At 49.0% G+C, this 53,182-nt stretch overlaps 2 protein-coding genes across 5 annotated transcripts; both read left to right on the top strand.

Moving 5' to 3' along the window:
- The first annotated feature begins 8,973 nt into the window (after positions 1 to 8,973).
- Positions 8,974 to 16,362, top strand: PVALB (parvalbumin). 3 transcript variants are annotated; one of them, XM_074949963.1, is made up of 5 exons: positions 8,974 to 9,027; positions 9,610 to 9,677; positions 11,467 to 11,599; positions 12,024 to 12,133; positions 15,856 to 15,946. In XM_074949963.1, the coding sequence occupies exons 2-5, from the start codon at positions 9,617 to 9,619 to the stop codon at positions 15,897 to 15,899; spliced, it is 348 nt and encodes a 115-aa protein (XP_074806064.1). In that variant the 5' UTR covers positions 8,974 to 9,027; positions 9,610 to 9,616; the 3' UTR covers positions 15,900 to 15,946. The 3 variants fall into 3 exon arrangements, with proteins under 3 accessions (XP_074806064.1, XP_074806071.1, XP_074806057.1); XM_074949970.1 differs by lacking the exons at positions 8,974 to 9,027; positions 15,856 to 15,946 and adding an exon at positions 16,171 to 16,362 and having other exon boundaries at positions 9,378 to 9,677; XM_074949956.1 differs by lacking the exon at positions 8,974 to 9,027 and having other exon boundaries at positions 9,378 to 9,677; positions 15,856 to 15,926.
- A 22,645-nt stretch (positions 16,363 to 39,007) lies between these two features.
- Positions 39,008 to 49,001, top strand: IFT27 (intraflagellar transport 27). Of its 2 annotated transcripts, XM_074949925.1 has the most exons (8): positions 39,008 to 39,022; positions 39,510 to 39,631; positions 44,502 to 44,581; positions 45,880 to 45,939; positions 47,285 to 47,344; positions 47,986 to 48,103; positions 48,423 to 48,532; positions 48,720 to 49,001. In XM_074949925.1, the coding sequence occupies exons 2-8, from the start codon at positions 39,598 to 39,600 to the stop codon at positions 48,816 to 48,818; spliced, it is 561 nt and encodes a 186-aa protein (XP_074806026.1). In that variant the 5' UTR covers positions 39,008 to 39,022; positions 39,510 to 39,597; the 3' UTR covers positions 48,819 to 49,001. The 2 variants fall into 2 exon arrangements, with proteins under 2 accessions (XP_074806026.1, XP_074806033.1); XM_074949932.1 differs by lacking the exon at positions 45,880 to 45,939.
- Positions 49,002 to 53,182: the final 4,181 nt, after the last annotated feature.

The raw sequence follows: 53,182 nt of genomic DNA, 5'->3' as shown, positions 1-53,182 counted from the left end.
CTATTTCATGCACACGTACCAGAGTGGGCTTTCCCGCACCTACTCCACCCAATACCCGTGGGGCATTTTGCTTACTCCTTTTTAGGCTAAAGCTTAATATCCTTTAGCACTCCAATGTGTATTCTGAATGAGATACAAAACCCCATTTGTTGTCATTAAAGATTCCAGGGTACTTTTTGTAAGAGCAAGGGTGTTTGCCCTAAAGCCCCTGTCAGGCAATTACTTTCCACCTACTTAATAATTCCTACTGCACTTGAATTAGTTAAAATTATTCTTCACTTCTCCTCCCAAAAAAAGGGTATTGGTAGACAGCTTCTGGCACAGAAGAGATGTTACATTGCACCCCAGATGTGGCTGCATCAGAGCTGGTCCCAGGGACATGCAAGCAGTGTAGCTGCATGGGGCACCCTTTTGGCAGATAGCTCACGAGGCTGGGAAGAGTGACAATTTTTCCCTTTTTTAAATAGGAAGAAGATGGAAGAGAACCAGCTGGAGCCTCAAGAGAAGAGAGGGTGAGTCTGACTGCAGCCTCATGAGGAGTAGGGGGAAGTGGACGGATACAGCTCAAGACTCATAATGAGGACACAGAAGAAAATGGTGCCATCTAGGAGAGTCTTACCCTTCCTCTAACAATAGGTCAGATCAGCACCGAGCTGCATTTCAATAATGGGTGAAGTGATCCCTACAGACAGCATATGCCCTATAAAGTGCTTTGAGACCCTTTTAATTGAAACGTGCTACAGACATCCAAGATATTCTTTTAAGTATTACAATCCCTGTGGGGATTGTTTTCAAATCCAATTGGCATTGTGCTCAGTCACTATGTCCTATGCGTGCCCCTACCCCCAGCAACTTCAACCTGATTTATTATTCTTGGATTACTTCCTGGGGGCAGGATGGAAACTGCCACAGATAGTTAGGATAGCCCACGAGCTCCGAGAGTAAAGCAATCCTACGTTATCCTGGGCACCTCAGTACTGGAAAGATGCCGACAAAACTGGAGGGAGTTCAGAGATGAGCAACAAAAATGATTAAAGGGCCAGAGGGACTGATTTATGAGGAACGATTAGAAAGAACTAATTATGCATAGCTTGGCTGACTGATGACTGGGGGATAATATAACTGTCTGTAAAAATATCTGAAGGGTACACATGCCCAGAGAGAGAGGAATTGTTCAGGGTAGTCCAAGGAGATAGAAGTGGGAATAATGGGATAAAGATGAGAAAGGAAAATTTAAGCTGAATAGCAGGAAACATTTCCCATCAGTGAGAGCTACAAAACTGGGCAATATTCTCCCAAAGAAAGTGATCGTGTGAGTCACTTAGCAAACAATCAGAAAGGGAATTTGGTGTTAGGGAAAGGTGTCAGATTGGCAGCCCTGCAGACTGAAGTCTCTTTTTATCCACATAACGGATACAGCATGGAGCACTGCAAGCTTCCTTTCTAATGAGCTACCAATGTGCACCAGTCCTGACCCTGAGGGTTTCTCTCAGCTGGGTCAGTTAACTTCAGTTTAAAGCACCTCCAAACATAGCTCAGATGTTGGTGTGTGTGGACAGTAGGGAGCCCAGGGAAAGCGACCAAGTAAGAGCCCAAGTTAACTCTTCAAGGAAGCCATACTCTAAAAGAGAAAAGTGAATTCAGTTTCCAAGGCCTACTCAGTTCTTGATCTCTCCTGAAACAGTCGGCTGAGGTGGCAGCTGCATGTCTATTGATTAGTGTGATGAGACACCATCCCTACCCAACTAATTTCATATAGGCAAACTTTCACTGATCAGATGTCAGGTTCTAACAAGATTCAGTGGCTCTGGACCTGGGCTGGATTCATAGCAGTGACCCAGAAGAGTCTGGGTCTGCATCTCAATTTCACCAAGTGGAAAAAATATTAGCTAATGAACTATTGTCAGGTAAATTAGCATCTGACAGAGTCCTCGCTCTCTGTCTTCTGACAGAGGGGTGTGGATTTTCTTCCCTATTTGTGAATAGGCTTCAGCAGGAACCACCTCCATGGATAAGAAAGGATTTCAGTCTCTTCCTCTAATCCGTGTGGCTTTCCCACTGCTGAACTAAACAAGGCAATCACATTGACTAGCACTCCACTTACTCTGCATTAGCTGCTGGGTTCTCGGTCCCCACTGGTGGACAAATACACACATTTCCACACATCAGGCCAGATGGAAGGGAGGAGAAAGGCAGGGCCACAGGCCAGGAGGAAAGGCATACAGCCCTCATCTCCTCAAACCAGTTAAAAGAAGAAAATAAGAGGGAAAGGCTGCCCTGCTAGCTGCCAAGAGGAGGGGGAATAGAGCCCCCTACAAACACCCAAGAGGATGCTGCCATCCCCGAACCAGCATTTACTCTTGTTACCACATCAGTCAGGTAGGAAGTGGTGACATGAGCAACAAACTCCATATTGCAGGTTTAAGCAAAGGGCACATTGTGGGACCAAGCTGCTTTAGTAGCCATCCTACCTGAGGGAAACATTCAAGAACATAAACCTCAGCTAGCTCATAACATGACTAGATACACTGTCTCATCCACCCAAAGCCAGGGCAGTGGGGCAGCTGGGTGTTGGAGGGAGGAACAAGGAGTTCCGGATCACCCCCAAAATATAACAGCATCTCCATCCTACCATTGTCTGAACTAAACTCTGTGGTGGACTGGAAATTCAAGGGCATGTACAAGAAAGTAAATATGTGATAAATAACCCAAGGGACACTTGACTGAGCTTCAGAGCTGATTCCATACAATGCCCGCTTTTGAAATTGCCTCAAGCTGCTGGAGAACTTCCAGTGTGCCACCGCATCCAGCACCAGAGTGATGCAGAAACTAGAGGGCTTTGATGCAGTATTTAGGTCCAGTTACCTTGCCTATACCCCTGTTATGTTCCCTCCCCTCTGGAATCCAGCACTCACGCCAGGGAAATAACTCCCCAGAGGAGAGCTTCAGATGTGTTACTGATGTGTCCGACCATTTCCGAGCAATCTGTGTTGGTTCTGCACTTGAGAGCAGTTGGCTAACAAGCCCTGAAATAAAAAAAAAGAGATGCCTTTTTTTCAGCAACAAACATCCAGCAGATAGATCAGTGTGATTAGCGAGCCCCTGTAAAAACGCCAGGGGAAATGAAAGTAGCAAAGGGAAGTGCCCTCCCCAAAATACTGAAGGGCACAGGGAGCTCAGTGGCACTTAATTATTATTCTTATTTTACTAATTATGCAAAGCAATCAATAAATCAATAGTAATGAGCGCCTGCCAGAAGATGGCAGTGGATTGAGATGAGACAGCTCCATTTCCTGGCCCTTCTGTGTTCAAGGGGGCCTGAAGAAGAGCTTGTCTCCCCACAGAAGTGGGTCTAATAAAAGATATTACTTCACCCACCTTGTCTCTCTAAAGAAGATTATTCCCTGTGGCTCAGTCTTGTCTGAGAGCAGGATTCCACCTTAGCAAGGAAATCAGGGTTAAACGCTAACACTTTCAGTGCAGGCCGGCTTTGGGGAGGGGAAGACCTTATTGCCTCTTGTACGGAGAGGGGATTTGCCAAGGCAGCAGACAAGAAAGTTACAGGATCCCCAATCCCTAAACCTGCTCCCCCTTAGTCTCTGATGCCTCCTTGAGCAGGGTGCGTCTTCCCACCCCTTCCTTCCCAGATACAGCGGGCCTCCTTTCACCTGGGGCTCCGTGTCTGAGCAGGGCTCTCGGCGATCAGTAAGGCAGCCATTTGCCCCAGATGTCAAACTGAACCCTTAGCACTACAAACTCCACAATAAAAGCGTCGCTTGCCAGTCTGCCAAGGGAACAGGTTTCGGGAGCTAGGGGAAGATGGGTGCCAAGGATTATTAATAGCGCCCCTTGATTAGCTAGGGGGGAGGTGAATGTGATACTGAGTGTGTCCCTGGGTAGCTGACACCGGTGAGGAGGGGGTATCACCCGCCGAAAATAGAAAAGGCCAGGAGCCTATATAAGTGGGGTTCCCAGCCTGGCTGTCACCTCCTTTGGCCACCTCCAAATCTAACAGCCCTTCCCACAGCACTTGGGAGTGTTCAGAAGGTAAGTAGCGAACAACTGGCCCACTTCCATAGCAAGGATCAATTCGTCCTGGCAGAGCGGGAGAGCAGGACTCCAGCCTGAGGGGAAAAAAGGGGAAATTCACCCCCTCCCCCCATAAATAACAGTAAAGGGAGATAGCAGAGAGCCCCTCTTTGGAGCCAACTGCCTGCAGGTGGAAGACTCCAGAGGAGAGACAGGACCGTGTGGAGGGGGAAATGACTACATAGTCAGGAGAAATGGAGGGAAAGCGAGGGGGAAATGGGAGGGGGAAAAGGGAAGGGTGGTGCAAACAACGGCATCTCCCGCAAGACCTGCTAGCAAACCTTATACACCAAAGCCCCCTGTTGCAGAAAGGAAATTGGCTCTTTCGACCTCAGCTCCCCTTGGGCAGCCGTTTGGATGCTGTGCAGAGTGCTCCATCCTTTCTGGCAAGGGAGTCCCAGGTTTCTGCCCAGCAGCTGCTGTACCTGGGGCAGAGGGGGGGCCGGATGGCTGTTGTTGCCAAGGTGCTGTCTGCGTTGCTTGGTGGTGGTGGCTTTATTGTTACTTTATATTTACATCGTGGGGCATGTTGCCTGCCTGCCTGCCACTAGCCCTGGGTGCACCCTGGCCCCAAAGCAGTTTCTATGACTCCAGGGACCAGTGAGCCGCAGTCACAGGTGGGGGAGAAAGCCTGAGTTGCAAGGCGGGGAAAGAAACCACTCTTTCGCACCCGGCTGCTTTGTGGGTCGCAGCCGACGGGAGAGAGCCTCCAGGGCCTGTCCACCAGGGCCCGCTCCCACAGGACACAAGCAGTGGCTTCTCTCTGTTATGCAAGTGACGGGGAGAGGATGTGAGCACCTGCTAAATTCCAAAGATCGTGTCAGGGGAGTTTTGCTGTTTCTCTTCAATGGCTGGGGGTTGCTGGGATGAAACCTGAGGGAGGCGTGCCATGGGCCAAGGGTTGGCGCGGTTGATGGGGATGGGCACGGAGCTCCGCAAGCCAGCTTCGGGGAAGACTTTGTCACCCTCTTGATATTTACTCGGGGCCAAATGCCGCTGCGATCGACCTGGCAAATGTCTTCGTGGCGAGGGGGGAGGCGAGAGAATTCGCTCGGGTCGGCTCAGAGGACAGGAAAACTGAACTGAGTCTGACCCGCGCTGCTGCACTTTAGGCTTGGCACAAGCCCTGCTCTGTTTGGGTCCGCTTTAGCCGCTGCTTAGGGGAGAGCTGCTCAGGGCTTGACCCAGACACCCAGGCGCCCTCTAGGTGCGGGGCTGTGGTTCACCTGCGGAGAAAGGAGTGACTGGCTCCTGCCAAGAGCAAATACAGCAAATGGGGACGAGAGGGGGCCAAAGATTCACCCACCGTCCGGCCTCCAGTGAGGTGACACCGTTGTTAAACAAAAGGACCCCAATATCTTAACATACACACACACACACACACAGGTGCGCTCAGTGGCATTATACCAGAACTATACCTGGACTTGGGGCAGGGGGGGCGTGTTCCCTTACGAAGCAGCTGAGGAGGAGTCATTGAGAGGATGAACAAAGTTTCTCCCGAAGCCTCTTTCGTCTCTGGGCCTGATGATCCTTCAAAATCTTAGGCAGCGCAGCCACACCATTACCTTCAACGGGAAGGAGTGGCGGGGGTGGAGCCCGCAGCTGTGCTGGAAGGCACGACACAGCCCGGCCCTTGGTTTAGTTACTCGACGTGCAGCCAATGTGCCGGCACCTCCGGCACGGATCTGCCCTAGTGTCCCCACGCTTCAGCGCCCCCGACACCTCCCGCACGGATCTGCCCTAGTGTCCCCACGCTTCAGAGCCCCCGGCACCTCCCGCACGGATCTGCCCCAGTGTCCTCACGCTTCAGAGCCCCCGGCACCTCCCGCACGGATCTGCCCCAGTGTCCCCACGCTTCAGAGCCCCCGGCACCTCCCGCACGGATCTGCCCCAGTGTCCCCACGCTTCAGAGCCCCCGGCACCTCCCGCACGGAACTGCCCCAGTGTCCCCATGCTTCAGCGCCCCCGGCACCTCCCGCACGGATCTGCCCTAGTGTCCCCACGCTTCAGAGCCCCCGGCATCTCCCGCACGGATCTGCCCCAGTGTCCCCACGCTTCAGAGCCCCCGGCACCTCCCGCACGGATCTGCCCCAGTGTCCCCACGCTTCAGAGCCCCCGGCACCTCCCGCACGGATCTGCCCTAGTGTCCCCACACTTCAGAGCCCCCGGCATCTCCCGCACGGATCTGCCCCAGTGTCCCCACGCTTCAGAGCCCCCGGCATCTCCCGCACGGATCTGCCCCAGTGTCCCCACGCTTCAGAGCCCCCGGCACCTCCCGCACGGATCTGCCCCAGTGTCCCCACGCTTCAGAGCCCCCGGCATCTCCCGCACGGAACTGCCCCAGTGTCCCCACGCTTCAGCGCCCCCGGCACCTCCCGCACGGATCTGCCCTAGTGTCCCCACGCTTCAGAGCCCCCGGCATCTCCCGCACGGATCTGCCCCAGTGTCCCCGCGCTTCAGAGCCCCCGGCACCTCCCGCACGGATCTGCCCCAGTGTCCCCACGCTTCAGAGCCCCCGGCACCTCCCGCACGGATCTGCCCCAGTGTCCCCACGCTTCAGAGCCCCCGGCACCTCCCGCACGGATCTGCCCCAGTGTCCCCACGCTTCAGAGCCCCCGGCATCTCCCGCACGGATCTGCCCCAGTGTCCCCACGCTTCAGAGCCCCCGGCACCTCCCGCACGGATCTGCCCCAGTGTCCCCACGCTTCAGAGCCCCCGGCACCTCCCGCACGGATCTGCCCCAGTGTCCCCACGCTTCAGAGCCCCCGGCACCTCCCGCACGGATCTGCCCTAGTGTCCCCACGCTTCAGAGCCCCCGGCACCTCCCGCACGGATCTGCCCCAGTGTCCCCACGCTTCAGAGCCCCCGGCACCTCCCGCACGGATCTGCCCCAGTGTCCCCACGCTTCAGAGCCCCCGGCACCTCCCGCACGGATCTGCCCCAGTGTCCCCACGCTTCAGAACCCCCGGCACCTCCCGCACGGATCTGCCCCAGTGTCCCCACGCTTCAGAGCCCCCGGCATCTCCCGCACGGATCTGCCCCTGTGTCCCCACGCTTCAGAGCCCCCGGCATCTCCCGCACGGATCTGCCCCTGTGTCCCCACGCTTCAGAGCCCCCGGCACCTCCCGCACGGATCTGCCCCAGTGTCCCCACGCTTCAGAGCCCCCGGCACCTCCCGCACGGATCTGCCCCAGTGTCCCCACGCTTCAGAGCCCCCGGCACCTCCCGCACGGATCTGCCCCAGTGTCCCCACGCTTCAGAGCCCCCGGCATCTCCCGCACGGATCTGCCCCTGTGTCCCCACGCTTCAGAGCCCCCGGCACCTCCCGCACGGATCTGCCCCAGTGTCCCCACGCTTCAGAGCCCCCGGCACCTCCCGCACGGATCTGCCCTAGTGTCCCCACGCTTCAGAGCCCCCGGCATCTCCCGCACGGATCTGCCCTAGTGTCCCCACGCTTCAGAGCCCCCGGCATCTCCCGCACGGATCTGCCCCAGTGTCCCCACGCTTCAGCGCCCCCGGCACCTCCCGCACGGATCTGCCCCAGTGTCCCCACGCTTCAGAGCCCCCGGCACCTCCCGCACGGATCTGCCCCAGTGTCCCCACGCTTCAGAGCCCCCGGCACCTCCCGCACGGATCTGCCCCAGTGTCCCCACGCTTCAGAGCCCCCGGCATCTCCCGCACGGATCTGCCCCTGTGTCCCCACGCTTCAGAGCCCCCGGCACCTCCCGCACGGATCTGCCCCAGTGTCCCCACGCTTCAGAGCCCCCGGCACCTCCCGCACGGATCTGCCCTAGTGTCCCCACGCTTCAGAGCCCCCGGCATCTCCCGCACGGATCTGCCCTAGTGTCCCCACGCTTCAGAGCCCCCGGCATCTCCCGCACGGATCTGCCCCAGTGTCCCCACGCTTCAGAGCCCCCGGCACCTCCCGCACGGATCTGCCCCAGTGTCCCCACTCTTCAGAGCCCCCGGCATCTCCCGCACGGATCTGCCCCAGTGTCCCCACGCTTCAGCGCCCCCGGCACCTCCCGCACGGATCTGCCCCAGTGTCCCCACGCTTCAGCGCCCCCGGCACCTCCCGCACGGATCTGCCCCTGTGTCCCCACGCTTCAGAGCCCCCGGCACCTCCCGCACGGATCTGCCCCAGTGTCCCCACGCTTCAGAGCCCCCGGCACCTCCCGCACGGATCTGCCCCAGTGTCCCCACGCTTCAGAGCCCCCGGCACCTCCCGCACGGATCTGCCCCAGTGTCCCCACGCTTCAGAGCCCCCGGCACCTCCCGCACGGATCTGCCCCAGTGTCCCCACGCTTCAGAGCCCCCGGCATCTCCCGCACGGATCTGCCCCAGTGTCCCCACGCTTCAGAGCCCCCGGCACCTCCCGCACGGATCTGCCCCAGTGTCCCCACGCTTCAGCGCCCCCGGCACCTCCCGCACGGAACTGCCCCAGTGTCCCCACGCTTCAGAGCCCCCGGCACCTCCCGCACGGATCTGCCCCAGTGTCCCCACGCTTCAGAGCCCCCGGCACCTCCCGCACGGATCTGCCCCAGTGTCCCCACGCTTCAGCGCCCCCGGCACCTCCCGCACGGATCTGCCCTAGTGTCCCCACGCTTCAGCGCCCCCGGCACCTCCCGCACGGAGCTGCCCTAGTGCCTGCCCTCGTGCCCCCGGCACCTTGCGCGGCAGAGGAGGGAGGTCGGGTGGATCATTTCTGTGAAGAGCAATGGGCAAGTCGCTTACCAGGCAATCCAGACAAACTTCCCGGGCGGCTGTGCCGGCTGCTCCCAGCGGTGACTGAGCAGCGCGGCACAAAGCCTGAGCAGCCTGCGCCCGCAGGACCGCACATCAGCACAGTTACTAGGGCACCTCCAGCTTCACCCTGCTGTCCTCGTGTCTGGCGTGTTGGGTGTCAGACCGGGGCTGTTTGTCAGCTACGGGGCTGGGGTGAAGAATTCAGCCCGGGGGCGGGTTAAGACGGGGGGCTCCCAAAGAGCCGAGGGCTGAAAGGTGCCGGGGGAGGGGGGCGGGGGGGAGAAGCGTCTCCAGCTAAGGCTAAGTTCCGTCCGCTCGCCCACCCCAGCTGGCGCGCGGCTTGACGCGGGGCGCCTGCTGCAGTGCCGTGCTCCGCGCCGCCGTGTGGAACCGGGACAGCGCACGTCTGATTTCCCCGCGCTGCACCACTCGCTCTGTCCCGCTGCACCCGGGAGTCTGCCCTTGACACAACTCCTCTGCCAGCCTAGATCGGCCCCTGGCGCTGCTTCAACGGGGCTTAGTCTGCAGCCTTCCAGAGAACCCCCCCCCCTCCCGCCGCCCCCATCCACACACCGACACGCACGTGCCCCAGAGTGCTTGTTTCCGCGGCCCACTTCGGCTAGCGGCCCTTCCCCCTCGAGAGCGGTCGCTGGCACGGGTCCAGCCCTTCCCGGTGTGCAGTCCCCAGCCGGCGCTGCAGCTTGGGTCATATGCGCAGGAATGATGAGAGAGGCACTGTTTAATCTTTTCGCACTTGCCTCTCCCTTCACCCAGCGGCAGGATGGCGATGGCGGACCTGCTCAGCGCGGAGGAGATCAAGGCGGCTGTGGGAGCCTTTTCAGGTGAGTGGCTTTTCCTCTCTCCCCGTGCGGGGCTGCGGTGCAATTGTGCTCCGCTCGGGGAAAGTCAGAGGAGCCGGCTGGATAAAACATCCGACGGGGATGGGGAGAAACGTGCAACGTGAGCATGTCGGGCTTATTAAACCCAGGGCTGTGTCCCCTGCAAACTTCCCCGGGACACTGGAGACGTGAAACGCTCCATTCATTCGAAGGAGAAGTAGGTAGCGAAAGCAGACAGACTCGGTTCCTAGGCACGAGATATTTCCAAACGGAACAAAGCTGTAGCCACACTAGGGAAGGATATGCCTGGGGAGTGGGGAACAGAGCCTGGGGGACCCCCCCGACCCCCAAATCCTGTCCCCAGCTTTGCAGCGCTCTCGGTTCTTGTTTCAGTGGCAGACGCAACTGCTGCGGTCTGTCCTGTTAGGGGTTTTTGCTTTTCAGGCTGAAGAGGAGTCGAGAGAGTGGGCTCAGCCTGCTGGGTTGCAGAAGCTTCCCGCAGGACAGATGGCTGCAGTGCGCCTTACTTCAGGCACAGATCGATGCCTCCCGTTTCAAACTCCCCCCGTTTCTCTCCGCCAGCGTTCGACAGGTGACCCCCCAAATAAACCGCACGCCGCTGCATCTGCGGCTCGGGCTTCTGCCGAGCAAGCGTCGGGATCTGTGTTCTCGGATGAACACGATCCACGACCCCCGCCCCCCAACTAAAACTCCCTTTTCCAGCCTGCAAAGGGGGAAGCCTCTTTCTTCTTCCTTCCCCTCCACACACAGAGCGCACAGCCGGGAAACTCGACAGCCCGGAGCTGACGGGACATCGGGCCCCGCTCTCTTCGCTCGGGCAGCTGCCTCCATGGTTCTAGGACCGCCACAAAGTCCCCGGGCACGTTGCCCCGGGTGGAATTAGCTAGGGCTCAGGACTCAAGCAGCTCCCACGAGCCCGAACCCCCTTATGTTGCTGTAAACCCAGAGATGCTACTGGGTAAGGATGCTTTGCAAACACAGCAGCCTACTGCACTTTGATTTCCCCTGACATCTCTCCAGCCCCCACTGTTATAGGGCTCCATAGGGGTGGAGGTGCTGGTGAGGGAGGGGAAAAGTGGGCCAGATAACCTCATCTTTCCCCCCTACTTATGCAGCACACGATCTTGCAGGGGCCATGCAGCACAGCAGTCCCGCCGACCGTGCCCCAGAATACAAACTACTTCTGCCTGTCCCTTTGGCTCCTAAAATGCTCCACTTGACATTCTGAAGCCAGGTGTGGGGAATGAGGAAATGGGAGATGTCACCATAAACTAGAGGCAGGTCTTCTCCAGGTCAGCCTGCACGGCTGAGCCGGGCAGAACTCTGATTTCCAAAAGGGGAAGTTTTAAAAATATGTTCGGTACAGTCTGACTCCAGTTCAGGTTTCAGGTGAACGCTCTTACTCCTCTTTGGGACATCTGGCAGTGTAGGCACTGGAGAGGAAGGGAGGAGGCCTGGGTTTAATTCCCCAACTCCCTCACTGCCTCTTAGGGTGACCTTGGGTAAGTCACTTCCCCCCTTCTGTACAGTGGGGGCACTGTCTCTGGCCCTTTGTCTATTCAGAGTTTAAGCTCTTTGGGGCAGTGACTGCATATTGCTCTGTCTATATACAAGGCCTAGCATAAAGGGGCCCTGACCTTGTGGCCTCTAGGAGTAGGATTAAGAAAGTGGGCTCTTTGTGGCAGAGGGAGAGAAAATCAGGAATATCTATACCAATGTGCCTCAGTAACCAGCCTACAACTAACCTAGCCTCACTCTTCTTCTCCCGCAGTTGCCGAATCCTTCTGCCACAAGAAGTTCTTTGAAATCGTGGGGCTGAAAAAGAAGAGCCAGGAAGATGTAAAGAAGGTTTTCCACATTCTTGATAAAGATCAAAGTGGCTTCATTGAGGAAGATGAGTTGAAGTAAGCAGGTCAAGTCCTCCCTCTGTCCTTACATTAAGCGGATGTGTTCATATTTTCATCTGAGTGAAACACACCCTAGTACGCAGTCCCATTCAGACTCCTAATTGCCCTGTCTTGGGCAGTGTCCAGTTGTTTGCATGGTTCAGCAGGGGGAGTAAACAGTTAAAAGTAGGATCAAATGTGTGTCGAGAGAAAGGTATCTAACTTTTATGTGAGTGATCTGTAGTCTAACTCCAACTCCTCCATCTCAAACAGTTCCAGGTGAGAGCACTCATTCTTTCCGTGTGATAAAGAAGGTCACCAACAGGGGCCAGGCCTTTGGATTCAATTGCATGTCTCAACACCACTGCTCGTCATCTCTAAAAACCAGGAACGTTAAACCCTACTGACCCAGCCTCCTCTTTGTCCCATGCCTTTTCTTTAGATTTGTACTGAAGGGCTTCACCCCTGATGGCAGAGACCTATCTGATAAAGAAACCAAGACGCTCCTGGCTGCTGGAGATAAGGATGGCGATGGCAAAATCGGCATTGATGGTAGGTGGCTTCAGGAGGGTCAAATTCTGCCCCTAGTACAGAGGTATAAGCCCCATAGGCTTCATTGCCAGTTGTGACCTTGTGGAGGGCAGATTAGGACTTTAGTTACATTTCAGGGCTTGCTAAATTTGTGGTACCTTCCTTGGTGCAGAAGTTGAGTCCCAACACTAGAGGGAGCAGGAATTCATAGAAACCCGGATTTAGCACAGGATGGGAGACAGCAAAGGCACTCACAAGGGGGAGAGAGATAAAGGGCCCCATCCAACCCTCACTGAAGTCAGTGGGAGTATTTCCATTGGTTGCAATGGGCTCAGGATCAGGCCCTCAGAGTTTACAGGAGCTGAATTTGGAGGCAGGGAGAGAGAGAGAGCACGAGCGAGCAAGCATACAGGAGCTGAAGAGCAGCATTTCTCCTTGATTAAAAAAAATCCTGTTTCACTTAAATGAGAACGTGATGCAAGACTTCTGATGGCTTAGCAAAGCGAATTCTTAACATTCAGTGTTGAGTAAGTCCATTGTGCAGCCTCACTGTCTATCCAAGTTCCCACCATATGCATGACACCGACAATCTTCACAGGGAAGATGGGGAAACCTGTCATTTAACTTCATTAACCATCAAGATTATAGCATCAGGCTTACAAGAAAGGGGCACATTTTTGTCCACAGCATGGCTAGAAATTTGGAAACCGATATTTCGCTCTTGCTGGCAACTTCTTGTCAAAATAGTCCACAGACTGCATTTCTCCCTTCTTTTCTCTCCTCCACATTACCGAGGCTCATTGGAACAGATATGAAGTTGTGCAGGTCTGAATGAATCCTTTCCCTCCATTATAAGAAAGGAGGTGGAAGGGGGAGGGGGTTCTAGCTGGATCATTATGCCAACTCAGCAGTAGAAAATCACTTTGTAACCTCCCATCATCCTGACAGCTCCTTTGACAGGGTGAAAATTGGAAACATCTCAGTTTTTCCTTCAGATAGTCCTGTCTCTTAGTATTATCCATTCTCTTGGATTTATAAAGGTGTGGTCTTCAAATGGTGTGCAAAATACAAGGGAAAGTGAGGTTACCTAACATGATCTCACAGTTTATAGGGTAGAAACAGAAGGGATAGCATACAAAATTACCCAATGAGAGAGGTGACAAATAAGATACGCTCAGCTGCCTGACCATGGCACATCAGTAGAACAGTGTCTATGGGCCTATTTCCAGGCTAAATCCTCTTAAGTTCTCAGGCCCTGATACGTCACAGTGACATAGGAGCAAAGCGAGCTGTTGCTGACTACTAGCAGCCGTCTTGAACTCAGGGTTCTAGGTCATAAATCTCAGATACTTTCACATGCTTTATTACTGACCGAGCCTTTCCAGTCCCACTCAAATCAGTGGCTCGGTTCCCAGAGATCTAGACAGGAGTGCAATTTGCAGGAATCAAGTCATCTGAAGATCCTAGTAAGGATGCTCATAGTTGGTTGGCCAATGTGATTGCTCCTGTTTTGCAGCCACAGAGCTATCTCAGTTGAGTTAAAAGAAACCTCTACTTATGAAATGTTTCAGACTCATCTTGGCTTATATGAAAGAGAACGGTGTTGGCATCTCTTAAATTAATGGTGTGGCCAACATTTAAAAAAAAAAAAGGGAAGCAATGCCTGCGAGCAGACCTATTCTATGAGAGCAATCTGGAGTATCTCCTCAGCCAAGTCTCCTCTCCCATCAGTTTCGCACCTGTGAAAGTCCACCGAATTCTGTGGATTTACCCTAGTGTAAGTGTGAAGGGAATCAAGATCCTGATTCTTTTTCCTTGCACACTTCTGGCCAACACCCCCACCGAGCAACATTCCAGAGCTCTCCTCCCTCCCAAGCCTCGTTCTACTAGCAAACTGCTGCACCAGTGAGGCGTGGAGTGTGTGGCAATTTACCTGTTGTGAGGGACAGAGCAAAGAGAAATGGTGATAAGCAACATGTTTGAGACACTTTGCCCTGTCTCACAATATGCCTGATTCACCAACCATGAAAGCCTCAGCAGCTGGAACTCCCACAGCTATTTCTTAGCTTTGGTATTTTTCAATTTTGATGCTATGTTTTCTGCTACAGAAACACTGGATTTTTTTTTCTAATAAATGAATTGTCCTCCTTCACCCCGGGTCCATCCCTTGGGTCAAGTTTTCAAACACCACCCTGATCATTAGCTGACTATGGAGATCCAGCCTTTTGCAGATGATGGTAATGAATTGGATATCCCCTCAGTCTAGTTCCCAGCAGCCCATAACAGTTCTGAGAGATGAAGGATTGGCATTCCTGTCTTCTAAAGATTGATTTGAGCATGCCAGGTCCACCTGTTCCTCAGTTCTTTCATTGTAGACTTCCATCTTAGCTGTCCTATGGAGCTTCCTTCAGAATCATGTGTCAGATTAGGAATGATCTCAGATCTCCTGTTCAGAGCTCATCTCTGCTTCCACACACAATTCAGGAATTATTCCAAAAAAAAAATCTATCTATACTTCTGGCTAAATGGATCAAGATTTATATTTTGGGGCTGGCCTGCCAATCTAAAAGTGTTGAAAACATGGGGCCTACTCCTGCAAGGTGCTGAGCTGTCTCTTGAGAGGTACTGAATCCCTTCATCTTTCATTGGATTCAGTCAAAATTGAGGGACCAGAACAACCTCCAAGCCCAGGTCCATGTTACCCAGGAGGGTGACCATCCTCCAGACCTCATCTCCCAGACTGAAGGGGAAATGCTACTGAGGCCACAGTCAGTTTCAGGGGAGGTGAGTCTAGCCTTCCACAGTCCCTCAGCTGGAAGACATCACCATCATCATCATCACCACCACCACCACCTGCTCAGATTCCAAGGGCACAAGAGAAAACCAAAAAAAGGAAGGTTTGTACTTGGTCATTTTTGACCTCTTATGTGCTATTGGACAAATAAATCATACCCTTCAGTTCCTCCAGCTGCCTGACGCTGCTAGGCCTGTGATGTCAGAAGCCATGTTCTCCAGGGAAAAGATCGGAAAAAAAGAGCCAAACTTTTATTCAGGTAGATCACAACCTTTATCTAGTACATGCATTCAAGCTCCACTCCAGCTGAGGTTCTGGGAATACTTCTAATTCTACCAGTCATTTTCTCAGAACTCTGTCACGAAATATGTTCAGACTTCAAATCCACTATTTGTTGGCTCAAGAGACTAAAAGAAAAATCAGGAGGGGGTAAAAAATGCTCTGATGAGTTTCTCTTTTGCACTCTTGTGTGTCCCAAAATAATGTATTACCGGTTTGGAGAGAGAAATGATTAGTCTATAATAAATTCAGAGATTCCCTGTGGTAGTTCAATGAAATACCACAGGGTTTGTGCTGGGTCCTCTGCAATGTTGAGGGAAAGTCTGCTGATGGTCCAAAGAGCATTTCAAAATAAAGTGAAAATAAGTTTTACATAATTAGAACTCTAGAATTTGTTTAGAATACTTAAATGTGATATACTGGGAATATAGGAATCATTCACAGACATGTAAAATATAGAGGTTATTCATATACATAATGTATTTTATTAAATAAATAGCTTTGAACTATGTTGACAATATACAATAATAGCATCAATATAACTATTACTTTAGAAAATATCTGTCTATAGCCATGATTAATGTATTTGCAGATGTGCTGCCAGCCACTGACAGAGTGGAATCCACCTCACTACAAAATTTATATCCAGTGCTTGCCTTCTTCCTTTTAGGTGATGTCTGTTGGGTTCACAAAGGAAACCGACTTTGTGACTAAGGAGTACGGCATAGCTAAAGAGACTGGCCAAGCAGGCACCAACGGGCAGTCTGGGTGGATTGACATATCCTGAATTCCCTCTTTGGCTTCTCAAAAATGGTTTAGCTTCACTGTGAGGTTTTCTGACCCACAATCTGACCCTCTGATTCATTTTGGTTTATAAGCCACTCAATTATTGTAAAAGGTTGTTAATGAAGTTGCCCCTGCTGTCTCGGTGATGCTGTGAACCTCTAACATGCTTCTTAATTTAAACAAATTTTCTCTTCTCCAGAATTCATAACTTTGGTGGCTGAATCATAAAGCCTTTGACCAATCTGAACCTTCCATCTGCCCTTCACCACCTGATTCCAGCCAACTCCTGCTGACCTCCTTGGCTCCTGTTCTATTTATTTTTGTTATTTTATACTCCCACCCTGTTCTCTGCAGCCCTGTAACTCCGTAATTGTGCTGAAAGATGCTGTTAAAATAAAGGTCACTGATTTTGGCTCTACTTTCTGACTATCACATGTTCCTTCTTTCATTTAGGTTTGGGGTATGTTTGAGAGGAAGGGGATATTTTCTTATGATTTTGTGCTGAAACCATGTCTGCTATTGTATCTCTGGTTAGGGTAAGGTGGGAAAGCATTAAAATAATTATTTGGGGGTGAAATATACCTAGAGTGACTCATTCAGTCAACATCCCTGCATTGGGGTAAGACTGATTTCACTCTCCTTAAACCATCTCTGATAGATGGGTGCGTACACAAAGCCTTGACAAATATCTAGCACTGGCAATCACATAAGCTCATTTGGCAGTTTGTTCCTCTGACTTACCTGTTCTTCTAGCTATAAAGCATTTCCTAATATTTAGCCTATATTTTCCCCGATTCATTTCAGTGATCAAGACACTGCTCCCCAGATGTACTGTTTGTTAAATGTGTCCGGTGCTTAGAGATCTTTGGAGGAAAGGTTCTCCAGAAATATCAGTTGGCATCAGTCACGCAGGGGGATAATTCACACCACTGAAAATACAAACCTTTCTGGGATGGAGCGCAGTGTGTATTGACTAGCAATACGACACAACTACTTAGGCCTGGAAATGAAAAACGATTCACCAGATGAAGGCACAGGAGGGAAAAAAAAGTAAATACACAGCAGAGATTTGGCCACGATGCCTGTGTTAAAACACCTACTTGTGATGAAGAGTATCACGTAAGTGTTACGACTAGTACTAGGTACTGAGTCACCACCATCACATCATACAGAACACCACCCTCTAGTGCTGTGGCCACCAACACCGCTCTGTGAAGCCAGCCAGCCCTCCATAGCACCATTCCCCAGGACATTGCTCCGTGTGGACTCAGAAGGAAGCATGCTTATGGAAGTTTGTGTTCCTACAAAAGGAGTCCACACGGGAGCTTTTGCAGAACTACAATGCTAATGGATGGATGGGTGTGAAGAACACATTCATCTTCATGAAGTCTAAGTAAATGAAGATGGAGTAACAAAGCAAGATAGTGTTTGCTAACTTGATGGCTTTTTCTCAGCAGCTGCTGACCTCAAGTGGCAATAAGTGGTAATTACACTGAGAGTAGTCACAGGGCTCACTAGGCAAGTGTAACATAGACTCATCCTTGGCCAGGATCAAACCTGGGACACCTCTGAAGTGTCAGGTATCTCTACTGCATGAGCTGTGAGAGAGCAGGAAGGCAGCAATATTTCCAACCCCAAGCATTCAAAAACCACGGGTCAGTGCTGCCTCCGTCCCCCCCTAAAAAATCATGACATTAGCTTAAAAACCATGCGATTTTTAATAAGTAAAAATGAATTTGGGATCCTTTATATTTGCCTTCTGGTTTTTATGAATCCTACAGGCTTATTTTCCAGCTTTTCTCTGTAACCATGAGGGTTAGAAACTTACTTTTAAAAAAATCGTTGCAGAATAAACCTTTGGTTGCTCACTTGGGCTCTAAAATCCAAAGTTTCATTTAGAACAAAGTTTCTAGCCTGTCTGGTTGCGACGAAAAATGTTCCAAATGTGAATCAAGTATAAGTCAATATCCACTTCTGTCTGAACAGCCTGACACAATAAAGTGTGATCATCTACAAATTTCACTATCAAAGTATTGTTGACTATTGCACTGCTGATCTTTTAACATTTAGCTAATGACCTTGCTCTATAAACCCAAACTGCGTCCACATTTTTGCAAGGGCCAAAAGCCCCAATTGTTTGCTAGTCAAGTGACAAAAACTCCCAGCACCCTCTTGGCTACTTCTATTATTCAGGTTTCAGAGTAGCAGCCGTGTTAGTCTGTATTCGCAAAAAGAAAAAGGAGTACTTGTGGCACCTTAGAGACTAACCAATTTATTTAAGCATAAGCTTTCGTGAGCTACAGCTCACTTCACTGGATGCATCAAATAAATTGATTAGTCTCTAAGGTGCCACAAGTCCTCCTTTTCTTTCTATTATTCAGTTACACAGTTTTGATACAGAAGTCTGCAGCATGCTGTAAACAAACATTTGGGGCACTATAAAACAAACAAACAATCAAATTCAATTACAGGGGCTACAGTACTGACTGAATTAACCATTTTCATATTTAATTCAATAAAACCCTCAATTGTTTAATGTATCTAATGCTGACATAGAATTTACGGTGTAGATTGGAGACCATTGGCAGATTTTAGGTCAGCCTTGCAACAGAGTATACATTATACTATGCCTGTTACATACATAAAATATCTACATAGCCCTGTGGTGTATGATCACATACTGAAAGCCCCTACAACTGTCATGTGCCTATGCAAGGCAGCAGAGTTAAATTCACTCTTAGCTTCATGATTTGCAGATAAAACCTCCCTCTCTGTCCTGAATGTTAAGTCCTCTATAATCTTTTTCCCCTGATCAAATGCCAACAAAAGTCATGATGTTGGAGGATAAACCTTAAATAAGCACTACAGCCATTATACATCTTGACAGCGGCTTGGCATGTTTGCAAAAAGACATGGAATTGACACTATGGAAGGAATCTGAATAGGCTTTGGTCCCTAGATTTAAGGAGGTTTAAGATAGGTAAATTATGTTCAGCCACACGATGAAAGACTCCACCTGTTTGTGCTCGTTTGTCCTGCTGCCAGGAAGGAATTTGCCTGGGATGGGGGTGCTTCTCCTAGTTTTCCCCAGGCTACAAGATATTTTAAAGGATGGGAGAGCAGGTTTTACTCTCCTCTTGCTACCCCATGTGTAGATTATATCTATCTTAAGTATCCATAAAGGCCTTTGTACTATGGAATCTAAGCCCTGACAGGATTCCACTGAGGCCAGGATTGTAACGGATACTGAACAGCAGCAGCCTGTGATGTCTTCATCTGCCTCTGCTGTCCTGGGTGCAACTTGCTACTGGTTCTGCTTCATGAGGATGAGGACATGGGAAACTAACTGAACACGGAAGGCAGTGAGCTTGCACTAGGGTCACTAAGGACACAAGCCAACATGCAGAACCTGGCGATAATGTGCAAAAAGAAAAGAACCCAGTTTAACTCCCAGACCCCCGTGGAGTTTATAGGGCCAACAATTAGAGAATGCATTGTTTTATTTGTAAGCCATCCACAACTGATAAGGAATTTTTTTTAAAACCACACAGATTACCTTTTCAGAGTAGAACTCACTTTAAGAACGCCCTCCAACAGGCACTAAACTGTTGTGAACCTCTTGCCCCCCCCCCCCCCCCAAAAATGGTTTTAGAAACTTTTCTCCAAAGTAGGGAGCAGAGGGAGAGAAGGGAGTTACCTGGTGTCTTTAGCCATGGGCTACTAGCTATCAAAGGCTTCCCAAAGTGTATCTAATCTGAGCCCATTTCATAAACGTAGAAGTACTAGAAGGCCAATTCGCCATTGTCCAGGCAGCTAAAATGGAAATGCAGGTAGCTGCTTGCAACAATGGGATCAGGAAACCTAGAAATAAAAAGAAGGTGGTGCTTCAAGTAGGTAAGACTGGCCAGCTAAAATGGGAGCTGGAAGACCAAAGGAGTGCACTAAAACCCAAGCAGATGCGAGCTAAAGGGAACAGGAACCTTGACAGCAAGCAAATCAGAATGCTCAACCCTTACAACAAAAGAATGTGGAAGACCTGGGCCTGATTCTCTACTCTGTTACCAGTTTTGCACTGCTGGAATTCAGTTGATTTCAGCAGAGTTACAGGGGTGTAAAACTGGTGTTACAGAGGGAAGAATCAATTCCCTGGGTGTTAAGAATATGTTAATCTGGATCCTCTCCAACGGAAGTGCTGTCATGGTAGGAACCCCGAGAAGAAAAGAAACTGTCCAGGGGAGGGACAAAGGTCAAATGCCTAAAAATGGACCAGTTGTGGGGAGAGCTGACTGGCTGTTTGGAGGGAATGAATGAAATAGCAGTTTTATCAGTGTTTGGGCCTGCTGGCTGGGAGGGTTTTTTGAAGTTCTGATTGTTTCATTGTTAACGAGTTTTATTTTTCAGTAGGTTGTAATGCACCTAAAGTTCAGGATGGGCACCACTGAAGAGATAGTGAAATACATAAAGTTTTGAACTATCAAGCAGTGTTATTAAGTTACTGATCCAATAGAAACAAGTTAATCAGACTCACTTAGCTCCAGACCTACAAACGTACTTAGGTGCTGTAGCAGCATACAGACTCACCAGTGCGGCACCTCCCACTGGTCATCCCCAGAATTAGCTCTTGTCCAGCTCCAGAGCTCCTCCTTCTGGCCAGTGTCTCACCTGCCTTAAGCCCTGTGTCCCTTATCCAGGGGTTCTGCCCCCCAGCAATCCCCACACTCTGGGTCTCCCCTCCCAGGGGAACCCCCAACCCTCTATCCCAACCTTGCCTCAGTAGCTACTGAGGGTCATCATCTAGCCCCTATTCACTGAGGCAGACTGCCATCTGTAATGGCCACTCATCACTGGCAAGTGATGGACCACCAAGTTGGACCACCTCCCTCTGCAGCCCCAGTACCTTTGTAGGCCTTCACCAAGGCCTGCAGCCTAGGAGTTTACCAGGCTGGATCTCCGCAGTGCCTCTTGCCCTTCCCCAGCACTGCTCTATGTTTGGTACCCCGAGCTCCCAGGCAGCTAAGTCCTTCTCTCTCTACAGCTGGAGTGAGACTTCATCAGCTCCTGGCCCCGAGCCCTCTTATCAGGGCCAGCTGAGCCCTAATTGAGCTTACCACACCTGTGGTCAGCTACTCCCTCCGCTGCTCTCACTGCATATCCCAGCTGCAGCCCTCTCCAGGGCTGCTTTTAACCCCTGTTCTGCAGGAGTGGGGTAGCTGCCCCACTACAGGTGCCCAAAGCCCAGATTAGGTGTCTAGATCCCAAATTTAAGAGTCACTGAGATCCACAAAACCTCCGCTTAGCTATCACCTCACCCTATAGGTACCTAAACTCACTCGGTGCCTACATTATCGGGGTAAAAGTTCCCTAGGGGCCTAAGTTTCTACTCTGGGCATGTCCAGTGCTGCCTCACACTAGGCACCTGGCCACCTGAACCTCGGCATGATCCACAAACCAGGGGAAGATAGCCACTCCTCTGCTTATCTTACCTGAAGGCCTCGATCCAATAGGCATGCTCTGACCACACCTACCAGATTAGGTCCCATTCAAAATCCAACCAGGGTAAAAGGTGGTGGTAAGTCATTGGAGCAGGGACACAGGGTCTCCCACCTTCCAGATGGGTGCCCTAACCACCAGGCTATATTCTCTCTCTCTATCCCAGAGGATTGTGCATATGTTTTGGAGCAGGGGATCTCAACCTTTTTCTTTCTGTGCCCCCCACCCCCTCAATATGCTATAAAAACTCCTTTTCTGCAGATAAAAGCCAGGGCTGGTGTTAGGGGGTAGCAAGCAGGGCAATTGCCTGGGACTCCACGCCACAACGAGCCCCACAAAGCTAAGTTGCTCAGGCTTCAACTTCAGCCCCAGGAGGCAGAGCTCAGGGACCTGGGCTTCAGCTCTGCACAGCAGGGCTTCGGCTTTCTGCCCTGGGCTCCAATGAGTCTAATGCTGGCCCTGCTTGGTGGACCCCCTGAAACCTGCTCATGGCTTCCCAGACCTCTGGTTGAGAACTGCTGTTTTGGAGGATGGTTGAAAGTGGGTGTCCTTTGCTGTTCTCTCTATTTCTTTCTCTTGGGGAAGTGTGGCTTTGGGTATTTTGTGTGTGTGTGTAGCTTTGTGGTCGCTGAATGTTATATTTCAGGGTTTCTTTTGTTTTAACAGGCTTTTGTCTGCCCTCTGGGCTGGCATGGCCAGGCCCCAGGGACAGAGACCTCTGTTTGTTGTGGATTTTGAGGGTTTAACCCATGGCCACATGGGTTGCGGATTTTGCCTCCAGACTCTCTGATTCTGCCTTTGTGGAGAGGTGGGTTGCAGCTGTGGGGAAGGTGACTAGATTTAAAAATGTGAGGTATGGCTCCCGCACGAGCAAGGCCGTGGTGTTTGTTGCTGCATTTAGCCTTGTTGAACAGGTGGTTGTGGAGGGGATTGTTCTGCATGGTGTTTTTGTCCCTGTTGTGCCCCTCACCACACCTGCTGTTAAAGTCACTGTCTCTAATGCGCCTCTTTTATTAGGAAATGAGCAGCTACCTAAAGACCTGGCAAGTTATAGTAAGATTCACTAGCCCTATTAGGATAATTCCTTTGGGCTGTAAACCCGAGAGGTTCAGCATGTCTTGTCCTTTCATAGCCAGGTTTATGTGATATTAAACCATGCTTCCAAAGTGTTAGAAGTTTCTCTGAAATATAGGGTTAGGGAGTGTGAGTACATTGTGTTTGTTGTCACTGAGGACATGGCCTATTTTTGTTGTTTGAGTCTCCTACATTTGATCAATCAGTGCACTAAGAAGAGGCAGGCTGCCCCTGGGAATGTAGGGGTTTCCTAACAGGCTCCAGTTGGTTTGGGGCGGTGGGGTTCGTGCCCCCTTTACCACCTGGGGAAGATGGCATTACTGGTTCTGTGGCTCCTGACTTAGTGGGCTCTCGGCCTGAGCCTGACTGCAAAATGGAGGCTGAGCCTGTTGCTATGGAATCCGCGGCCCTGGCTGAGGATCAGGTTTGCTGACGAAGCCCCAAAATAAAAAACGATTGTTGAAGGTGGAGGAAGTTCCAAGTTTCTGAGGGTGCTGCGAAGCGGGCTGGTTTGGTCAGCACAGTCTGGGAGCATGCTGTTGACTGTACTGCTGAGAGTAGTTCTTTGGTTGGGAGCATGGAGAATTCTCAGCTAGTAGTTTTGCCCCCTAGGTCCCAGCAGCCCCCACCCTCTTGTCTCTGAGGTTCCCTCAGTCGAGGTCAGTAGTGACACTCAGTCTGAGAGAGTGGGGGATGATGAACTCACAGATTCTTTGGATGATGAACTCCCTGAGGGGAGTTTTCTGGATGAGACGAAGAGGAAACATGGAGTAGAGGGGGGCAGATAGATTAAGGTCAGGAAACCAGTCTTTGTTGTCCGCTCAGCATACTATGAGACTTGTCTCTGTGTGTGAGTTTGACAAACAGAAATGGTATAGACTGAAAAAACTGATGACCAAAGTGCGTGTCCCTTTGACCAATGGAAATGTTGGGGAATAATGGATATGGGAGAATTCAGTGTTGCTGTCTGAAGTTCTGGGAGTTTTTTCTGTGTCTTTTTTCTTATTTTTTTTTTTTTATTCATAATTTTGTATGTGGCTCTCCGAATATAAGTGGGTGCAGGGACATTTACCGGTCCCAGGAAATGGTGGACATTTCATTTTTGCAAGAGACCCACACATAGGGTGACCAGATGTCCCGATTTTATAGAGACAGTCCCAATATTTGAGGCTTTTTCTTATATAGAAGCCTACTACCCCCCCCACCCCCATCCCCATCCCGATTTTTCACACTTGCTGTCTGGTCACTGTCAAAGTCAGATTCAAGACTCACTGAATTTGTCAGACCACTCTGTTTATTAGCAAAGCGCTTTGCCAATGCACCCAGATATATGTGAGCGCCCTGCAAAAGCTCAAGCTAACTTATTTATACAGATAAGCCAAAGCCAATTTAACAGAGGAGACAAAAGGAAGCAGAAACTGACAAATATACATACATATCTTATTTGTACCAATCTCCTAGCTCAGTAGGAGCTCTAAGTTAATTAGTTTGAGGACCCATTGTCTCACACTCCTTAATGTTTCTCTTCCTGACAACTATATTTCAACAAACCCTTCAAGCAGCATTTCTTTAATGAATTATAATTTCAATATAACTCATTATACTTTCACAATCCCTCCTTTTGGTCAAGCTACGCAATGACAAACAATTACCGGGTTCCACATATCAATCGTTCTTTATCTCTTTGTTCATCAGTGATATTTAAAATTATCAAATTAGCACTCTGGTTTGGCGCAACTATCTGCGTAGCATGCCTGACACAATTTTGGATACAACAGGAAAGTAACTGAAAACATATAAAAATTATTAGGATTCCAAACAGGAGAGTTAGGGCTCCCTGAAACAACCAGTTTCCTATGCCAGAGAAATTGAAAAGGTTACTTAGCCACTTCCATAAAGAACTTGGCTCTTCGTGGGGAAGATATGCGATTTGTTCTAAGTGGCTAGCATGATCTATTACCTCATTGGTGTTGTCTGGTATATACACACAGCAGTCTTTTCCAATGAGAGCACAAGTCCCTCCTTTTGCCACCAGCACTATGTCCAATGCCTGACGGTTTTGGAGGGCCATCTGTCGGATTGCCCCTGTTTCTTTGGCCAGGGCTCTTAAACTTTCTCCAGTTTCATTTGCCATTATTTCAACTACTGCTTGTAACCTTAGGAGCCTTTTTGCATGGTGTATTACTCCCCCTAATGGTATTAAGGAACCACCAATGGCCTCTTCCCAGGTTAAGGGGCTTATGTTATTTATATACCATTGGGCATCTGTTAAGTCCCTTCTTTTTTGCCTGAAATTGCAGAGGCGTTCTCGAGGGAAGGTTCCTAGCACTCGGAATTGTGGGAAGAGTCGGGCGGGATAACAGATTCCTGACCAATTAGCTGGTAGTGCGGTATAAGCTCTGGTCCCACACACCCAGTGATGGCCTATTAAGGCCGGGAAGGGTCGGTTGCACCCATTTGTCATATAGGTGTTTGCAAAGGAGGAGTAGTATCCCCCAACGGGTACAGGGTAATTCTCCTTACGAGGAGTGGTGTTATTTGCATGACATTGAAAGATTGTATTGTTTTCACTAAGGTTACTGTAGGGGGAACAGATTGATTTCTCTGTTTGATCCCAGGTTGAGAAAAAATTCATGTCTCCATACCCGGCCCGCCACTTTTTAGTTTTGTTTGAATAATCCCGTACACCATTGGTCACAATATGCTGAAATATTAAGGGTCTGAGCTATCCACACCTGCTGCTGGATAAAAGAATTGTCATCGTGGTCTCCCCAGACCGTAAGATACCAGCAGCCAAGGAACAGGCAGAGGCGCTCGAACCTGTGAATGGAAGTGACTTACAGCTTGCATTAGTCCCTTGCAATACTGAAGGAGCGCACTGTGAGTCAAGTTCAAATCTGGAACGGGAGTAATGGTAGTCATAGCTCGCATAGGGCGTCCCATAACAATTTCAAAGGGACTTAATTTATGCCTTTGGGATGGAGTGGATCTCATGTCCATAAGGGCTAATGGTAAGGCTACTGGCCAGCTTAATCCTGTAGAGTCTCAAATTTTAGCAAGCTTATTCTTAAGTACACCATTTCGTCTTTCAACTGCACCTGCACTCTGTGGGTGGTAGGGACAGTGCAACAGGTGTTTGATATGCAATATACGGTCCAGGTGTTGAACAAGTTGTCCAGTAAAATGTGTACCCCGATCACTGGACAGAGTAGCAGGAATTCCCTTGGCAGGCATAATATGATTTAACAAACATTTGGCAACAGACAATGAGTCAGCCTTGCGACAAGGAAAGGCTTCAATCCAACCAGAGAATAAACATACCATAACCAATATAAATTCATATTGTCGACACTTAGGCATCTGTACAAAATCAAGTTGCCAATGCAAGAACGGTGCTTGAGGCAGGCCCCGGAACCCCGGGCCACTTTTTCAGGTTTATCAATATTATGGCTTTGGCAAATGGTACAGGCTGCACAGTGGTGGGCTGCAAAAGAGCTAAAATGGGGGGCCCACCATCCTGTCTTAGTTACAGCAGAGACCATCCCCTCCTTTCCGACATGCAAAACACCATGTAGCAGGGCAGCCAGAGACGGGTAGAGTGAAAAGCGGTCTACAAAGGCGCCAGTAGAGAATCAGGATGTAGAGAGCAACCTTGGGCAACCCCAGATTCTTTCTTGGTTTCTGGGGCAGAGTGTTGGAGCAGGGTGAGGGACGGCGGTGGTATAGAAACAGAAAGGGAACCTAGAAATGCATCTGGGGAAGGTTCTATGGCAGCAGCATGTTTAGCAGAGGCATCAGCAAATGCGTTACCCTTAGCAACATCAGTATTCGCCATTGAGTGGCCAGGGCACTTAACAATAGCTAGGGCAGACGGAAGTAAAACTGCATACAGGAGGGTGGCGATGTAGGGCCCATTTTTAATAGGGGTACCGGCAGAGGTAAGGAAACCCCGAGTTTGCCAGAGGGTATCAAAGTCATGTACAACCACAAAAGCGTAGCGGGAGTCAGTGTAAATGGTGGCGGAGCATCCCTCCACCAAAAAGCAGGCACGGGTGAGGGCAACTAATTCAGCGACTTGTGCTGAGGTTACAGAAGGTAAAGGCACAGCTTCCAGGGTTTCAGAGAGTGAAACTACAGCGTATCCTGCAAGGAGACGACCTTGGTCATCTCGAAAACAGGAACCATCAGTAAATAAAACAAGGTCAGAGTTAAGGAGAGGGGCATCAGAAAGGTCAGAGCGCGGGACGGTGACAGCAGAGACAGTTGCAAGGCAGTCGTGGGGATCACCGTCATTAGACAAAGGAAGGAGAGTGGCAGGGTTTAACTGAGAACAACGCTTTATGGTGATATATGAAGCTGATAGTAGTAAAAGTTCGTACCTGGTAAGGCAGACAGAGGAGAGGTGGCCTGTGTTACGTTGTAGCAGGAGAGTTTCTACAGAGTGAGGGACCAGGAGGGTAAGAGGAGAGCGGAGAACAAGGGCATCAGACATTTCGACTAGGCGCACTGCAGCAGCCACAGCACGCAGGCAGGGGGTAAGCCTTGGGCAACAGGGTCTAAAGTGGCAGAGAAATAAGCCACTGGGCGGTTCTTTTCTCCGTGCATCTGAGTGAGAACTCCAAGTGCACACCCAGACTGTTCGTGGCAGAAAAGGGTAAAAGGCTTAGAATAATCAGGCAGCCCTAAGGCAGGGGCAGAAGCCAAACCCTGTTTGAGGGAAACAAAGGTAGAATTGGCCTCAGGGGGCCACGGCATGGGGTCAGGCACAGAGAATCGAGTGAGTTCCTGGAGAGGTTTTGCAAGGGAGGCATATTGGGGAATCCACTGTCTGCAAAATCTAGCCATGCCTAAAAACTTCTGGACCTGATGTAGGGAGCGGGGTCAGGGAAAGCTAAGGATAGCTTGGAAGCGGGTGGGAGAAAGTGCACAGGAACCCTGGGAGAGGAGAAAGCCAAGGTATGTGTCAGAAGCTTGACAGAGTTGTAGTTTAGAGCGAGAAGCTTTGTGACCCTTATTTGCTAGGGCAGTAAAGAGCACCAAAGAGTCAGTTTCAGAGGTGGACAATGAAGGGGAACAGAGGAGTAGATCATCTACATATTGGACTAGTGTGGACCTGGAGTGGAAAACAAGGTCAGCAAGGTCTCGGGCTAATGCTTGGGAAAAATATGACGGGCTTTCAGTATACCCCTGGGGCAGTGTGGTCCATGTGTACTGTTGCCCCTTGTAAGAAAAGGCAAACAGGAACTGGGAGTCAGGGTGAACCAGGACAGAAAAGAAAGCAGAGCACAAATCAACAACAGTAAAATGAAAAGGAGTACTTGTGGCACCTTAGAGACTAACCAATTTATCTGAGCATGAGCTTTCGTGAGCTACAGCTCACTTCATCGGATGCATACTGTGGAAACTGCAGAAGACATTATATACACAGAGACCATGAAACAATACCTCCTCCCACCCCACTCTCCTGCTGGTGATAGCTTATCTAAAGTGATCATCAAGTTGGGCCATTTCCAGCACAAATCCAGGTTTTCTCACCCTCCGCCCCCCCCCACACACACACACACAAACTCACTCTCCTGCTGGTAATAGCCCATCCAAAGTGACCACTCTCTTCACAATGTGTATGATAATCAAGGTGGGCCATTTCCAGCACAAATACAGGTTTTCTCACCCCCCAGCAGGAGAGTGAGTTTGTGTGTGTGTGTTTTTTGGAAAAAAAAAGGGGGGGGGGTGAGAAAACCTGCATTTGTGCTGGAAATGGCCCACCTTGATTTTCATGCACGTTGTAAGGAGAGTGGTCACTTTGGATAGGCTATTACCAGCAGGAGAGTGAGTTTGTGTGTGTGGTTTTTGGAGGGGGGTGAGAGAACCTGGATTTGTGCAGGAAATGGCCCACCTTGATTATCATACACATTGTGAAGAGAGTGGTCACTTTGGATGGGCTATTACCAGCAGGAGAGTGGGGTGGGAGGAGGTATTGTTTCATGGTTTCTGTGTATATAATGTCTTCTGCAGTTTCCACAGTATGCATCCGATGAAGTGAGCTGTAGCTCACAAAAGCTCATGCTCAAATAAATTGGTTAGTCTCTAAGGTGCCACAAGTACTCCGTTTCTTTTTGTGAATACAGACTAACACGGCTGTTACTCTGGAACAGTAAAATGAGTTGCATCTGGTGGGATAGAAACCAGAATCATCGCTGGGTTAGGGACAATGGGAAAGGCAGGTATGACAATGCGGTTAATGGCCCGAAGATCCTGAACAAACCGCCACGATTTACCATCAGCTTTTCGAACTGGGAGGATAGGGGTGTTACAGGGGCTGGAGCAGGGGATAATAATGCCTTGTTCCCGCAGGGCGGTCATGACTGGAGCAATTCCAGCCTCTGCTTCGGGGTTTAAAGGGTATTGAGACAGGCGAGACAGAGGTTTGGAGGAATCAACAATAATGCAGACGGGGTCAGTACGTAAACGGCCCACTTCAGACGGGGGTTGGCCACAGAGAGGATGGGACCTGTGAAATTAAGTGTTCAAGGGACGGGACCAATGGGCAGCAGGGGACTGGAGTGGAAAGGGGAGTTTCAGACAGCAGGGAGGCTACAGAATCACTCAGAGAGGACTGGGGGATTTGTAAGTAGACACCATCCAGGGAACAGTAGATGGTACAGCCAAGCTTACATAACAGGTCCCGACCCAAAAGGTTCACCGGAGTGGAATCCGAGAGGAGGAATGCATGCTCCGCGGAAAGGGGACCAACCTGGACTGGTAGAGGTTTTGAAAGGGGATAAGGGGTTGGGAGTCCCATAATGCCCACAGCGGATATGGTTTTTTCGGAGCGGGGAACCTCAGGCAGGTCGGCAGTACGAACTGCAGAGAGCGAAGCTCCCGTACCAACAAGGAAAGGGAGAGAAAGAGCATTAATAGTCAAAACACATTCACCCGTGGGAGTGAGAGGCAGTAAAGGAGCTAAAATTTCCTGAGGTTCCCTGGTGTTCTGTCATTGCTGTGGGACAAAGTAAGTCTGGGGACTGTCGGGCTGTGCCGACAGGGGGTCTAGCTGGTTGTTTACAGAGCTATTAGGCCGGCGCGGACACTCATTTTTCCAATGTCCGGGTTGTTTACAGAAATTACAAACACCCCCAAAACCTGAAAATCCAGTTCCACGTCCCCTCCCGTGGCCACGTCCCCCTCCCCGGTACTGTTTACCTTGCCCTGAATAATGCTGTATTTGCAGGGCCATTAACTTTTGGGAAGATTGTTCCTCCTTTCCCTTTAGAGTGCGATGGCAGTGTTCTGCCACTGATTGCAATTTATCCATGGTTTCCGTTTCCCACCCAACACTTATTCGCTTTAGGATAGTGCCGATAGCAGGTAGGAGGCCATTAACAAACGCGTGAGCCAGGGCGCCCTTCCCATTTTCACCCGGTTGCTGTATACCAGAATGTTGCAGAAAAACATCAGTCAGTCAGGTGCGATAGTCACCCGGACTTTCTCACTGTCGCTGTTTACAGCAATGTATGGCTGTCCAGTTTGTTTTTGGAGTCCATACTCGAGGGATGGCCTCGTGTAGGTTTTTAGCTCGGTCTTTACACTTTTTCCGGTGTTCAGTGTCAGGACCGGTGTCTGGTAAAGCAGAATGGCGCTCGCTGATGGGCCAGTTGGCTGCTGTGAGCCATTTTTCATGCTCGCTAGGGGCTACAAGTAGCTTGCACAGCTGCAGGAGGTCTGCCTCAGAGGGTTCATAGGTGTCGCACACTAACAAAAACTCCTCTGCAAATGTGGTAGGATTTTCCAGGGGCTTTGGAAAGCCTTTTACAATTGAAAGGAGCTCTGTACGAGTCCAGGGTTTTGTAGCTCCAAGTGGGACCCTCTTGTTGGCCCCCAGTATGCAGGATTCGGAGGGGAGCCTGGACAGGTTTAGAGCCAGAGCATAAGCGTTGGGCCCAATCAGTGTCCAGGCTATCTTCGTATGTATGGGGAAAAAGAGGAGTCAGGCAGACTGGAGGGTTTCGGGGGAACGGGGGGGTTTTGTTTACGGTCTGAGTGGTACCGGAGGAATGGGCCTGGGTGGTATTGGACGATCCGGACTGGTCTGAACTGGAGACCCCTGGGAGTTGTTGTGACCGCCTATTGATCCGATGCAAGGATGCCAGGCCAATTAATGCATCTTCCTCATCGTCATCCCCAGAATTTAACAAGGGGTTTTCTTCGTCCTTTCCCACAATGAGATCCTGGTTTTCTCGGAGAACGGGATAAAGGTGAGCACTCGGTCTGGCAGCAGGAGAGGAGGCTTCTAATAAAGCTTTTAACTTATCATTTGAATCTTTGAGAGAGGCAAGTTTTGATTCTGTCCACCTATGATTTGCCTCTTCCCACCACTGCATGAAACAATCAACCTCTCCTTTTGCCAATTTAGTTTTAGGTTGGCCGAGTTTGTCTTTTAAGACGTCTACTTGGTCTTTGTCCCAAGATCCTAACAGTGGCCACTGAATTTTGGGATTCTCCTGAGTTAGCCTAGACCATTTTTCCAGAAATTTACAGGAGTCCGGACCCTTCCTAAAATACATAAAATGAGCCGGTGTTCCTTTAGGGAACTGTCCCGACTTAGACGTCTGGTTACCCATACAGGAGGACTTTACACACCAATCACACAAGAAGGAAAGTCGGGTTCGTCAGAGCAATGCCCGATGCAACACACAAAAGGAGTCCACAGGCTACTGCCTCAATCGCCCTTGCTTTCACACCAAGGGTTTTACCCAAGGCACGGTGTGGCTGCGATTGTGCAGATTTCACTCACTCAGACTGTGGGGACAGGAACCCTTTGGTCAGCCGATCCCCAGACGGAGACGACGCCCAGACTCAAACACACCACAGGGAGGAAGGATAGACACAGAGACAAGACAGTCCTCAGTCCGGACAAAACACAGAAATAATTACCTGACCAGATTCCTGATGTCAGATCCCGGGATCCCTACCAGAACAGAGTGGGAACCAACAGGTTCGATGGCGTAGACTTCACTGTGGTCATGCACCCTTCCATTCTGGCGGAGGACCGCTCGGTCCAAATGCCCAGGTGCCGGCTTGCCACGGCCATCCTAAGAACGGTCAGGAGTCACACGGCCCCAGTGACGACGGTTGCCATCTCTGTGGGACCTCCAAATTGTCAAAGTCAGATTCAAGACTCACTGAATTTGTCAGACCACTCTGTTTATTAGCAAAGCGCTTTGCCAATGCACCCAGGTATATGTGAGCCCCCTGCAAAAGCTCAAGCTAACTTATTTATACAGATAAGCCAAAGCCAATTTAACAGAGGAGACAAAAGGAAGCAGAAACTGACAAATATACATACATATCTTATTTGTACCAATCTCCTAGCTCAGTAGGAGCTCTAAGTTAATTAGTCTGAGGACCCATTGTCTCACACGCCTTAATGTTTCTCTTCCTGACAACTATATTTCAACAAACCCTTCAAGCAGCACTTCTTTAATGAATTATAATTTCAATATAATTCATTCTACTTCCACATCACCCTACCCACACAGATGCAGGCAACCAAATTGATTGGCTTGCTGATTGGAGAGGGGAGGTTTTCCTGAGTCATGGTTCCACTGCAACTGCAGGCATTGCCATTCTCTTTGCGGACAGGGTGAAGCCTGATTCGGTGGTTTTGCAGGAAGTTGTTCCAGACTGTCTATTGACTGTTTGACCTCTTCTGAGCAATCTCTTCTTTTGATTAATGTCTATGGTCCTACTATAGGGAAAGACTGTGTGTGTGTTTTCAAACCTTGGATGCTCTTTTGACAAATTGTTTGACAAATGGTATTTTAATTTGGGGGGGGGGAGGGTTAATTGTACTCTTAATAAGAGATTGGATAGGAATAGTTTGGAACTGCATCCACTGTCCGCTCAGTGACTTGCAACACTTTTACAGGATTCTGGTCTGACTGATGTGTGGCAACATTTTCACCTTATGTGCAGTACACCTCGTTGGGTGCATGTGCCAGCTCTTTCTCTATGACCCATTTGGACTGTTTTTATGTTTTTACTCATCATTTGTCTCATTTGCTTTCCAGTTATATTGTTCCTATTGGGATTTCAGATCACGATTTGCTCTTATTTGTGTTGTCTCTTCCTTCTACTCAAGATCATCATTCATACTGGCATTTTAACATTTGTCTTTTACAAGATGTTCACTTTTGGGGCTCTTTCAATTATTTTTGGGAAGCCTGGGTTACCTGAACAGGTGTTTTCCTCTCCTTGAGGCAATGATGGTAGGTTGGTAAAGTTAATATTAAATATATTTATCAGCAATACATATTCCAGATAAGCCTGGACCTTCGCTAGAGTATAGATTATAGAGGACTTAGTAATGATGTTGAGTTGCATGAGAGCTGGAAATATAAAAAATAACTTTTGCATGACCTATTGGATAACAAAGTTTAGAATGCACTGGCTAGGGCCCAGTGTCAGGGCCTTTCTCAAATGGATGTGCCTTCTAAGATTTTCTTTGGCTTGGAAAGAAAGTTTTTCTTGGTTTTCTTCATGCAGAGCTGAAGATGACTGACCACTTCAAGATGCCATCAGGCCAATGTCATTAAGATCCTGCGGGGATTAGGAACTTTGCCATGAATTTTTCCTCAGACCTGTACGTAGGGTTGCCAACTTTCTACTCACACAAAACCAAACACCTTTGCCCCCCTTCTCCGAGGCCCCACCCCCTGCTCACTCCATCCCCACCTCCCTCTGTCTCTCGCTCTCTCCCACCCTCACTCGCTCATTTTCACTGGGCTGGCTCAGGGATTGAGGAGATGAGGGCTACGGCTGGGGGTGCGGGCTACAGGGTGGGGCCAAAAATGAGGAGTTCAGGGTGCGGGAGGAGCCTCCAGGCTGAGGCAGTGGGTTGGGATGCAGGAGAGGGTGAGGGCTCTGGGGTGGGGCTGGGGATGACGGGTTTGGAGTGCAGGAGGGGGCTCCAGGCTGGGGGATGGAGCTGAGGTGTTTGGAGTATGGGAGGGGGCTCTGGTCTGGGGCAGGGGCTTAGGTGCAGGGGGGAGGTGTGGGCTTTGGGGTGGGGCCAGGGATGAGGGGTTAGGGGTGCAGGAGGGTGCTCTGGGCTGGGACCGAGGAGTTCGGAGGGCAGGCAGGGGATTGGGGCAGGGGGTTGGGGCACGGGAGGGGGTGAGGGCTCCAGCTGGGGGTGCAGGCTCTGGGGTGGGGCTGGGGATGAAGGATTTCGGGTGCAGGAGGGTGGCCCGGGCTGGGATCAATGAGTTCAGAGGGCAGGAAGGGGATCAAGGTGGGACAGGGGGTTGGGGCACAGATGGGGGTCGGGGTGCAGGCTCTGGGCAGTGCTTACCTCAGGCACCTCCTGGAAGCAGCACCATGTCCTCCCTCCAGCTCCTTCACGGAGGTGCAGCCAAATGGCTCTGAGCACTTTCCCGTCTGCAAGCACCGCCCCCACAGCTCCCATTGCCCACGGTTCTGGACCAATGGGAGCTGCAGAGCTGGTGCTTGCGCAGGGGCAGTGTGTGGACCCCCTGGCTACCCCAATGCCTAGGAGCCGTAGGGGGGGACATTCTGCTGCTTCCAGGAGCGGCGCAGAGCCATGCTTGCCTTAGCCGCGCTGCACTGCCAACCAGACTTTTAACAGCCCAGTCAGCAGTGCTGACTGGAGCCGCAAGGGTCCCTTTTTGACTGGGCGTTCCAGTCAAAAATCGAACTCCAGGCAACCCTACTTGTATGCCTCAGTGTGATAGGGTGTTCACCCCATGCAAGGCCTAGAAGGGTAAAGATGGTTAAGTGGGCCAATGAACTGCCCAGGCTGCACCTGGAGAAGAAGGCAGGAAACAGGGATTTAAGTAGAACAGGCTCAGCTGGGCAGGAACAGGTGGGGCCTCTATAAGCCAGGAAGCTGGCAACAGAAGGTGCTGGAGGGAAGGAGTCTTCAGTCACTTCCTGGAAGAAGGGAGAGGTGTCTGGGGCTAGAGGTAAGTAGCCTACAGTTACTCCCTGTGAGGAGGGAGTGTGGCTTGGGGGAGAGCCAGAGAGGTAGGTAAGGCTCACGGGGACAGCAGCAAGGTGTGGAGTTTGTTGACCTTGGTTGCTGATGAGAGGCCCCTGAGTCATGGCCTGGAGTAGAGGGTGGGCCTCTACCAGCCACTGATGAAGTGAGTGGTGAGCAGGAAAACTGCCTGAACCTATTTGTCAAGAGGGACTTTGTTACCCCGCAAGGGGGGAACACAGATGGTGACCCAGCCAGAGGGCCAAGTCACGAAGAGAAGACTGTGGTTCCTGCAGTGAGTGGGGTCCACAGGGCAAGAGGATGACAGGAGACACACTGCCAGGGGAGGATGCAACACCTGGCTGGAGCTATTCCCCAGAATGGCCACCAGCGGTGCGTGAACCCTGTGATACACAGAGTCTGTGTGTCCATCTGAGACTTGGCGAATCCTTGAGGATCTTCCTAGGATCTCAATGTTGGATGTGGACAGACTTGAACAGCACCTGACACTCTCAGAATTGACTTCTGCTCTTTTGGCTTTGCTCCAGAGCAGGCACCTGCTATTCATGGGTTGCCTATGGAGTTTTATAAGAGCTTTCAGACCCTTCTTGGACCTGAGTTGTTCCAGGAGAGCATCAGAGAGAACATATTGCCAGTCAGTTGTCATCGAGCAGTTCTTACCCTGTTGCCTAAGAAGGGGGACCTTGGGAAGGTGAAGAATTGGAGACTTGTGTCCCTGCTTTACTCCGACTATAAACTTTTTCAAAGGTCTTGGCAAAGACTGAAAACTGTGAATGGTTTACTCATGCACCCTGATCAGATCAACTGCATCCCCAACAGGTCCATTTTTTATAAGCTTTTCTTATTGCGATATATTACTGGGTATGTGCTATCCAGTCTCTGTTATGCATATTGCAAAAGCACCTTTCAGGCCTTTCTCTCCTTTTTTCATCTTGTACTCCAGTGAAAGTCTTTATGCTGACTATGTGACTGTGTTTATTACTCATGATTGTGATGTCCAGGTTTGACTGAATGTCAGCACTCTCTGAAGAACACTTCTTCAGCTTGCATAAACTGGGGGAAGAGTGACACACTCCAGTTGGGGGCTTGGGTGATCTTCCGCCCCCCCGACTTTGCCAGAGAGGTGCAGCTGAGGCTTGAAGCACTAGGAATTATGCTAGGACTGATATTTGGGGTTGGAATTGGGAAGGAGTCATGAAAAAGTTAGAGAGGAGGTTACAAAGGTGGAAATGGTGTTTGCCTCGACTCTCCTTTCGAGAGCAGGTGCTAGAGAGCATTAATAATTTAATTGCCTCTTTTTAGAAAAAGTTCAGAAGTTTCTTTTGGGCTTTTTCTGGGACGGCATCATTGAGGCAGCGTATTTTATTTCTGTTGTAGAAGGTCTCCTTGATCTTTTGAGCAGAGTCGCTACTTTTTGGTTACAGTCTCTGCAGCCATTATTTGGAGATGAGCCTTTTCCTTGGAAGCAAAAGGCCTTTGCTTTACTTCAGCAGATAGGGGTTGGGTTTTGATCAGGAACTTTTTTTGATGGCCCGTGGCTGCCTCAATTTTGAGATGTTACCCAGTTGGAGATTTTTTGTTTTTAAGCTGAGGTCACAGGATAGGCAGCTGGAGTTCCCCGGGCTCCCTTGTTTATAACCCTGCCATGAGGATTCCAAGTCTTGTTTCTAGGAGTCTTGTCTCTTCCCTTATTGCAGCAGATGTAACAAAATGGGTTCATTTAATTGATTTTACTCCTTTGACATGGGCATCAGTGCATATCCTGGCTGTCCAAGCTTGGTTTTCACTCCATTCGCTGCTAGGTTTCTTGGTTTATATCAGAGGTGGAATCAGCCCTTCCAAGGGGCAGTATTGCCAGTCTGGACAGTTGCCTCCTTGAGCGAACTATTCCTAATGTTTCTATTTTCTTGCCTGTTGCTCCTTCAATGGATTGGGATGTTAACAAACCTGGCAGTTTGGTTGCCTTCAGTGGGTCTTCTGAATTTACTTTTAATAGCTTAGGCCATAAATCATTGCATATACTTATGGTAAAGATTCATCATTTTCAAACACCTGTTGATTAACAGATATGGTGTGGAGAAGAGAGCTTCTGATGGCAGTTTTTCCGGTCTTGGGGGAGAAATGGGAGGTGGGGGGGAGTGAATGGGGAGGGTCTGGGGGGAAGAGGCAGAATGGGGGCAGGGTCACAGGTGAAAGGGGAGGGGCTCCAGACTTGGAGCTCTGGCCAGGGCCAAGAGCACCACTGCAGTCCCAGCCCCAGGCCACGGGGAGGTGAGAGCCGTGAGCTGGGGCAGGGCCTCTGCCAGAAGAAGCAGGGCAGGGAGTTAGCCTCCCCGAGGGGAAGCTTCACCCACCACCTATGACTAGGCCATAGCTCAGCACTTGGACCACACTCATGGGAGACCCCTGTTCAAATCCTCTCTCCCTCTAGCAGAAGAGGGAATTGAACCTGGTTTTCCCACATTCCAGGTGACTGAGTTGGCTAAAAGTTATAAGCTCAGCTCCTCCTCCAGCCATTTTGCAGGGTGCAAGGTAGGCACCTAACTCATTTCTGCAAGAAACAGCTTGGGTGCCTAAGACACCTTACTCCAGGCAGCGGGTTCTTCTTGTTCGTGGATCACTAAGCAGGGATAGGCACAACCCCTGCAGCCCAGATTTAGGCATCTATCCTTGAGAGAGGGGCAGGGTTTAGGACACACCCCTCTCATCAGCATCTCCTATTGGCTTGCTCCCCGCCTAGTGTGCTGGCTTTTGTGGATCACATTCTTGGCACCTGCCTCTCCCCATTCATTGCAGAGGGAGCCCAAGGGCTTAACTCAGGCTTTGTGGATCGCAGTTTTGTTCCTGGGATTTTCTAAGCGCCTCAAAATTAGGTGCCACGACACTCAGCATTGTGACACCTAACTCGCTGTGTGGATCCCACCCACCCATCCGACTTTTATACCATAGAAACACATGGTATACATGTCAAGACAATCAAAAGTGCGGATATCACAGTCACTAATTTCTCTGGCTGCTTCTCCCACCCTATAATCATCTCTCTTTCCACCAGTTCTCAGCCAGCTAGCTTTCACCCATGCCTCAATCTCTGTTAGATACTGAGTAAGCAATCCTACTGCACAAGCAGGATTAGAACTTGGAGAGAGAGAAATATGGAGTTAGGCATCATAACTCGTACTTCCTTACTAATGGCCCTGTCTACAGTTTGTACAAAGGGGTGACAAAATGGAATCTCACAGAAGTCCCCAAGACAGCCCTTGACCAGCTGAACAGCTGTGTAATACAACCTCTGAGATCAAACAAAAAGAAAGGGAAAGCGCCACTCTAAAGTGAGCCCATTTATGCATGTAGCTGCATCAATAAAACCTATGTCAGCCCCTGTAGACCACTTCAGATGCCTACAGGTGAATCAGTAAATACTCCATAGTCAATGGTATCAAAGGTAGCTACAGATCTAAAAGAAACAACAGGGATACTTGATCTTCCTCCATCACCAAGAAGAGCTCATTAACCAAGACCACCAGTTCAGTCTCTGTACTATACCCAGGCCTAAGACCAAACTGAGCAATATAATCACACCCTTCTCCTCTTTCTCACTGGGGGTTACCTACAGCGTGGGGCACCCGCTGCCCCAGCACTGGCTTGTGGCTGGCTGTCCCCGCCCCCATGGGGGCTGCACTCCCACACGCAAGCCCAGGGCCGGCTGCAGAACCCAGGGAGAGCACGCGCAGCCCCAGGCACGGAGAACAAGGGCCGGAGGGGGCCGAGTTAGAGGGAAGAGAATCGTGCGCATGCGCGGTTAACTCGGCGTTTAGTGAAAGAGTTGCGTGGAAGAGCCCATCATGTATTGAAAGGCGTACGCAGTTAAAGTAGTTTTTTCCCCTCTCTTTTCCCCAGGACTCTGCCAGGAAGTTGCGCCTCATTTTGGTAAGTACTGCTAGTCCGCATCTTTCTGGCAGTCGCGTTTTTCCCTAACCCTCCCTATAGAATAATTCCGCCTAGATAGTACAGGCCGTCGTGATCTGTCCAATCAAAAAGAGGGTCCTGTAAATGTTAGAAGTTGCTAGGTAGAAACAGCTTGCGCGCACGCGCACACACCAAGAACTGCAGCGGTAATGACTTCATCGCCTGCCTCAGGCCGCTTTTCCCTCGCAATGGGCGGGGCATTTCTTTTGATTGACAGACTCGTACCCAAAGACAAGTATATTCCTGAACCAATGGCCTCAGAGTATCGGGGTCTCCGCCTTCCCAAAAGCTGGAGCCCAATGAAAGGGAGTCAATAGCAGCCCGAGAGGCCGGTGGATGGACAGCGCCGCCAGCCAATCGCGTGTCACAGAAGGGGGCCGCCCCCCCAAGGAGGGCGGTGGCTGGGCGAGGGCGGAGCGTTGCTAGGGAAGCGCTGGTGGGGAGGGCCAGGGCCAGGGCCAGGGCTGCGGAGCCTGCGACGCTGGCCGAGTTCGATTAGCTGGTGGGGTCCGCGCTTCCCTTCTGCACCCCCCCCAGGGACCTGCCTCCCACATCTCAACCCCCGGCCTCCTTCTCTGCACCCCACTCCCCTGGGAGCCCGCCCCCCCTCCCTGCACCCCCTAGGGACCTGCCTCCCGCCTCTCCACCCCCCGCTTCCCCTTCTCCACCCCCTCGCCTCGGAGCTGCCCTCCCCCTCTCAGCACCCCCCAGGTACCTGCCTCCCCTTCTGCACCCCACTCTCCTCGGAGCCCACCCTCCTTCTCTGCACCCCCCAGGGACCTGCCTTCCCCCACTCCACCCCCTCCCTCGGCACACACACACACCAAGACCTGCCCTCCCTCTCTGCAGCCCCCCTGCCCCATTGGGACCCGCTCCCCACCACCACCACCACCATCTGGGGCTTTCAGGTCCCACCTTGCCCTGGTCCCGCCTGCTGATTCGCCCCTGCTCAGCCCTTCAGTGATTGTTTAAGGCTCTTTTCCCCACAGGCTCCAGCACCCTCCCCTGAGGCAGCCATCATCACCGTAACCCCCCCCCCGGGAACGGTCCCCGGTCCCCCTCGTGGCAGCACGGAGCATGGTGAAACTAGCTGCAAAGTGCATCCTGACAGGTGAGCTTGTCATCTAGAGTCCAGTGCTTAATTTGTGCCAGGACTGAGCCCCGGCACCTCTGGGTTCAGCCTTCATACCAATTGTACATCAGTTATAAATGTAAAATAATTGCTTGACCTCCAGCACCTCTTTCATTACAAATTAAGCATTGCTGGAGTCCATCTGGGGTTTGCTGTTCCATCTGACCCAAAATAATGCGTCAGCTGAGGGGTTGAATAATGGCCAAAATGGTCCAATGTTTTAAAACACTGATTTATGAGAATGATAATGAAAGACAGCAAGACTCTGTGATCTCCAGGAGCCCTAGATACTTAGACCTACTTGAAAAAAACAAGTTACTCAGCTGAATTATGTTGACTCCAAACAATGCAATAAATAATTGCCCCAGTAGTCAAATGAAAAAGCTAGACCACCACCTGCAGGAGGGCATTCTTGCTGGAATAGTTGACAGTGGCCAAATACTAGGCAATCAGCTGATCAGTGAATTGATGTTTATTTAACCAGTCAATTGACCAGTTTGCCAAGCCTACACCGATCTCTCGCCATGTTGTTATTGTTAGCTGTTATTTGTGTTATGGTAGCAGCCCAAATGTCCATTAGGCGAGATAAGGACTGCATTGCACTAGGTGTTGTGCATGCAAATAGAGACAGTCCCTGCCCCAGACATCTTGCTGTCTAAATAGACAAGGCAATAGACAAGACATAAGGTGGAATGGGGCACAGAGAGGGGAAGTGATTTGCCCAAGGTCACATGGCAGGTCACTAGTAGAGCAGTGAACAGAGCCCAGGTTTCCTGACTCCCTGTCCAGTGCCCTGTCCACTAGATCAGAGTGCCTCAACAACACTGCTTCATTTTGTACAGCAGCCTTCATACCAATTGTACTTCAGTTAGACTGTTGTTAAATACAATTGCATGAAAAGCAGAAAGTAACAAACTAAGAGGTACAGATGAGGAAGAGGATGTTTTCAGATGAGATATTAAATATGATGGCGAGCCAGTGAAAAAGAAAGATGCAGGCTCAAAGAGAAAGTTCTCTTCACAACAATGGAAAGATGATATGACAGGAAGGTCAAGAGAAGCAGAGCGGGGAGCCAAGACCAGCTTCATGAAATAAGCTGGAGCATTTCTATTAGTGCTGAAGGAAAAAATTATGTCAGGAATAAGGATGATTACAAACAAGAAAAAAAATTATGATGTTAGTCTAGTTGCAAATAAAAGAAAGGCAGATGTGTCCAAGGAGGCTGCTCTTGCTCAAGAGAAGCACAAGTTGATCTGAAAGAAGCTGAGGTAAAGCTGCAAGTTTGTTTGACCATGACAGACTGTGGAAGTGTTGAGAAGTATGTACAGTTGAATACTATCAAGCATAATAGAAGCAAGACATCTTATGTAGAGATAAGAAAGGCATAGGTGTAGTTTCACTTCTATTTTTTTTGGGGGGGGCAGCTCCAGCCAGGCCAACAAGGCTGTGCATGGGGGGCAAATTCCATGCCTGCTGAGGCTTGCAGGTTGAGGGGGGGCAACACCCCCCATGTTTCCCCAATTTATGCCCATGATGAAAGGGCCTAGGTAAAAGGAAAGATTCTCGCTTCCCTCTGGCTTCAGGAACCTCCAAAGCGGGAGGGTCTTAACGCAGGAGAGGAGCCACTACAGATTAAAGGGGGAAAGAGAACACAATTAGGTAGGAGCATAAACATCAGAGGAGGGAACAAAAAACTCACATGTACCTACTCATCTGAAGGAGAGAGTGACTCACATGGCTGAGAGTTGCACTGAGGTCAAGGAGAATGAGAAGAGAGAAAGAGTGTTCATTAGCAGAAAGAAAGAGATGGTTAACTCTATGATGGACATCATATAGTTATTCATTTGTTATTTCCAGGGAAGATTTACGGTCAAGAATATTGTTGTGTAAGCTAATTGCAGAGAAAAGGGGAAGGTTAAGGCTAGGGCAGTAGTTAGACAGGGTGAAGGGAGTGTATTTAAAGAAGGTGGTAAAGAGTATTTTGGGGGGTTTTTTTGTTTTTTTTTGTTTGTTTGTTTTGTTGTTTTTTTAGAAGAATGGGGAAGGTACTGGAGGCCAAAGGAATTAGTAACATTAGGAATAGCACAGGGAGCAATGGTGGAAAGATAGGACCAAACTAAAGGAAAAAGGCAGGCAATGTTAAATTACTGTAATAAAGTATAATGATGGATTGGAGTGCAGCGAAAGAATGGAGCAAGGGAAGAGAAGAATGTCACTAATGGGGCATGCAGTGTTGTTGTTGGTCTCAGGATATTAGCGAGACAAGATGGGTGAGATAATATCTTATTGGTCCAGCTTCTGTTCCTTTTGTACCCTCTCAAAACAATTTATTTTCCCAACCCTGCTGCTAAACTATCCAATAATCCTGTTTCAATACATGAAATAGAATTAGTACTCAAAGGGCAGAGCAACAAATCAATGTACATAGTTTACTTTTCCAGTTACATTAAATTCAGGCTTAATTTTTCCTAAGAACTGTGTCAGCTGAGCCCAGGGTGAGAGAGACAAGCTTTAGAGCATATACAGAGCTTTTCTTCAGGTCCTGAAGAAGACTTCTGTGTAAGCTTGAAAACTTGTCTCTCACCATCAGAAGCTGGTACAATAAAAGCTATTATCTTACCTACCTTGTCTCACTAACGGGGCAATCAAACTGAAAGAAGACACCAAATTAGATAAGAATTTGCACTGAGAGGTGGAAACAAAATAATTTTCTGCAGTTTGGGACAGGGTGTAAAGAAGCATCATGTCATGAAACAAGGAGGTAAAAATGGCAACACCCATTTTTTCATGTTCTCTCTGTATATATATCTTCCTACTGTATTTTCCACTGCATGCATCCGATGAAGTGGGTTTCAGCCCACGAAAGTTTATGCCCAAATACATTTGTTAGTCTCTGAGGTGCCACAAGTACTCCCTTTTTTTTTTTTTTTTTTTTTTTTTCTGATACAGACTAACATGGCTATCACTCTGAAAGGAGGTAATGGTCTATTAAACTATGCATTAGCCTCCCCAGGGAAATAATAGACTGGTCAAAGCACTAGAGAACATACTGTAGGGAACAATCCTGAATTGGTCAAGGCTGAGCTAGATCAGCAGTTCCCAAACTTTGTTTCATGTACTGCCTTCTTAAGAAGTTGTGAAGTGAACTCCATGAGCTAACAGGGCGTTTCCATCTTAATTTGTGGGCCCAATTCAGCCCTAGTATAAGCAGATACAGCTATCTATATAATAGGATTTCAAGATTGTGACTCTGAAGCCTAGAATGTCTGCTGAGTCAATGTGAAGCAAAGGAAACAGCTACAAGCATGGCTGAGAGCTCTTGTTCAGGATATCACCAGATTCAGTCAGCACTGTTCCCTGTGAGAACCAGGTGGAAAGTTGGAGTCCAAAGGTTCTGTGGCAGTCCGAATGTGACAGCTAATCAGAGAAGGTGGGAGTAACAACTACTTGGGGTAACAAGGAGGTGGAGCAGGTGTGAGCGCAAACTTCGGGAACATGTACAAATAGCACCCTTGCTCATTGCAACACAGCTCATGAAACAAGAGCTCCATTTTCAGCTTTTTTACACACATGACTACGAAGTATACCCATGCAATAGCATAGGCTTTCAGCTACTAGTATGAAATATATTTACTGTAGGCCTAAATTTGGCTTATGAGTCTGAGCAAGAGTCATCACTACCCAGAATAGTCTTCGTGCTCCAGACATATGTGTAGCTTTCCCACTCTGCCTCAAAACACAGTGTGTACACGCTATGGTAAGGTCAAAATTTACCCCCTTCCTGGGTTCAGATTTATTAACAAAGTAACTCAACACACAATATTAATTCCAGGCTTGGTTGCTTCCTAGAATCCCTCCTTATGAGCTGTTCAGCCTAGACCTCTAGACCCTTTGCACTGGGTAGGCCAGCACAAAGGAGATGGAAAGTATGAGTATATCCTGTGGGAACACCAGGATAGCTCTATGCCAGCTTCACAGGAGGTCCTGTTGTAGAGTGTATTCCAAGGAGTATACTGTGCAGTCTTAAGATCCAGCAATTCGGTGCCACTGCTATGGCCCATAGGGACTGTTGCAGCAGGAGCCTAAATTAGGGCAGCCCAGGGGGATAACCTACACTCGGGGGCCAAACCAGCACCTGGCATTCCCAAAATAGGGGCAGCACAAGCCATCTCCCTACTGTTCCTGCACCCGGCTTTTATGGGTATGAATCAGGATTTCACTCGAGAGAGTGACACTCACTTCCCTTATGTCCAGGATGGAGCTAACAAGCCACCTGCAGCAGGAGTTGCTTAGCATCTCCCAGCAGGGGCAACACCTGCTAAGTGGGGGAGGGTTCATAGGAGAACACTACCACCCTCTTGCAATTCTCCAGTAGCATGAATGACCTGATCGTCCCACAAACACATTTGGATTTTGGGAGATTTGTAATGTTGAGAGGAAGGTCTATCCAGACCCTTCTCCTCTCCTATTCCACAGTTTTTGTCTTCACATTGAGAGATGCCTGAGTAGGTTTGGGAATCTTTAATTGTCCCATGCTAGAAAGGATACAGGGCTGACCCGTGAATTTCAGAACAAATGGCAAGTCTGCCTTTATGTTTATGGGCCTGTCAGCCATGGATATCGCAGACACCTAAAGCCAGCTCTGCACATGCAATAGCAACACTCATTTCACAACTTAGACAATTGTCCTATTGATTTTTCTGGCTTTCTTGCCTGTAGTGACTGGCATGGGTAAAATTGCAAATGCAGGTAACAAAAAGCTCTTTTGAGGATTTGGTGGGAATGGGATTGAGGGGAGGGGAAATGAGATTGTCCATCCAAGACTAAACAAAGTGCTTTGGCCATGCAGGTGACTCAGCAGTAGGGAAGAGTGCCTTGTCCCAGATGTTCTGCAATGATGGAGCTCATTTCCAGAAAAACTACACACTGGTAAGCTTTGTGGGATGATACATGCAGGACAGGGATTGAAGGAGGACACCGGGCTCAATCTGCCATCAGGTGACTTCTCTAAAGCTCCATGAGTGAAGAATGGGAAACTCCAGGCAGGATGAATTATTGAGGGCTGGTTTTAGCTATTGACAGGCCTTTACACTGATGCATTAAAGGGGGTGTCTAGTAGGGTTTTCTTTCAAAATACTTAGACACCAGGCTGTAAAGAGAAGCTGACTAGCATCATAGTAGATTTCCATATACCTAGGGAGTTGGCTTCAAAGTTTAACACACAGTAAACTAATTGCAATAGTTTCCTTCTGTATCAGAATCTTCACAAGCTAGTGTGGTCTTAGACAATTTCCCATTTTCAGGGAGCTCCAAGGGAAAATGGTTTGCTGCAGGAGGAAGCTGCTTACTCCAAGTAGAATATCTGAGTGTGGAATGTATGCTCTTCACTATACAAACACGAAAATATGCGCCATGGCCCCAAGCTATTGAAATCTAAAGAAATCATTCCGAGAGGAAGAGGGTGCAGTTTTCAGCCCTTCTATATACAAAACATTAATGGTGATAGGTGTATAGAAGCAGGATGAAAAATAAGTCCTATCCTATGTATTATACATTGAAATAAAGACCAAAAGGAAAACTGGATAATAGAAATAGAAGAGACAAAAAGGAAAAGAGGCTGGGGGAGGGGGAGAGAAAGTGGAACAGGCATAAAAAGAGGACCCCCGAATCCTATGTGCCAGCTACAGCAAAGCACCTGTGAAGGATCACATGGTCAGTGCAGAGGATTCAGAGGGATGTTTTGGAGCAACCAAGCAGAGCGGAACCAGTGAGTCTTGACCCAGCTCTAGATCTGAAGTTGTCAACCAATATCCTGATATATGAGTAAATTTCCAGAAGCTGGTTCTTTTCCATCGCCTTTCCCCATGTGAGCAAGTCTCTAGGGGTTGACAGTAAGATTGTAAGAAAGTTTAGAGAGAGAAGGTCCTGAAGAAGAGCTCTGTATAAGCTCAAAAGCTTGTTTGTCTCACCAAAATAGAAGATATTACCTCACCCACCCTGTCTGTCTAATATCCTAGCACCGACATAGCTAGAAAAATACTGCCTGCAACATGTAAGAAAGTTTGTCATTAGGACTCTAGGAAGTGTTATTGTGAAGTTGGTTCTCCACAGTCTCAGTTTGATGGGATTCTGGTGATCTAAGATGATTGCTGCACCCTAGAGCATAGTGTGTAAGTGGACAGTCCTCTACAATCCCTGCTGATCAATGTTCTGGTTCTGCTTGACAGACGACAGGCGTGGAACTGTTGGTGAAGACTGTATCTGTTCCAGAGACAAGTGATAGTGTGGTGAGCCCTGCTGTGTCACAAATAGGGACAGAAGGAGATCTTCAGAACACAAAGTCCATCTATTACGTGGATGTCTGACATATCTTATTCTCTTGGATGGACTCACCAGAGCTTTACGTGGATATTAAGTCGGAAACCTGATACACTGATCATGCGCTAAGATAATACAAATAATAAATTAAAATAATTAAGCACACTAGCTGATTTTTTTTCAGTGATAACTTATTTTTAAAACATACATGTTTACATATTCAGCAGCAACATGACTTCTTAAATTGAAGCTCTCACCAATCCACTTAGGGCCCTGCACTGCCATGTAGGATACCCAGGTATAATTCCAATTCCCCCAGAACAGTGGAGACTGGGCCCTATCCAGACTGCTGTGTGTTAATGCTCTGCACTACCATTAAGATATAGGTGTATTCAGGTTAGCATCCCAGTCTCTTGTTCCACAGATCTAGTTGGAGGTCGGAATGGAGACTGGGCCTGGTGCACTGCAGGGAAGACCTTTTCGCTGTTTATGCAGGAAATCCAACTACTGCTTTGCACTTGCTCTCTGGGCTAGGTGCACTGTGGAGGCTGTGAGCTTAGCCACTGGGGCATCAGGCTACTCTGCTGTGGTTGAACAAGAAGCAAGTGTGACAGCTTCTAGTGTACACCTCCCAAACCCTTCCCCAAATAGAATCATAGAAATGTAGGACTGGGTGGGACCTCAAGAGTTCATCAAGTTCAGTCCCCTGTGCTGTGGCAGGACCATGTTAATCTAGACCATCCCTGACAGGCGTTTGTCCAGCCTGTTCTTAAAAACTTCCAATGATGAGGATTCCACATCCTCCCTTGGAAACTTGTTCTATTTCTAACTACAAGGGTAGTTAATCAAGTTTTTTCCTAATATCTAACCTAAATCTCCCTTGCTGCAGATTAAGCCCATTGTTTCTTGTCCTACCTTCAGTGGACACGGAGAACAATTGATCACCGTCTGCTTTATAACAATCCTTAACATATTTGAAGCCTGTTATCAGGTCCCCGCTCAGTCTTCTCTTTTGAAGACTAAACATGCCCAGTTTCTTTAACCTTTCCTCATACTCAGGTTTTCTAAACCTGTTATCATCTTTGTTGCTCTTCTCTGAACACAGTACTCCAGCTGAGGCCTCACCGTACCTAGTAGAATGGGACAGCTACCTCCTATGTCTTACAAACAGCACTCCTGTTAATACACCCCGGAGTTATATTAGCCTTTTTTGCAACTGCATCACACTGTTGGCTCATATTTTGTTTCTGATCCACTATAACCCCCAAATCCTTTTCATGGTCTTCCATGCGAAAACCTTCTTTCTGCTTTCAGGAACTCTTCCTTTTTGACTCAGCGGGCAAAGAACTGTTTTCTGAGATGATAGAGAAACTGGCAAGTATCATGTAGTAGTCCTCTTGTTCCTAAAGAGGGGCTTTTGCTGTGAAAAGGATCTGAGCTACCCAGTCTGGGAGATGTAGCAAGCCTTGGCCTGAGTGGAAGTGGGAGAAATTCCTCTCGGTTACTTATGACCCCTGTTCCTTTAAATCTTGAAACTTGGAACAATACTGTAGGGAATCTGTTCCAAAGGAAAGGAGGTGGGATCCCAGAGGAAGCTCCTTTGGCTCTTAAAAAGAAATGGGAATACTAAACTGAGATAACTGTGGATGTTTTTTATGGGCGTTTTTAGAGGAACTTCCATTTTGCCAATTCTAGTATATCAGATTTTTGTCTTCAGCCTGATCTTTCTGTTCCACAGAGACTCTGCCTTCTGTTGGGACACAGAACTTCCCTTGACTTCTCACACTCCAGCAAGTGTGTCCCTGTCCCCACCTACATTAGGGACCTTTCCGTTGTATCATCTAATTTTGATGCATAGGGTCAGCTAATTGAGCATGAGGTTCCATTATGTCAGACTCCTTTTATTTCTGTCCTGGAATGTGTTTCCCGTACAGACACGTCTTCTCTGGAGATGTATTGGCAATTGGCCACATCAGTTTAATTAGAGCTGACAATATCTCTCTCTTGATGTACAGTGGGAGCAGCCCAATGCCCTGTGTATTGTGTATGATGTCACCAATGAACAGTCTTTCAACAACTGTGCCAAGTGGCTGGAGAAGCTGAGGGCACGGACACTTGGAATGCACCTTCCAGGTAGGAGATGGTGAGATTCTTTGCACCCATTCTCATGTTTTGTAGCAGCGTCTTTTCCCCATTGAGATGTGGCATAAAGCATTATCTTAAATCCAAGCCAGGCATGGCTTCCTCCAACTCACCCGGTCTGTGAGTAAAACAGACCAGGGAAGAGCATATTCCAGGTGATTCCCTTGCCGTCCTCTCTAGCACCTTCTTTAAGTCTAGCAATCCAATTTTTTTCCTCCCGTTTTCTAACTCACCTACCAGGTTTTCTGGTATTTATTGCTAACAATTCAGCATTTCTGTTTTCTTTTCCTTTGTTTCACACTTTTTGTAGGTGTCTTAGTGGGGAATAAAACAGATCTGATTGGTCGACGAGTTGTGGAGCAGAAACGGGCACAGGAGTGGGCTGAGATCCATGGCCTGCAATACTGTGAGACATCAGTGGTGAGTGTCTTCTCTCTTCTCCATCTGTGGAAGTGGGCGTCTTCTCTTTTGGAGGCTCTGTTACAATCCTTTATCATTTAATCCACTCCCAGTATCAATGTGGGATTTTTTTATCAAGCAGTTAAGAGTAGAAATAGTTCAATGCTTCCTCCGTCCGTTTTTCACAACCTCTCTTCTCTCTTTACAGAAGGAGATGGAGAACATCGAAGCCCCTTTCCACATACTGGCAAACTCATTCCACCGTCTCTACAGAGAGAAGGTGGAAACCTTTCACTCACTAGTGTGAGGGCCTTGGGTATAGCAACTTGCTTAGCCCCTGTGGGGTTTCTTTTAGTCCGGAAACACCCTGATGCCTAGAATCCCACAGCCTGGAAGATGGAGAGAAAGTGAGAGATGGGTTGTTGTTTTTTCCCCTTGTGACCATTTCCTGACCATTTAAATTAAACCAGAAATAAATATGGGGAAAGGCAGCCTTTCTGAGGTTGAGACCTGGTGTTTCTTTCATGTCTCCTGACGTGGTTTTCTTCTCCATGAAAATCTGTTGGACAGTTGGGAGCTACAGAATGGAAATTGCCATCCTTCTGCTTTGAGATTGCCCTGTCTGTTTCCTGCTAGAAACACGGATCAGATGATTGGGTGGGGCTTTGAGATGGGGAAGGAGTAGGGAGGCTAATGGGACATGTTTCACATTGGACAGCCCAGCACTGACATATATCTGAAGGGGGTAGGACTGAGGAGGGCCTTGCACCTGGAAAGCACATTCAGTAGCAGGGCTGGAATAGACTTTGGGCTCAGAGTCTGTTGAGATGTGTCCAGCAATTGTGGCATGAAGTATGACATCTGCAGGGATTCTTCTTGACTCAGGAATGGTTCTGAGATGTGCCTACAGATTGGGGCTTGGCTTACGTTCCCAGGTTCATCAGCTTGGAGCCCACTGCCCTGCTGATGTAGTTTGTGACCCTAATCTATGTTTCTGACTTCTCAGAGTCTAGTTCTTACTCTGACTTGGCTCATTTTCTCTCCCTCTTAGAAGCTGTCTGGCTGCCAGGAGCTTTTCCTCTGTACCTTTCATAACTTGGTAATGCAGTGCCCTCTGCTGGTCCCAGGTCACAAACGTGCCAAAGAAGATGCCACTGTGTTGTAGTGAGCAAGAATTGTGCTCCTATCTTCCTTTCCAACCTCCCAGATCAGAGCCATCCCTTGGATAGGGCAAATCAGGGCAACCACTCCAGGCTCTGCACTTGGTGTGATTGGCTGGCACGGTCACTCCCGGAAGAGATGAATCTGTCACTTCCGCCCTGGACCCCGCACCCCCCCTAGGGATGGCCCTTTATCCCGAGGAGGAGTACCCAGGATTTCAAATAGATAATTTCTCCTGCTCTCTCTCCCGCTCCCCCTGAGCCTGCCTTTGTTTTGTGTGTTTGGGATGTGAAGGGTGTTGCTAAGTAAATTCAGTAGTGTCACCTCCTTACGAGGTCCAGTTTTCCAGTCTCTTGGTCAAATGAGAACCTCATTTTGTTGTTCAATTTTCACCATCCATTCTCACATTTCCTAGCTGATCACTTGGTTCTGATATCACTAGTGCAAACAGGACACAAGAGGAGAAAGAGGCCGCCTGGCTCTAAACTATTGAGAGTCAGCAGAGCGACTTGTCCAGGTTGAGGTTTGGTGTTACGAATTATACCCGATAGGTCACGCACAAGAACTGCTGCGAATTATACCCGATAGGTCACGCACGGTTTGAGTCTAGGCTGAGGCACACGAACAAAGTCCACAACTGCAGAGTTCCCAAAGATACTAAGTTTATTACGCTCGAGCGTGGTGCCCCCTTGCTAATCAGGAGGGGACCCCGCATGCAGGTTATACAAAGATTATATACCTTTTAGCAAAGCATGTTGCCCTCATGCATCAGAAACTTTAGCTAATAGACAAACCCTTCCCTTATCTGCCACCTATCCCTGCTAGGTGCATTCCCCATGCTAGACCATTACTTCAGCTACATTACATGGTCCTAAAGCAATCCATCAGTAGCCTTTCTTATCAGGATGGGAGGCTCACATCAAGGCCAGGAGGCAGGGAGTTAGGAACAGACAAAGAACAGAAACTGGGAGTCGAGAGAGGCTGGAAACAAGGGGGAGGGTTTTCACAGGAATGCAGTATCTAAGGAACACTCCTCTTGGTGCATGATGTGCTTGCTTTTAGACAATGGTGGGCCCCAAACCAAAATGGAGTCACATATGCTAACTTTTCCTTAACATTGGTGTGGGGAGGTGCAACATCTCTAGGTAGAATTCTTATCTCTGATATAATACTGATACAGCATGTGTGAGAACCCTTTCAGATCTCCAGTGCAAGGAAATGCACTGCAGTTAGGCAAAACATCTGTGCAATTCAAGGTAGGATGTAGCTCTCTTCTTCCAGAAGAGGGTCAATTGCAGAGATTCTTGTCTGCTTCCAAGGTCACAACATCTTCCCTTGGCTAAGGGGTGCTGATTTTTCTGGGGTGTGCACTGAGTCATTTCTCTGAGACAAGCTTTCCAGGAATCTCTGCTCTTGGTGGGTTGGATGTAATGCATCTAAGTAGGAGATGTGGTGGCAGGAGCCAGCCACCTCCAGCTGCTGTGAATAAGATATAATTATTTTTAGTACTGTGCTGAGTTAGTCAAAGAACTTTAGAACTAAAGGCTCACTTTGATTTCATGGCTCCTCCTACAGTTTTACTAGTAACGTGCTTCTGTTACATGATGGATCTTTTCATATTAAAATATTTTGCCAAGTGTGTCTTTGTCACCTGTGGCATGATCTATGGAGGATTAATACCTTGGGGATGGGAGATAAGGGGAAACCCATGTGATTTTTATCTGGGAATGACTTTCTGTCTGCCCCAGAAAAACCTGCCATAGCTCTTAATGACTGAAGAAGAGCTCTGTGTAAGCTCACAAGTTTGTCTCTCTGACCAACAGAAGTTGGTCCAATAAAAGATATTACCTCACTTACCTTGTCTCTCTAATATCCTGGGACCAACACAGCTACAACACCACTGCAAATAGCTCTTAATAAACAGTCTGTAAAATGGAGATGGGTGAATGTTTTTCACTGAATGAAAGCAAAAGCTGGAGAATCTAATTAGAAGAATGCTTACGGTGCTGATTGGTGATTTATAAGGTAGCTGCTTCTTACAGGTTAGTGAAGAAAAATGTATCCCATTCAGGGAAAGATGTATTGCCTGAGAGTGCAAATGTGTAGTCTAACTAGCTAGCTGTAGGGATTTATCTGCTGCCCCTTTTGCTCTTCCCACAGGCCCTGTCTAGAAGAAGAAAACAGGTTGTGTTTAAAACATGGTGCCTAACCTGCTTCAACACACATTTTGAGCACTCATGTAGACATGATTTAATGTCTTTTAAAATGTTTGCTCGTCATGGTCCTCCAAAGGGAGGAACTTTGGTTTGACTATATTCAGCTAATGCGTTTCAAAGGCATTATATCCTGTCTGCTCTAGTATTTTAAAACATGTCAGCTTATTTCCCTAGTGTAAACATGGCCCAGTTGGGGAGGTTGGTATTGGCGTGGAGAAGGGGTGCCTGAGAGCTAGGTGGTTTGAGGGTTTGTTGTGGCAGGGAGGCTGTGGATGCTCAGTATGTCTGTGCATGAGGGTGCTTGGGGTAGCAAGGTGAGCTATGGGGGGAGCCTGGAGCAGCTGGGTGCATGGGATGTGTGAGGAAAGAGTCTGGGGCCCATATTGGGTTCCTCACGCCTTCTGTGATCACGGTCAAACCTACATTCCTCCCTCTGGAGGATTGACCTGCCGTCACCTCTTTCCCATGGGTTTTGTGCTCCTGTCACAGTTCCGTGGCTTGCGTTCAGAGGGGAGAGCAGTGAGCAGGGCGACAGAGAAATGCCTGCTGAGCAAGAAACCTTGCTGTCTCCCTGCAACTCTACCGCTTCCTCCAACTGTGCAGGACTCAGTTCCCAGAGTGGATTGTGAAAGCCCAGAACAGTGCCAGCCAAACCAGGACAGCTAGAAATTCTTCAGGGTAAAAATCAAATAATCCTGAATGTACCAAGTTCCCTTCAACGGTACATAATCCTTCAGTCTCCTTTTTCCTATCTGCTTGCATGGCTGAGCAAGCGCTTCTTTTTCTTCAATCTCCCCTCTCAGCTTCCCAGTGGCTCATTTTCATAACCCTGTTTCACTGAGCCCCTCGTTAGCTCTTTCGCCTCTCACCTTAGTATGAAATATCACAGGTTGTTTGTCATCTGTCTTTGTCATTTCCCCAGAAAACCAAGTGGCATTGCTTCTCAGCAAGGTTAATGAAAGAAAAATCTGGAGTTTTTAGACCAAACCATTTTGGAGAGATGAGCCGAAAATGGTTGCACACATTTTCAAACGTGAGCTTCCAGTAAAATTGAAAAATGTTAAAACTCCTGATTTTTCACCAAACTTCCCAGAAACATTCTACCCTGGAATAAGCTGCAGCATGTAAAATTTCAGGAAGATCAGCTTCTCTTGCAGAAGCTAGTGGGAATGTAAAAACTGAGCTTACAATGAGAAGTTTGCCTTCAAGCTCAACAATGGAACAGTCCCTGCTGCTCTGTAATAAATGGTTGAACACCCTGAAACAGGGAGGTCAGAGCAGATTCTTCAAGACA

The sequence above is a fragment of the Natator depressus genome, chromosome 1, assembly GCF_965152275.1.
Source record: "Natator depressus isolate rNatDep1 chromosome 1, rNatDep2.hap1, whole genome shotgun sequence".
NCBI lineage: Eukaryota > Metazoa > Chordata > Testudines > Cheloniidae > Natator > Natator depressus.
This window is presented reverse-complemented; position numbering and strand designations above follow the sequence as displayed.

Coding starts and splice junctions, on each gene's coding strand:
- PVALB (XM_074949963.1), top strand. CDS start 9,617: ATGGCGATGGCGGACCTGCTCAGCGCGGAGGAGATCAAGGCGGCTGTG. Junction 9,678..11,466: donor GGCTGTGGGAGCCTTTTCAG/GTGAGTGGCTTT, acceptor CTTCTCCCGCAG/TTGCCGAATCCTTCTGCCAC. Junction 12,134..15,855: donor TGGCAAAATCGGCATTGATG/GTAGGTGGCTTC, acceptor TCTTCCTTTTAG/GTGATGTCTGTTGGGTTCAC.
- IFT27 (XM_074949925.1), top strand. CDS start 39,598: ATGGTGAAACTAGCTGCAAAGTGCATCCTGACAG. Junction 39,632..44,501: donor TGCAAAGTGCATCCTGACAG/GTGAGCTTGTCA, acceptor TTGGCCATGCAG/GTGACTCAGCAGTAGGGAAG. Junction 47,345..47,985: donor CTGAGATGATAGAGAAACTG/GCAAGTATCATG, acceptor CTTGATGTACAG/TGGGAGCAGCCCAATGCCCT.